The sequence below is a fragment of the Aulonocara stuartgranti genome (genome assembly GCF_965226115.1).
Source record: "Aulonocara stuartgranti genome assembly, chromosome: 7".
Taxonomy (NCBI): domain Eukaryota; kingdom Metazoa; phylum Chordata; class Actinopteri; order Cichliformes; family Cichlidae; genus Aulonocara; species Aulonocara stuartgranti.
Window position 1 is genome coordinate 59,575,684 of NC_138945.1, and position 72,089 is coordinate 59,647,772.

Genomic DNA, 72,089 nt, shown 5'->3' on the forward strand with positions numbered 1-72,089 from the left:
AACCATATGGGCGATATTCTTTTCTGAAGTGACATTATCTAAGCTGCCCAACAAACACACTAAGGGGGAAGTTGGAATGTTACATTTCAGACACTTCGATAAGTCTTCACATATCTCGCGCCAAAACTTCTGAACTGGTGGACAGAACCAAAGAGCATGGATATAATTGTCCGGTGAATTGGTTTGGCAGTGTGAGCAGTTGTTGGTAGACGTAAAGCCCATCTTGAACATCCGATGACCTGTATAGTGTACTCTATGTAATATTTTGTATTGAATTAATTGAAGACTGGGATTTCTAATTAGATGAAAGGTTTTTAAGCAAGTCTGAGACCAGAAGTTTAGGTCTAAGTTAACTGATAAATCCGCTTCCCATTTTGCAATAGGAAGTGATATTGATTCATCTGTTTTAGAAAGCATTCTGTATATTTTGGATAGTAATTTGGGGGGTTTAAGAGTAAGAAATTGAACCACACTTGGTGGTGTTTGTAGTTCAACTTGACCCGGTTTAAATTTCTTTTTTACTATGGATTTAATTTGTTGATATTCTAAAAATCTTTTCTTGTTGATCCCATATTGTGTAACTAGTCCGTCAAATGAAATAAATTCTGTTCCTTCTAGTATATGTTCTAAATATTTGATTCCTTTATCACTCCAATCTGAAAAGTTTATCATATTATTGTTTTGTAATATGTCAGGGTTGTTCCAGATAGGTGTACGTTTGCATGGGATTAATGAAGACGCTGTCAATTTTAGAAACTCCCACCATGCTGTCAGAGAAGAGCTGATGTTGATGCTTTTAAAGCATTCATGTCGTTGGATGTTTGAGCTGATAAATGGTAGGTCTGAGATGTCTAGATTATTGCAGAGTGCTTGTTCTACATCTAGCCAAGGTTCATCTAAGAGGGTGTGTTTTAGCCATCCTGAGATAAACTAAAGCCTGTTGGCTAAGAAGTAGTGCTGAAAGTTAGGCAGTTCTAGTCCTCCTTTATCCTTGGTCTTTTGTAGTGTTTTTAAGCTTATACGTGGGGGTTTATTTTTCCAAAGGAATTTGGACATACATGAATCTAGAGATCTGAACCAATCTTGTGGCGGTTTAGTTGGGATCATTGAGAATAAATAATTTATTTTTGGTAAGACCATCATTTTTATAGCGGCAACCCTTCCCATGAGTGATATGGGTAGACATTTCCATCTAGCCAGATCATCTTCTACCTTCTTTAAAAGTGGGATATGGTTTAATTTAGTTAGATCTGCAAGCTTGGGAGAAACATTAATACCTAAATATTTTATATTTCCCGATTGCAGTGGTGTAGAAGAGGAATTATGGAAGGAGCAATTAATCGGTAGGACTGTAGATTTTGACCAGTTAATTGAGTAATCTGATATTCTTGCAAAAGAGTTTATCAATTCAATCACCCCAGAGATATTGGTTTGTGAATTTTGGAGAAAGAGTAACACATCATCCGCATAAAGGCTGATTTTATGTTCCACGTTCTTGCATTTTATGCCCTTAATTACTGAATTCTGCTTTCTAAAAAACGTGCACGTATAATGAACAAGTAGACTTAGTAAGATTTTGCACTTTTGAAATACAAATAACTCCAGAAATTGTCATTTTTACTTTATAGAAAGTACAAACAGTTAACAATAATTTAAGATATAATTTTATCACTACTTAATTAAATTATTGTGTTAGTTTTTATTTGATCAGAAACTCTTGCAAAAGTGTTTGTTTGGGCAAGATAACAAGCATTAACCTAACATATTGTGTCATGCAAACTTATAGAAAAACACAGACTCCCTACAGAACGGCTTTGCTCTGGTTAGGTAGCCACTAAGCATTGTGCTGCAGGTTTTGCCTGATCGGCTGTAACTATGTTTTCTTCAGGTGTACACTAAACATTTCCTAACTTAATAAAAAATCTAATGGATTTTATTTGCTGCCAAAACTATAAGAATAACCCCGTTAATAAATCAGCAAACGACAGGATTGCATGCTGTCACTTGCAGATATTTCTCATAGTCTGTCTTTACAGTATAGCTAATTTGAAAAAGATTTTGTTATCGGTATTGTACAACTGTTGTGAGTTGTTGTGTCAAATGAGAACCCATATCTATTGCTGATGCAAATGTATCATCTTACCTGAATATGAAGCCCTGCAAGGCAAGGCCACCGTGATTTCAATATCAGATGGCTCAGTCTAGCAACAATGCCTCTATTATGCAAACAGATGTTCTTTACAAAAATCTGTCCAGTTACAGGCAGCATTATGAATGTAATGCTTATAAAATAAATTAAATAAAAGTTCCTCTTTCCCTCATTGTCCTGTGCTTCCTTTTTCCCCTTGTGCCAATTACAGGCCGAGTGGAATTTGTTCTGTGTCTGTGCATCTCTCTTCCTGTGACCCCTGGGCTCATTCTCATGCTAAACTACTTTTCATTTGCTAACGACGTGGCACGGCTTCAGTCGGCCCATCTGAATATGTATGGGGGCAGTAAGGAGAGAACAGGTTTTATGGAGATGTGGATCCATTGCTGTCGCGTTTTCTCGGTTGGTCTGCTCCATTACTGATAACCCTGCACTCATCGCATACAGTAGAAAGTGTTTTTTCAAGTTTATTGCAAGTTACGTGTGTATTAATGTGTCTATCTGCATAAGTAACTGTGTGTGTGCGTGTGCGTGTGTGTGTGTGCGGTAACCTCTCATTTAGTCACACCTCATTCGGTCATTACGTCCACTAATGTGGAATATGCATGGCTCTACTCATAATCACACTTCTCTGATATGCAAAACGAGCACTCCACTGCACCTGGCATCCAGACACACACTTCTCATCAGCAACAGTCTCCTCACCCTAATTTGCTTCCCGTTGAAATGTAATAGGAAACCACTCATAAAGGAAAATGGTTTGTTTTGTCTGCCTTGATAATAACGTGTTAAGGGTTTTTTGCTGAATGGGAATGTGTGTGTTTGTGTGGGACAAAGGTTGTGTTCAGCTGCAGAAAACAACAGGAAATTGTAAATAGGAAAAACGGCTATGAACTGAGATAATAGAGTCGCTACAGGTGTGTTGAATTTTGTGCATGCTAACATTGGGACAATAATTGTTCTTTTGTCTACACCAGTAATGAACAAATCAATGCTACACTCATGTAAGCCACACAGAGCAGCTTGGACAATTCATTGCTCCGGTAAATATATTATCTGTGCAAAATCATTTCCAATACATGTGATAATTAATCATACAGTGACGTTTCTATTATCAACCGTGTCCTCAAGTGTGCGTGTGTGTTCTCTTGTACCAGTGTGCATGTGTTTACATGTCTATGTCGGCAGCAGATAGAACAGAAGGTGTGAAAAGTGGATGTTAGCACAGGCTGCAGATAAGACCGTAAAGCCTGTCTATCCAGACTGCTCCTTTCTCCTTTCTCCTCTCCTTGACTAAATCTAAATAAGATCAGTTGGGTGTTTAAAGTCCTGGCAGCAGCCAGGTCCTCATTTCTTCTCCTAATGGATTACAAATGCCTGGCATGGGAGTTCTACCTTGTTATGTACCACCTTGTGGGGTGGAGCGAGGTGGACAGTTCAAAAAAAAGAAAAAAACTTTGAGTGAGCAATATCTAAATTTCTGTAAATACCTCAAAGAGAAATGCTATTTTAAAATTCAAATCCCTTCAAGGTTTGTTTAGGTTTAACATCAAGTATTTTACAAGCTTGTGCATAAGTTTAGCTCATCCTCATGAAGTGAGGGCAAGGAAGTTTTGAATTTTGGTCCACATATATGCTGTGTACTTGTTCACTGAACCTTTAATATGTTATGACTTCATGGTAGCTCTGCATTATGTGTGTCAGATTGCAAAGAAGGAACAGACCCTGCATACCTATCTAAAAAAAGGTTGGGAAGGGACACATCACCATGACAACACAGGGAGGAGTAGAATGTACGCCATTAAAAAATGCCAAGCTATGCCATGCATCTCGCTAGTCAAAACCATGCAGACGAAAAAAAACCCCCAAAAACATATTTGTGTGTACGGATAAATTAAAGCATGCTCACATGCACATGATTCCAAAGCCACACAAAACATAGTTCACTCAAGCACACACACACACACACACACACACACACACACACACACACACACACACACACACACACACACACACACACACACACACCCATTTCTTGTAATCCATTTATTCAGTCCTTGCCTAATTTGCCACAGCAATGACAAACTGAAGTAATTTCCTGCACATCTTTTTATTCCAGTTCAGTGAACTCTTAAACAATTCAGTTTGAACTTTGATTACTTGCTCCTCATTTGCATACTCTTAGTTTAAGACACTGTGGCCTCACATCAGTGGAAATGAGGTGACCTTAGAAGGCAAAAGTTGCACATTTATCCCCTTCACGCCTACGCTGCTTTGCTTGTGTTCGATAAAGGTGTGTTTCCTAACATGCCACAATAAACAGTTATGCTGTAATTATCGAATCAGTTTATCATTTTGAGACAAGTCTAGTTACACATTCAGGGAACTGTGTTAAAAAGAGCCGTCTACACAGATTTGGCAAGTGTTATCTTTTGAGAGCCAAACAATGTCAGCAAGCAGCATGTCTGAGTGGAATTTGACACAGAGATAATAGTGACATCTAGTGGTCGCTAAGGAGAATTCCGTGCTGATGACAAACAAAGCACTGCTTATTTGTCAGTGTAGCAATTTTTCTCCCAAAGGAAGAAGAGGACTTTCTCTCTGCTGTGTACCATTTCAGCTTTGATTCTTTGTGTGTTTTTAACTTGCAGGCGAAAGAACCTTTTTCTTGTTTTTCAGAATGTTTCTCTCCTGGGTCTTTTATCCCTGCATGCACAGCACACATATGCACCTACAAACACAGACTCACACACACACGCACACATAAATGCACACACCCAAGTGAGATTCTAGATCTAGGAAGGCTGTTTTTTTTCTGTGTGACACCAAATTTATTTAATCAATCCAGCACAGCCCCAGCTGTCCAACATGAAGTGTTTCCCAATTATCTTAATGTGATTTGCTCCCTGCTGTTGGCTGCTACACTACTGATTATGGTGTAATAAGATGCTGAGTCTACACGCGCAGACACACAGAAATATTTTTTTTGTCCTCTGTGTTCTTGTGTCATCAGATAGCCAGTGTGAGTTATGACAAGACAAGCTGCGACAAATAGGGGAAAAATAGACATAAACCCCAGGAGTGGAGGAGTGGTGGGATGGAGGAACAGGATGGATGTAGGGATAAAAAGCAGACAGACACAGAGTCTGTAGGCCCCAGCAGAGCATACACCAGTGGTTCTACTGTCATCAAATCAAAACAGAGCGCCCTGCAAAACGGCAGTGCAGACATCATCCTAACAATGTGGTGACAGGGCAGACGGGATTTTAAATACACATTAGGAGGCACGCCCCAACTCCTACAGGGAACAGACAGACAGTTGGAATATAACAAGACAGAAAGAGATGACAGAACAGTATATCAGTGTTTGGGGCCTCAGAGGTCTCGTGAATCCCAGCGGGCAACTCTGGCTGTCTCGGTCAGTCCCTTTGGTTTAATCCTGAGAGGTAGAATACAGAAGAAGCAACAGTTTTGGTGCCAAAGTGACTTAGTGAAGACAGTCAGATAATTAGATCGAATCTGGGAAATAGTGGTTCGGAGGTGTCGAGATGTGAACCTTCTGGCTAGGGGATCACACAACTGACAGTGTGAGCAGTGCAGTGGGTCTGCTGTCAGCAGAGTGGTTCTCTGACAAACGAGGGGAAGGAAGGTTAAAAGAGGCAAAAATTGTGGTTCTCTTGGGGCCTCTTTGAAGACCAAAGCCAGGGAGATGTTCTAAGCCATCTGAGCTGCAACCATGATTTTGACCTAGCTTTTATAACTTGGACAAGAGAGAGAAATAAAAGGAGAGAAGATGAAATTTGTCTTGGTTTTGTTTTTAGAACCTTGAGAATTCACAGAGGATAACATCTCCAAAGGAAACAGGAAACATTTGGAAAAGGAAATATGTTTTATTATGTTTCTATTAGATATTATACATTAATACTAAGTCACAAACAGATTGTCTGTAAACTCTGGCTTAGTATCTAATTTGTGTTTAGTTGTGTTGTCCACAGGGTGTTGAACATCATGAAATATGATGCCACCCTCTGAGTCTTTTGAAATCAATAAGACACTGTTTCACTCTGTTTATTTTGTCAATCTCTGCCCTCGGTACACATGCTTGCACTTCCTCTCTGATTTTGTCAAATCGCTCTTGAGAAAAAAAACAACTTTAGTCTTTTCTCCTTGACTTTAATTATTTGTCTAATTGATTTCATACCCATTTTCCACAACAAAGTTTCATATTTATGAGTAAAACTGTGGCCAAGCAACAGCTGTGTTGCAATTTTATGAACCACTTGAATGCTGGATGTTCTAAGCTGGAGCATTTTAAGGGTAATTACCTCTTTGTTCAAGTATCACTTATTGTATTGCCTAAATGAGTTTGTGCAGTAAGCTTCATTCCAGTGGTTCTAAACATTTCTGTATTTATTGCATTTTAAAGCTGACGACGATGATGAAGAAGAACAAAAAGATCATACTTTACGTCATATCTATGAGGAACGGCACCACGCTGAGTCATTGCTTTGTAGGTGTCAGAGGTCTTTACTTGGGACTAGTTGCCTGTATGGGGACTCTCTGGTCATGCTCTAATAGTATTTGAAAGTAAGAGTACTAACATTATATTATTATCCATGTTTTTCAATTTCACACTCAGCAGCTTCCATGTGGTCAGGCCTAATTGGGGCATCATCAGGGGAGTCTTTTCAATCTGCATACTGTGTGTGTGTGTGTGTGTGTGTGTGTGTGTGTGTGTGTGTGTGTGTGTGTGTGTGTGTGTGTGTGTGTGTGTGTGTGTGCTCGCTTTTATGACTAGGTCAAAAGCAGCATTGTTTTTTTCCTTTAATACTGCTTTATCTTTAGCATGTATGTTTAGCATGCTCTTAAAAAGAACATCGGGGAGTATCGCCATCCAAAGATGAAAACCTGAAGTCAACATCTGGATGTGAAAACAACAAAGCAGCAGGACTTCAACTCTGGCTTCTGCATTTTTGAGTCCGAGGCTATAAAGTGTAAATGGTAAACTCGTTCTTATTAAAACAACAAATACAGCACTTTAAAATTTGGTAAGTAATTTGACTGTCCTTTGGAATCAAATACAGAAAATATATGAACGTATATGTATTTGTAGAATCCTTTAATAAAATATCTATTTTACAGTGTTCAAAGTGTATCCTTGGAGTTTGACTGCATGCTCTGAGTTTGACCTGACAGGCTCAGTTCAGCTCACCGACATCAAAACACATCAACCTGAAGCTCTATCACTAACCACACATCAAAGGATTCAGTTCTTCCTGGGTCCATCTGTCCTTTCATTCCTTTCAGTCACTCCCCAGGCCCAGAGAAACAATGCCACCTCTTCGGGATAGGCAGTCAATAGACCATTTCCTTTTAAAGGTAAACATAAAATTCATTGGCCTAAGGACGAGACTGAGTCCATGAAAACAGGTTTACAACACTGACATTCATTGACACAGTCTACAAAACTTGTGCAGCTGAAGTCACCAGGGGTGCTGCATAGATATTTTGTCAACAGCCCAAAGACAGCTCTAACACAACAGAGCTCTATAATCCTTGACATGTCCTGCTGGGAAAGGAGATGGGGAATCATTTGTGGACTCCTCCCCAAAGACCTCTGAAAGTTAGTAATGTACCATACCGTGACGGTATTTTCTTTACATTGTACAACTTGGCTAATAAAAAGAGCTTCACGTCATGCAGCATATCATAACAAATGCTTTACTTTCATGACTTTAAGAAAGCAGTATAGATGTAATATACAGACACTCATAATATGGATAACCCATGTGGTTTTAGGTTTAAATTGTAGCCAGGGCATAGGGTAAACATTTGTTTTTGATAAACTCTAAATTTTATATAGGAGTAAAAATTCTGGGCCGCAACTGCCAAGCTACAGTTACACAAAATCTATAGTTTAGACTGGCTTACAATGGATGCCATTGTTTAAGTGCATGAGTCACGACCACACTTAAATATACTGATCACATTTTTTGTCAGCTTTTTAAGATTCAACCACAAAAATATTAGTGCCAGAGCTAAATACATGAAATTTTTTTATCTAGGCTTTGAAATTATGCCATGAGAGATTTCCTTTTCTTTCTTTCTTTTTTAACCAGCTGATCAATTTAGCTTGACTTTAGAAATAAGGAACATCTATCGTAGCTCTGTTCAAAAGTACTAACAGTTTCTCTCTGTAAATCTTACTAGTTAGCGTTGTTTCTTTAATTAGCTCAAAAAAGATTTATCCATCCATTTATCATGCAGTCCAAAAAGTTTAAACAAGGCAGCTTGTGTGTCATATTTTTAATTTAAAGCGATAGATACGGTTTTCATACTGCAGCAACACATCTTGCAGTCTGGTTTGTGCTTAATTTGGTTTTCAATGGACAATGACCAGAAAACACAGCCTGAGGCTATGTAAGGAGATTAAAGAAGTGCTGCATTAGATCCCCTGACCCCCACAATCACCTTACCTAAATCCAGCTGAGATGGTTTAGATGTAGGAAAAAGCAGGCAGCAAGTGCTCAGCATATGTGGAGATAAACTTCTCCAAAGCTGAAGTGCTGCTGGTAACAATCCCCGGAGCTGCTTGAGAGAATGCCAAGAGTGTGCAGAGCTGTAATCAAAGTAAAATGTGGCTGAAATTTAAGACATATATTTGTTTTGTTTACACTTTCTTTACTACTGTTTGACTACTATTTGTGTTATTTCATAATTTTGATGCCTTGAGAATTGTTCTGCAGTACAAGAGTGAAAAATAAATAAAAAACCCTTGAATAACTGGGTGTTTTCCATAATTCTGAATGATACTTCACTATGTGACTCAGTGCAGAAAAAGGATCTGTGTTTTTATTTTTTTTTTAACCTTATTTTGGACAAGTGAATTGATGCGTGCTTTCTCAGAACTGCACAAGACCTGACGGTAATGGAGACATTATCAAAACAATCTGCTCCAAAAGCACATAATGTATATATTTTCTGTATAGTAAAGAAGTAGGATGAAAGGAAGGTATGTCACATGCAGTGACACGGTACATTAACCATATCTACCCATTACAAAAGGCTACTCAAAGACAGCTTAAGGGGAAAGAACGAGAGGCAGACAGAGGGTTAGGGCGCTTCGTACACATAGTTAAAAACAGCAGGAGAATATGCATTTGCAGGCCTTCCTCTTTCATTTAGCCGATGTGTCAGTGGAACAGGTGTGGTGTATCAAGCTGCCTATGACTTAACATGAACACTATAATTACTCCCAGAGCCATTCTCTGTGAAAAACAAGCATATTTCCCTGTATTTTGGACCTGTATAGTGTGTGTGAAGGCAGGAAGCTAATCAACTGAAGTGCATTCCATATTATTATGATATATTACCACTGTATAGGCTAAATATGATCTTTCACACCAGTCAGTACAGGGAATTAATCTATTTCAACTCTAAATAATGACACATGCCACAGGGCCTAGGATGGGTTGTTTTCTTCTTTGCTGACAGCCTGTGTTCTTCTGTTTTGCCCTAAGGGATTGTGGGATTGAAGAAATCTGCTCTACTTTTACTGTGAATTCTAAAGGTGAATACTGTCTCTCATGAGACTACAATATGCTTGGGTAATGATTTTAAAGGATTAGATGACAGTATTTTTGCATCTTCATACAACAGCGACCTCATCCAAATTTTAGTCGTAAAATGCAATTAAAAAATGCAAGAAATTACCCCCCAAAAAATGCACGAATCATTGACATTTAAATTGGAAGCAGCCCTTTTGAAAGTAAATCAAAAGTAAGTGAATAAAAGAGTGTGCTGACAAGGGGAAGAAAATATGAAACATTTTTCCCCTAGATTCCCTGTTCTGTCAGAGGAAGAGAATGGTGTGAAGCTGGGAGAATATCAGCTTCCTATAGTGCATCTAGCTGTCAATCAAAACATTGCCACTAATTGGATGGTGCCATGCTGTAACCTTGGAAACAAAGGGTCATATCACATTCACAAATCACAGGAATGAAGGTCATGGAACAATAATAGTTTGAGCAAGAAGTATTTTTCCTGATACTTTATATCTGTCACTATGAGGTCTACTATCAAAATAGGTCCGAATTTCAGTAAGACCAAACCTAACCAGCAGTTACCTGGCAACACAAATGCTCTATGCTACTCATTTTGCTATTTTACAAGGATTTGACAAGATCTTGTAGACGCAATCCTAAAAATTAAGGGATTTAAACAGACCTAGATTCCAAAATAAGCTCAAGCAATGACTGCTTTAAGCATGCACAGACACACATGCAGGTGACCTCACACTAGACACCCAATGATTGATTACTACCCTTGGGCTATCCCTCTATCTGAACTTCCTGGTTTTTAAGTCTTGCTTCCTACAGGGGTCATTGTTTTTTGTGATGTGATTAGCTAACAAGAGTGAGGTCATGATTCATGCTCTGGTCTTCCAAGGGGTTAGACCACAGAGTAGAGACAGTTTCTGAGGTGGTCTGACTGAAGGGGTGAAGGGGGCAAAAGGTGGGGTAGGGTTGGGATAGGTGGAGGAAATTTACCCATGTTTGCAAGGGTTTATGTTTAGGCTATAGGGTGGATTTTTACACGTTTCCAGTTTTATATTCTATCTGTCTTCTGATCTTATTGGTAAATTAGGAGATATAAAACAACTCATTTAACTCTTAGCAGAAGGTTATTTGTTATTTAAACTAAATAGGTTTATCCTAATCGATAGACATATGCTTAAAGTTACCGTACTTTAAACATATGTGTATACCATACCATACCAGTCCCCTTGCTTTCTAATTTCTTAATATTTGAGAAACAATTAAAGTCACTTAGCTTCTGTCTCCAAATAAACATATAGAACCCAAAGTCTATTGTCCTTCGGTCTTACTCTTTTCTGTCTGCATATCTCACCCTTGAAACCCAGTGCCTTCATGTGACCCTTTTAGCTTTCTAATCGAGTTTCTTCTTTTAACAGCCATATGGTATTGGTTTCAGTTCCGCTGCTCCAATATAATGAGCTATACCCTGTGGAAAAAAATAAAACCCTTTAGATTTATTTAACAGTCTCCTTACGAATTCTAAGAAATGACCCTGTGATTTGAAAGGTTAAAAATTTATTGCAAGCTAGCACAAACTCAGCTAACGACCATTACTGCAGATGAAAAGCAGATAAGGCGTCTCATTTTCCAAACTTTATCACTGTGTTACCCTTTCTCTACTCTCCTCCTACTTCTCTCCTGTCTGTTTATTGCTGGTTTTACTCTTTATGGGCGTCAAAGTCAGGGAGTGTACTGTCACTGACTGTCAAAGTGTTAGAAAAATTCACAAAGAGGATCCAGTTAAAACAAAAGACATTACAGAATTTGCTAGTGGAATTCAGGTTGAATTCATCCGTTGAAGTGGTAAGGATTTAGCTGTTCAGGTTTATTCACACAAAGTATGTTTTTCCACACAGTACTCCATCTGTGTTCATGCAATGAACCGTTAGAGATTATTGTTGCATGACACAATTTGCTGTTACCAGTCTGTGACGGTGTGAAAGAGGGAGGTGTGCTGACATAGAGCAATAGGGGACTGGTACCAGTGAGTGAAATTCCATATTTGCAGCACTGGGCTGCCACTGTTATCTGTCCCATACGCAGTTATATGCACAGCAGCTCAACGGCTACAAGCTGCTTCCTGTTTCACCACCAACACCCTGCAGGTTAATGAGCACTGCCACCACTCCTAGCATATATCTCTGGCTTGTCCCATTGCCACTTCCAAATCACAGTGAGTCATTGTGCCGATCGCTCCTCATTTCCTCTCCAGTGACGGCGTGAGCTGTGTGGTAGCAGGCAGAGTGCAGGATCCAGCAGCCTTCAACGCTCATAGGCTTAATGAAGGTGAGGGTGTTTTTATGGCACATTCTGACCTGTTCAGTCAGGTGGCACATTAGGCACTCTCTGAGGGCCTTATTACAAATGTCTTTACACAAATGCTTACAGATGCACGCGCGTGCGCGCGCACACACACACACACACACACACACACACACACACACACACACACACACACACACACACACACACACACACACAGAAAACCAGTAATTACTCATACGTCTGGCAACCTTCCACCCAACACTTCATGTGCCTCTATGCTGTGCCCCCACTGAACTGCTTTATAAGTGGCTTGACTTTTATTGATACTCCTAACTGCTGAAAATTGTTTCCAATTAGACAAAATTGGTCAGTTAAAATAGTGGAAGTAACTTAGTTACTGAGTCACCCCAGCATAGATTGTGACTGTATTAGAAATGGACTCCTTGGTAATGATAAAGAGGCACCACCATTATCAGAACGTGGTGGTAATTGCTTAACTGCTCCTAATTGCTTTAAATTGTTTTTAGATACTGTAATAGAGTGATTTATGGATGCCAGCAGGCTAGCCAACACCAGTTATTGACACTCGGGTTCCCCAAAATGAATTAAAATCACACCTGAGATACACTTTTGGGAATTGGGAAGTTCACGCTTCACTGGCATACATATTCTCATCAATGAGTTCCTCTGAAAGTCGTGTAAATGCATTCCATTGTTATAATGAATAGGTGTGGAACACAAGCATTATAATGACTGTCTAAACAGAGAAGTCAGCCGTGCAGTAAAGAAGATTATAAATAACAGCAGAGTTGATGGTGTATCGGTAATATGATCATATGGTTAAAGTTGGTCCGAATTATGTTGGCTTGTCTCTTCAAAGTTCCAGTGAAGGGAAGGGAAGGAATTCTGGTTTCTGGCATTTCTTTAAGAGGAGTCAATAAAAGGCATTGCTGATAAAAAAAAAAAAGATTTTTTAAAAAGAAAAAAGGAGGGAGGAAAGTTGCGTGTAGTAGTTGTTAAAATCAGTGGAAGGTCTGAGGAATGAGGTGAATCCATCTCTGTTTCTGTTTCGTGCTTTTCCTCCTTTGTCTGCCCCTCTCTCATGCTCATCCTGAAGCCATCTCAAGACAAAAACAGTGATTTAAAATGACTCATTTGGGGAATGCAGAGAGCTAACAGGCTGAAAACTGAAAAGTCGCAATGCAACCTCACTTACCACACACCTTATAATAGTGTTTAGTATCATGTTTACTAAACAGGCTACACAAATACAGTAAACATAAAAAAAAATGTATTGAGTATGTAGACAGATGACTCTTCCATGGAACCTCCCTAAATTCAAGAAATATTATTTTATTGCATTCCAAATGTTTTCTCTAGGATTTTTACATCCATTTGTAGGGTATTTGTTCACTAAACCCAGGCCTACATCTGTTTACTCTGGCATGTCAAACATCGACTCTATCTTTATAGGGACCCAGTCTCAGTGTTTATGAATGTGGGCCTCAGGGGACAAGGCCCTCACTGAGTGAACTGTGATGTTTGATAAGCTGTGAGAACTCTGAAGTAAATCCAGGGCCACAGGCATTGCTGTTTCTCTATCTGCTGCTCCCTCCACCCTCTCCTTCCCCTTGGAGTTTCTGTATCTTTAATTGCCCGAAAGGAGAGATCGGAATCACATGTGGCAAGAATGGGGAAAATGAATATTAGAGAGAATGATCTAAGAAAACCGCTTTCTACAATAGCCTAACAGGAAGTAAACTTCACATGCTTCCTATCTCCACTTCCCCTTGTCTGCCTGTGCCTGATCCCATCATCTGACTCTTTTTGATAGCTTCTGTAAACTCAGTAAAACAACAGTATTTAATGAGATTACGTTTATTAAGTGAAAGCCTTGCATATTGTATGTTGCCTCTGGTTCTTATTTGATTGATTAACGTTGAGTTTACTGAATATAACAATAACACAAGGGTTTGTCAGTCTTTTAAGTTTGAAAGCTATCTGTTCATTATTATGTGTGTTAAGGTAAGCAGTACTGGGATCAGTAATTTAAACCACTCGTGTGTTTAAACCATTACTGTATGCTTGGGATTTATTTTACAAAATACAAACAGCTGATCGGGGGAGGAGAGGTCTGCCTGATAAAAAGACACAGAACACAGCTGTGCCATATCTCACAGCTGCATACGTCAAGGCTACACTCAAACTACACAGGGGACAACGTTGTTAAGTATGCTTTGTTCAAAGGCTTGCAGACCATCTGAGGCTGCACGTCAGCCTCCTGCCCTGAAGGTGTAATTTACACTATATCCTTCCAAGTCTCTCTCTCTGTCTTCTCCTCCTCCTTAGTGGAGTGTTGTTGTCTGATCAGATGAGTTCTCCAGATGTTTTTTTCACTAGAAAGGAATGCAAAGGCCTATCAAGATCTCAGACTTCAGCTCGACTATTTAGTCTGGATGCAATGCCAAATAAAAATGACGTCTTTAGAGTTTGGCTCAATTTCACTGAAACGACATGTTAAGGTGACAAAGAAGCATTGTTAGGGTTTTTAAAAACCCCCAAATGTAGCGACTGTTCTGTAGAATATTAAGTTCAAAGTTATTATGGAGAAATCAAGTTGGGACTTTTGTCAAAGTTGATTCTGCTGATGAATTTCCTTTGAATAACATTCATTTTTACAAGTCATTGCAAGATGACAGCCATTCATTTCCTAGGACAGTCACTCCTTTCCTAATCGGTACTTTGCACCTCTCTCCTCCACAGAAGAGATAAATGTTTGGGAGAAAGTGCTGTTGATATTGGCAGCTCTAGAATTTACACTGAACTACACCATTTTTGAAGTACCTGAGCAAGTTGTGGATTCCTTTTGGTTATTTCATGCAAAAATAACCTCAGTTTACTTCTTGTTCACAGTGTAATATCGTGTAATAAAGAAAGAAAGGAAGGAATAAAGCAAATACATTACAATGGTGTACTTTGTACACATTATACATTACCCAATTTAGAAATTAAAGTAACTCATAACACTATTTTATATATTAAAGTATTTATTTTACAACATATAATGTATTTGTATAGCCATAATGTGGAACAAATTGTGCTTCAGTTCTGTCCTTATTTTGAAATATGCTCTTCTGTACTTTTTCTTTAGTAAAATACCTCTCAGTGTCTCAAATGTTCTCCCCCGTGCTCTTCTCCCAGCCGCCATACAGCCCACCTGTTTCTACTTTCAGGTCACTTCACTCCTACTGCAGAGACTGTCGCGCTGTCAACCACAAAGTTGCATGTTCCTGTTAAAAATAAACAAATAATCCCACGCTTAGACACTTGCCAATCACTAACAAATTCAGAACACAAAATAAACAGAGTGCAGACGGGAAAAAACAAACTAATTTCCTCTGTGTACTCACTTTCTGCCTCTGAAGGTATGTTTTTGCTACAGTTTTCAGTCTAATGGGCCTACTTGTTTGTGCGTTTGGAAAACGGTTTTAAATGGACTGTGGGTTTATTGTTTGTTCTACACGCTGATATTTGAAGCTGTGACTGTTTGACTCTTAGCTAGTCAGAAAAATTCATTCTTGTGGTATTTTACTGGGGTGAGTGTGCATATGTGCGTGTGGTCTATGTATTATCTGTGTTGTGAGGACCTAAATCTGTTTACTAATCAAATCACATTATGGTGATTGGACTTCAAAAAGCGAGTCTCCATAACGATGATGTGTCGTAAGTCTTTGTAATGTCGTCTAAAGTCATGGATACATAACTCTGTGTGTGTTCTTGGATTACTCATGATATAGATCCGTTTACACAGTCACACAGTGGGAACAAAGACAAGTTACAAAAAGGAAAAGAAAAACAGTTCCTTTGAAATCTAATGCAGTGAAAACGTTTCCCTGAACTTTTTAAAAATACTATTGAGTTATTCAAAGGAGCTTGCAAAGAAAAGCGTCTGGACTTCTTTAAGTTGCTTGAAGACGTTTCACCTCTCATCCGAGAAGCTTCTTCAGTTCTAAGGTCAAACATCCAGACGCTTTTCTTTGCAAGCTCCTTTGACTACGATGACCTGGATGACTGAGAACCTTCACAGACTATTGAGTTATGATAAACATCTATTAGAGTGAATGGAATATATTTCAGAGAAAATAGTTTATAGGGCCTAAGTTCATGGTCGCGGTAAAAAGAAAGTGCACCGTCTTTTAATTCTTAAGTTTTACATATTAGGACACAGTAAAGAGAAAATAAATTCTGGACTCTACCAGGTCTTATAATGTAAATACAATTTCAAATGAACAACATGATACATGGTGTTACGTGCCAAGAGATGTGGCTTTGCTTTTGTGTTCTTTTTATCTAACAGGTGTCAAGCCTCCACCTATTGGCCAGTTCAAAGTTGATTGGCATGTATCTATTGGCTGGTCTGGGCACAGTTGGCCAATCACACTCCAAGGATCACTACAAATGAGCAGCTTCCTGACCAGCTGGGGGTGGCTGGCTTCTGCTATGACAAACATTTGTGAACAGGCGTCTTTGTATTATGTGTGGTGGGAGGCTGGACAGGTAAGCTGGGGTACCCTATACACTGGTTGCAGGTTTTAAACTGTTAGACACACTAGGTTATGCGGTTGATGCCACTTATGTATGTTTTCACTGACCTTTTGTCGAGCAGCTAGGTAGGCCTTTTGTTTTGCATTTTTCTTTTAGTTAGGCCCTGGGAGCTCTCGACCTCTTTTTGTTTTATTACTTTCTTTGATTTGGTTCAACCGCCCAGTCCTCCTCCCCCACCTTTTTTCTTTTGTTAAGTTTGACTATCAAGGCAAGCAACCAATAAATCCTACCTGATCCTTAACTGTTCTGTTGTCTTCCTCCTTCATTGATGGTGGTTGTCCAGTGTTGCTGTCTCCTTCCTACCTTTGCCTCCACCATGGTGGGGGGGGATGTAACGCATGTTTTTTTAAAAAATTTTTTTATATATATTATTATTTAGCAAAAACTCAGCAAACATGTAGAATCAGTGTGTTAAAACACCCTTACTGCATCCATAGGCATTAAAAGGGTAAGTAACAGCCTCTTGTGCCTCAAATGCACTTGATTACCTGATGATCAGGAAATTATGGCATCTAGGGTTGTGCGACATGATCAAAGTCTCATATCCCGATATAAGACTATTCTCATCCTGATAACAATATATATCACAAAATAGTGCATCTTCTGTAAATGTCAGGCAACTCAACTTGTATGAAGTGTTTTCAGCTGGGCGTCGGGTACCTGGAGTTGAGTGTTTTGAACGATGCATGAAACTATATATTTTTAGATATAAGTTGTAACGGCCCCCATTTTCTTTGTGAGTATTTATTACATGGCGTGCTGCGTGGAAAAGACTGTTCTAAAGTTTGAGTTTAAGGTTTATTTTGAGCATCTGACGGCTTTTTCTTTTGCTTCTCATCCGTAAACTCTCTCCACACACTTTCACGTGATTCTTGCATAGGTGCTCGAAGAGGTTTGTTGTGTTTGAGTCTGTGGTGGGGACTGGTTTGCGGCATAATTTGCATGTTTTCTGGTCTGTGTCAGACATTTCATAACCAAAGTATGTCCAGGCTACAGAGGTAGCCCCTCGTTTAGGAATTTCTTTTGACTGGTCCTTTTTTGAGCTACCTAGTTCTGCCTCATCTTTACTGGCCGTGATTGTATTCTGTTCAATGCATGGTCGCCATCCAAACGATGAAAAAATATTGCCATAAACAGTGTATTTTGCGACACCACAAAACAAACGATAGCGTATAATATGAAACGATAGATGTTTTATTTTCATGATCCAATATATTTTGTCATATGATGAAAAGTAGAAGTTTTGGCAGTGTGTTCATCAACACCAACAAACCATCTTAAAGAAGTACTTGTTGCTGGTCCTCAATCTGGGAAGAATTATAGGGCCATTTCCAAACATTTTGAAGTGAGAAAGATTATTCACATGGCTGTCCTAGTAAATTCCCCCAGAAGTCAGACCGTGCAATATTCAGAGAAACTGCAAAAAAAAACTCAAGTTGCATCAGGCGTCCGTTAGATTCAACAAGTATGACTTCTCTTTCCAAGCGAAAACCTCTTCTCTCTAAAAAGAACATTCCAGCACAGCTTAGGTTTGCAAAGATGGATCTGAACAAACCGCAAGACTTTTGGAACAATGTCTTCTGGACAGACAAGGCCAAATAGATGTTTAGAGAAAACCAAACACAGCACAAACACCTCATACCAGCTGTCAAGAAAATGGTGGAGGGGCGATGATTTTGGCTTATTTTGCAGCCACAAGACCTGGGCACCTTGCAGTTATCGAGTCGACCCTGAACTCATCAGTATACCATATCAAGTATTCTAGAGTCAAAAATTTGACCCAAACTGGGTCATACAACTCACAGTAATCCCAAGCATACCAGCAAATCTGCAAAAGAATGGCTGAAAAACAAAATCAAAGTGCTATCAAACATGTGAAAAATATTCCTCACCCGAGAAGTGCTTTTTGAATGCAGCATTAACCTTAACTCCTTCTCTAGCGCTCCAATTTTGATAATAAGTCGCACCTGCACCTCATTGTTCAGGCTCTCTTGGCTTTTTGGATTTATTCTGATTGCAGTGGTTGTTATGGATGTATTGAAATAGATTCTGTATGTTGAAAATAGATTTGGTGTGTTTAGAAAACCTCTTTCTTATCCTAGTGTTTGTTGACTGTTTGATGGCTGTATTTGGCTGCCCAGTGCCTGATGATGGTGATTAGAAACACAGCATTAAGATCGCAGACCAGACTTTGGATAACAACCATAATGTTTTTTCGCTTTGTATTTTAATTCGGTCTTTCTTTAATTTGTTTCTCATTTTTTTTTTCTTTTAGTTGGTGTAGATTCAAGATTCAAAGTGTTTATTGTCATGTGTACAGAAGAAATAGCATTTCTCTGTGCAATGAAATTCTTCCTTTGCTGTCCATACACAAATGCCAAGTTAGGTAGGGTTGAAGGAAAAAGATAAATAAGGATTAAAAATAAGACAAGATATTAAGATAAGGTAAAAATGAGGATTAAAAATAGTGAAAGATAAATAAGTACAAAAATAAGCAAATGAAGACAAGTGACTTGTCAATGTAGGGACATCTTGTTAGGAGGCTTGTTAGGTGAGGTTCTCTCCCCACACTTACACATGTGAATGGAAGAGGTTGGGACACAAGAAAATGCAGTGAGACACATCTGACAAGGACTTAGTGGCACCGTAGTTTGCCTCCCAGATAGTTGTATAGATTTATTTATTGGAGCTGATATTTTATTTAATCTATTTACTTTTTAAAATAAATAAATGTATTCTAGAATAATATCTAATATCTTTTTTTTGGTTTTAACTTGTTTGTTTATTTATTTATTTGCAGCTCCAGGCTTGTTTTTAACTTATTGTCAGATAAAGAATTGAAAGTAACGTGTTACACCTGTTCCCTGCCTGTGAGCTTTTACTACCAACTGATTATGTAACAAAGTCATTAGATTAATAATTCCTGAGGTGCAATTCCTCAAGTGGCATTGTCGGTTCTCTTTCTTTTTTTACTGCCCTGGCCACATACTGAATCCTGGAGTATACTTAGTTTTTCACACAATGTATCAGAATTTTAACTTAGCTTTTGTTTCATAATGACATGGTGTACTACATCATGTCATGAGATTTTGTTTTAATAACTTCAGAATCTGGTGTGGCCCATATTTCTCATTTTTGACTATGTTCTGATATGTGAAACCCCGAGTTAAGAGGGTGTGCTTTCTTTTTAACTACATTGCAGTGATGCAGCTACATAGAAACACCCATGATGAGTAACACACGTTTGTAATGTGATACAGCAGCCGCGATATCTCGATGGATTCCTAACATTGAAGTATCGTGAGCTATCGGAATGCTTGCCATAGTGTTTGTGTCCACCCATCCACAAATCATTGACACAGAAGTAGTAAGTAAGCCTCTTTGTATATGTAGAAGAGTAATAGACGTGAAAAGGAATGATGCAGATTACCATTCACAAACAACTTTATTTAAAGAAGCCTTAGCCTTATATGACCGTCTCTGGGGAAAAGATTGAGTCTGATGTGTTTCTGTATAGTTCAATTTTCTTAGGCTATTCAAATCCTTAAATGGCTTGTTGACATGTCTAGTTGAGATCTAATTAATGATCCTTATCCCTAATCATCAATAAGTAACAATTGTTGACAATTAACTCTGCTCCAGTTGTTTAAGAGCACCACAAGCCTGGTGGCAGTTCTTGTAATCAAGATTAGTTAATCAGTTCAGGTCTATTGGAAGTAAATCTTGGAGGCCTCCGTGTGTGTCCGAAGTAAAATAGGAGCTGCTTGTGTTGACAGGCCTGAATAACTGCCCTATTGCTGTAGATCTTCACGATTAGTGTTAGAAATTACTCACAGACTGCATTACATTCTGACAAACACTGTGTGTGTGACTGTGCACACGACCCTCTCGCCAACGAATACCACAAGTATGCAAGAAAAAGCCATTTCCTTCTCTAAAAACAAGTAAGGATTGTGAATCTAATAATGGAACTTTAATGTCACAGTTTTTAGCACATTCGCCTCATTTGACTTACCAGAGAACTTAGCCTTCAATCTTACACCAGCAGTTTCTTTTTGTGCTTTAGCAAAACCTTTAAGAAAGAATAAAAATATATAACCCACACTAAAATGTGACATATTGGCCATGTACATATCCCAAACACACACTTTTCCAATGAAAGTGTTTCCACTTTTAAAGACTGGTGATTTTGCATTCTTGTAGACACATTTATGCAAATTGTTCTTCAAATAACCACCTTTCTCCTCCATTGCCCACAATCTTCTGTTTACATTTTGGCATTAGATTCTTTTTCAGGATGATGTTCACTGTTCAATGAAGAGATCGGATGAGATGGCTGCAGCTTTCCACCTCATCCAGATTGAACATCTGATGCCCCATTAAGAAGCATCAATTAGAGGTAAAACCTTTATACACAACTTCTTATCCTGTAGACTTAAGTGGACATTCTACAAGCTAGAATATGCTAGCTCCAGCTTGTATAAAGTGCTCTACTCATAATATTAATTGGAACAATGTATAACGCTCTGGGGTGTTTGTTTCTTTTAAATAACTCAGCCAGTTTTTAGGAAACTTTCCCACAATTTGTTAAACTGTCCACTAAAATCATGTTCTGGTACTGAAATCACCGTCAGCATCCCTCAGATTTTAAATTGTTTGAACATTGTTTAAAATCCCACAAAGGGTCTCGAGTTACTTAACATATGTGCTTCTGTTGCTAATAGGTTAAGCTGCCAATCGTGCACCACAACGTCTCCAATTTGAATCTGAGCAGGTATTATTGTTGTCTCTCTCCTGCAATTTGAGCAATTTCTATACTATGTTTAAATAACAGGATATAATGGTCCAGTACGTGATAAATAAACAAACATTTGGGTGTTTTTGGAGACAAATATATGTGCTTTGAGTTTGTGAAATGTAGTAATGTAAAGCGCTTTGGGTGCCTTGAAAAGCGCTATATAAATCCAATCCATTATTATTATTATTATTATTATTATTAATGTATTCCAGTATGAGGCTAAACTCTTATGTCACTCAACCCAAATCCCAGGGAAAATCCCAAGGAAATCAATCAATTTGTGCAAGTATTTTACTCGATTCCTCACACACGCAGGCACACACAGTTGTTTCAGTCACTTCACACATGAACTTACATTAATTTCCCAATCATTTACCCCAACCATACCATATCGTCTAACCACATACTATCATCTCATCATATAACATATGTTCCAAACATTATCCTGACCTAAAAAACAAAAACAGGTTTACATTACAAGTATACACACACACACACACTTTTGACAAAGCTCTCTGGAGAATGGGCAGGGATCAAATGAACATTGGACAGTGTGCAACCTTATGTCGTCAGTACAAGTCATCACTAACTGCTTTCCACTTGTGTATGTGTATTTGCGTGAGTGTGCGCAAGAGAACGATATCCTGAGGAAGATCACACCCTGACACTAAACCTCCCAACAGTGCGGGCGGATACTCTTTTCACCTGTTGACCTTTAACCTAATCCTCTTGGGTAACTGGGACCCAGTCGAATTTGTTGAAGATACACACCCACCACTGGAAAAGTGATATGATCATCACAACCAAAAATCAATAACAAGCATTTTCATCTAAGTTTATGGGTGGGATATCCTGCAACTCTTTTTTCTTGCTCCAACATTACAGCTCTGTTCTTGAATAAATTCATTTTTTTGTGCATGTTTGGCTCTAACCCTTCCACAACTCACAAGAAGTGCAGATTTGGATTGACTCACGTCTGTGTGTACATGAATAGAGAGTGCCAAAGAAATCCATGTTTACTTCAAAATCAACTCCTCCATTCGTTGCACAGTCTTTTGTGACACACAGCCAAAATCTGCTGCCTGAACCAACATTCAGCTCTTGGTTCTTTCTGCTTGTTAGTAGATCAGGGAAACCCAGAGTACACACAAGTTTACAAAAATGAGCCGCATAGACTTTGACTGGACACAAATGGCTATATATATCAAAACACGGACAGTTTAACCATTTCCCCAGGGGATTACAACATATTTTCGTGATTAAATCGATGTGAGTTACTCCAATTTACTTGAAAACAATGTAAAATTAAATAATTAAACACAGGTAATCATCTATAAACTGGAATGTCATTGGTTTGATCCCCACCTCCTACTGTACAGCTTGTAGGTGGAAGTGCACTTAGCAAGATACTGAAATCAGGCTTGCCCCCAATGTATTCACTGGTGTGACAGATAAATTGATGCATGCTTAAAGAAAAAACGGGTGAGGGCATTATTGTAGAGTGAAGCACTGAGTGGTCAATAAGAGGAGAAAAGCACCACAGAAAAATGTGAGGCAGTCCTCAGTGGTTAGGTCAGTCCAATGAGCTGACTGCAATAATATTTTCAGCCATAGTTTTGCCACTAATAATTATAAAATACCACATGATCACTAACATGTTTTGCAGTAACACGAGCTGTGACTGGTGAGTCTATTCATGGTTATGAATGCTTTTCAGATCAGTTTTAAGCTGTTTTGATCATGCTATTAGCCGAAATACATAACCGTTAATAAGGCCCATCGTAACTCTAATATTCGGAGCACTTTCGGAGGGATGAAACTGAAGCTGTGGAGCGTCCAAAAGAACGGCGGTACAGATGCTGAGGGCCCCTCCCCTCCAGCAGCAGCAGCAGCAGCAGCACAACTGGGAGTTTGCCGTCTGTCTTTCGTACTGCCACAGACTACCCAGCCATCCAAAATACACACACGCAGTGCACGAAGAGTTCAAGAGCGCTTTTCAGTTTAACTAACGTTACAGGGAGTGGAAATATCTGCAGGAAGACCTCATTTTATCCATCCACTTTCCTTTTGGTCGGGTTGAAGTTGTGCCAAGTGTCATACTTTTGGTCGTTTTTTTGTGTGTGTGTTTGCAACGGACAACTTTCTGAGACACTGCTATTCATGTGGTGCACTTGCACGCGAGAAGAGACGAAGTCAGCGAGCGAGCAGGTGAGGAACACGCCATAATAATAACGAGGGTAATAATCTACACCAAGTTATAACCGTGTGTCAGGTGGACCACAGTAGAGTTTAAATTAATAAATTAATACTGCAGAGTTTTAAAGGGGGTTTAACGCTTTATGTGTATCTGTACATTTTATTAAGCTGGATTTACAAACTTAAACGTATTAATCAATATTTAAGTTTCTTTATTGTTTTCTTTTTCTTGATAGATCGTTTAAAGTACAGAGACTGTATATGGATATATGAGAAGTTGGTAAGAGGGAGAATTTTTGTCTTTGCACAGTGTTTGGGGAGGGGGTGGGAATTCTAAATGCCCCCAAACTGAATGTGACTATATGGACTTAAGCCAAGTACATGTCTACTGTCTGAATTAATCATACATACAGTAAAATGTTGACGTGGACACATTTACCTCATTGAGGTCATTTATTTGTGTTTGTGCATGTTAGTGGTTTACAGTCCAGCAGAAAAGAAAACAAGTAGTGATGTAGTTCTTTCTCACTGGTCCACTCTCCCCATATATTTTTTTAAAGGTTTACCTAACTTTGGACTGGGATCTGGTGGTTCTGAGAGAGGTAAACAAGGGAGGGAGGGAGGGGAGTTTGTACTTGTGTGGATGCATTGATTTCTCTGGCAGTGTTTCAGGGGTTTCGATCAGTATGACTGAGGTAAATAAATGACTTCTGCCTTGGGCGACAGAAAGACAAGACAGAAAATCTTGTCTGATTTTCTCCTTTAAACAGCGTCCAAACATTGCGTCATTGAGATGCTGTCAGGCATACCTAATACATACACACTGCAGTATACACACACATCCCCATGTTTACTTGGCCGGGAATGGGGAAGGCTCAAGACTGCTGTGGCTGTGATAGGAACCTTCCATGTGAAAAAATAAGTTACTATGTTGGACTGATTAAAGGGGTGTATTCCATTGTTTGCTATGCCAATCAATGCCCTTCCCATGCCGTGCTACAGTTGTGCCTCCTGTGTGCACTAATTCATTCCAGTTCTATGTGGCATGTCTGGACCAATCCAACATTTCTCTAAAACAACCACAGCATCAATATTGAGCTGTGTTTTAAATGGCCTACAGCAACACTTCTGAGCTCTGTCAGAAGTCAGTGCAGTCTCATGCTGAGGCTTTTTCCTGGACAGTGATGAAAACTAAAACCTTAAAGGGGTCTTTTGCAAAACTCAACAGGTTTCGGGTGGAAAGTGTTATTAAAACATACTTGTATGCTGCACACTAGTCTAGCCTAATATGGTTATGTTTGCAAAATCCCTCAGTGCTGACAGACAAAGCAACTGAGAAGACACATTTACTGCAGTGATGTTAGTATGTTTAGAGTGTCTACAACAGCTAGGTGCCAGTGACTTGCAGACAGACTGACTGGCTCGGTTTGGCTGTTTTTCTGTGGCCTCTCTGTGTCCCCACTCTGTAAATGAACTGTGCTTAGGCTCATATGGAGATAAACTGCATAACAGAGTCTTTCCAGCACTTACAAAGAACAATACAGTTGCTTCTCAAGTGTGTAGATGACAGTTTGGTCTTGAGAAGAGTTGTTGCGTAGCCTAGATGGGTGTACCCCTATATCCTCAGGCCATGAGGATACAAGTGGGTGCACTTACAAATGTCAGTCACTGTTTTCATGCCCTATATTGCTCCCATCTGCCTCCCTCAGGATGGTATTAGCTTACACGCACACATTTGTTCATACATGCAGGCACTCATACAGATTCTGAGTGGCTTTCCGGCGTCATGACCTGTTCTGTGTGAGTAGAGTTACTGGTTTTGTTGTCAATTATCGGCAAAACTACCTGCATGTTTATCTTCATCCAACCGTCTCAGTTACATGGTCTGTTCTCTCTTTTACATATTCCCTGGCTTTGTTTTCAGCTCATGTTTTTTAATTGCCATTTTCTCTGTTGACGAGTTAAACCATAGATCAAGTATCACTCCTTGCTGCTTCCTCCCAGCTTTCCATTAACCCTTGTGTGTGACAGGAGACCTGAGCTGGCTCTGTGACAACTGCATGTGGTTGTGAGGAGCTGTGAACCTTGTCTTCTATTGTTGAAGACCAACAGTAAACATAAAGTGAGTCTTTAATAACAGGTGCTGGGGCATATTATTTGGCTTTGGTGTATTTGGTTTCCATACCAGCAGCCTCCAGGAGTGTTCCCTTTCCAGTGTTTTGAGATACAGACAAAATGTAGACAGACAGGACCTCAGGGTTGGAATTTAATCCATCTTCTTTGGTATTCCCCACAGACGTACTCTTCACTTCCAGAACGGAAGGAATTCAACTGGAATGTCCTCTTGTCTAGGCATTTCCATTCACAGATTGCATGCATATTGGTTTAGAGCAAAGTGTAATTGTGGGTTTATATTGTTTAAATTAAGACCTGAGTCATTTACTCTGGGAAATCCTCACTTAAATCCATTGACCAGGGCAGTAGAATCAACTGTCTGGAGTCCATAGAGTCTAATTTTGTATAGTTATGAGAGAGATTTGGTAATCAAACATTTTAGAAGTTATATGATATAATTAAAGGTAACAGATTCAGGAAATCCAGGCTGTCCGACTAGTAAGGGATCAACCCTATTCTGTTGCATGGAGAAATATTTGGCATCTTTACCAAGCATGGTTTGCACTGTGTATTCCTTCATTATTTGGGACTAATTTACTGCAGTGTTTTCAACTTCAAAGCCCATCTCTGTCTCCATCGCCATGTTTTGGATGATTAAATGTTGCGTGTAAGGGGATATTTTGGCAATTTATTTTGCATTCAATTTCTGGAGCGATATCTAATTTCCCAGGAGATGCACATGCTGCGCTGTTAGATATTATGTTTCAGTCAGATAATGTGGGATCACGTTAGTGATTAAAATGCTAAATGAATCACAGTTTGTGGCCTTGATGTCTACTTAATAAAATGAGTAAACAAATTACACAAAAAACTTGCACATTTATACTATGAAAGTTCCCCAAAAGCTTTAATTTATAAGCATGTATTGTAGCTTGTGTGGGGGGGGGGGGGGGGGGGGGGGGGATTGATCTGTATCCAGAATAATACCTCAGGGATCACATGTTTCATATTTACATTTTTTGAACCAGCAGTTAATTCCTAGCATACTTTAAAGCCGCTGATTATGAGCCTTTATATCAGTCTTATTGACAGCTTATCTTATTGACCGCTTTGCTACTGTTATTTTAATGTGGTCATAAAGTCTAACATAAAAATAAAAGACATGACATGTTTAAAACACAAAAAGTAAGGTTGATTCCTGTCTTTATGGAACAGTGACGTGTTTCCTTAATTACTTCCATCTATACCTGGAGTTATAGTTTGTAAACCCACTTTAAAATGTAATGTTTCTTCCATATTCTTTGTAGTTTGTATTTTTAGCATTTTTCCTGTGAGACATTAGCTCACACACAGAGAGTTGCATGCTTGCTTAAATACAAGGCTAAAGAAAAGATGATTGACTCTTGCCAAGAAAAACAATTAATGTCTTGAGAACTAGAAACAATTACCTATGTTGTTCTGCTAGGTCAGTGCCTGTGGTCAGGGAATAAAGACAAATAGCTGTGCTAATGCACTCCGTCCTGTGGAGATGGAGGAGTTAGATAATAGTGTACTCTACAGGGCACCTGGGTGTTGCTAAATGCCTCATTAGGGGTGGTCTTGGTGCAAGCATGCCCATAGCCAGAGCACTTCTTCACCATCTGCTCTTTTCTCATGACTGCTGGCAACTTCTGTTGTGTATTCACTTGAGCTAGTTTCTCTTTACGATTCTTGTACAGCGTGTCGGCTACTAGATTCACTGATAATACTAACTGAGTAGATGTTTTATGGCATGCAAAGACTGTATTGTTTAAACCGAAACAGAAGAGTCAGTATATTTAAAGGTGCTTTGTGTTGGTGAGAGATCAGAAGCCAGGAGCCCTTGGCTGCTAGCTTTAAATCTGTCACCATCTCTATCAGGATTGTTTCTCCTGACACCCTGCACTGTGTGCCGGCCATGCTGCCAAAGACAACAAGGACTCTAGTCACCAGGAAATAGGGGTGTTAGCTTAACTTACATGGCACAAGAAGTTGGTTTCCCCCATTATTCACATCTCTTGTGCACTTTTTCCCTTATTTCTCTTTTCATTTCCGTTATTGACACATTCAAAGTACTGACTCACTGGTACTCTGGTATTCCTCTTCCAGTGTGTGTCATCTATTACTCAAGAATTTATTTATTTTTTTTTTCTTCCAAGACTTGTACTTTTCTTTTCCTGGGGGTCATTCTTCTAGCGGGGTGTTGCACATGTCTGTGCTGCAGATAGATGTGGGCACTCAAGCTGTGAAAAGAGATGCATTACTGAAGTGCTTATCACTTGAGTGAAATTGTGTCACTGCTCTCCTGAAAATACTGTAGGGAGGATAAGCTTCACCATCAGCACTATCAGTATCGCTCACAAAGTGCAAAGACTACAGGGATTTTAGCCTCCTAACTTTCTCACTCTCTTTGCTGATTGCCCATCCATCACGCAGAGCTCTATATCTGTATTTCTAACCCTGAAGGTGTGAACACGTCTCAATTTGTCATCCTAAATAAACACCAGTCTGTTTATCAGAGTCTAATCCTCTTCGTTTTAAAGCTATGGGGCACTTGGAAGGGTGCCGCTCACCCCTGTTTCTGCACAAAGAGCTACAGTTTTAAACATCAGATGACTGAAGAAAGAAATCAAATAAACTTAAGTGAGTTGTAGTCGAACACCTAATATCTGTTTCACATTTTACCTTGCAGTACAAATCAATGGGCAAAGACCCGGGTCAGTATATTTACTCAGGATATCACCTTTTTTTTTTTAAGGTGCTGCTTACACATTATCAAATGGCTATTCTCTATATGTGGTGGACTTCTAAGGAGCATACATGCTGTCAATATTAGAGATATAGGAGTGTGAATGTCATATCTAATCTAGCTTTAGCTTGACATTGTTAATGTTGTCACTTGACAGGTTGATGTGTGCTTTCTGAAACTGGGTGGAAGGAAAGTAATGATGGTGGCAAAAGGTCTTAAGGGGAGGCATTCTTTCAATGCATTCATTAATTTCTCCATCAATAGTCTGGTTAATTAGTATCCTAATGGCTGTGGGATTTGCAGGAATGCAGGTTAAAGACAGGGACGGTACTCAGTCTGTACTTAGAAGATGCAATGAATGCATCAACGGTGTAATAAAGGGCACAGATTTCATGAAGCTGCAATGTGTGTAAAAAAACATTTTGCATGATTCTGCACCCTGTTTGAGGTGAAGTTAATCTGAATATTATCTTGTATTGTATGAATTGTGCTGACAAGCAACTTTAATTTTAAGAAGGAAAATTAGTATCAGGGTTCACTGACAAAGCTTTATATACTAGTTCCACTGCTTCACTTTTTAGGTGTCCATGTACCACTGAAAAAAATATAAATTTATTAAAACACAGATTTTCAGAATATAACAAGTAAGTAGTTATTTTTTAGTTCTTGTCTTTTTTCCTTCTTACTTCTTCTTCTTTTTTTTTTTTTAACTTGTAACAGTCTGTGCTCCTGCTACTTATTCTAAACCACACATTTATTCAAAAGCACAGCTTTTCAATCCTAGTCAGACAGCTAACTTTTCAGAATGTGAACTAATGTCTGGGCATTTTTAATTGATTGTGACGTCCTAAACAGGGCATGGCCCATTTTTTACATGGTATAAAGGAGGAAGTGACAGGGTCATCAACCAATCCTTAAGCTACTGGCAAGTATCCTTAAGGCAAAGAATTAAGTTGAGTTATCCATGTGAAAAGGATATGGGAGGAGAGAGAAAAGCGGAGACGTGCCTGATGAAAAGTGGTAGAATGCAACTGTTTTGTTAGTCTGACCTTTGTTTGGGGCAAACAGATTTAAAGGCGAAACAAAAGGAGAGCCGGTGACAAGCAACAGCTGATGTAGGATGGGCAAAGGAAGGGGACATGCCTGTAGGGCTCCATGGCGAAACAGCCACAGAAGTTTGTGTATATTCCCCCTCTCTGGAGTTAGATGAGACTGCTTGCATCCTCATACACTTATGATTGCTCCTCCCTAGCTTGACTCTTTACACTGGTCTCCCTCCAAGGTTGCAGAAAAGCACAAAGTGAAAACACTACAAGATGACTCCACACAGTATGAAGAAAGAGGACTCTAGCAATCAGACCTGGAATGAGGTTGGGGCTATGTTCTGCTTGTCTGGCAGTAATTATGGAGGCAAAGGGAAGAAGTTTATGGCTCTATTCCATCCGGAGGTCACACTGTTTGGACTGATTTTGTTGGCCATCCTCCCTGTTGGAGCAAGCATCAAACAGAGTGTCCCCAGGGTCAAACTCAGCCATAGAGGTAAGAACTAAATATTGCTGATGTTTGTTTTAATTCAAACAATATTGCTGTTTGACATAGGATTTTATCTTTTCATTTTTTTTCTTTCTTGTCATACATCTTTCCATCTTTCAGTGTGCATCTTTTTTTTTCTTACTTGAATGTGACTTGTGCAACAGGCAGAGGAAATGGTAAGAGGATAATTTAGTGAAGTTTATGGAGATGATCTGTAGCACATAAACATGAAGCAAAGTGAAAGGTTTCTCACTTACTGATCCATCAGTCTGCTGTGTGGATATCATCTGACCGTATAAATGTGCTCTGTGTCCATGTATGTGGCTTTGCATAAACCAAGTGTGTTTGCTTTGTGCCACCAAAAGTTAGGAAGTTATATTTTTGCATTCCTCAAACCTGAGTGCAAACTTTACTTCAAAGTCGTCATCCCTAATGCTGTGTATCAGCTACAAGGAACCACACATATTAACTTAACTTTTGTTCCATAAAATTGAATCCCCACTGTGACCTGAAAGTGAACTCACTCTGACTTCAACCTCCAAAAGCTTTTGGTCTTTTGGTCAAGGCTTCTAAAACCAACTATGCCTGGAAATAGATACATATGCATGTCCTACTGTATGTGTCCAACAAAAACATATGCAAGTAGCTGCAGGAATAAAGATTACTGTGGACACTGTTTTTTCAGCAGTTAGCCTAGTATTTAGCTCTACGGTTTGTCTTATTTTATGTTTCTTCCAAGCCAGTAAAGTAAAGTACTTTATCATGTCATGTAGTCTGATTGCCTTTAATTTGGCTACATGCTACTTTAATCTTCACTAAAGTGAATGGCTATTTGACAGCAATATCCATATTTGGTTCTCTCAGTGAGAATCACTGAGGCAAAGACAAATCTGTCAAAAATAACAAAAGCTTAACCAAGTGCATGCATCCTGCTCCTCTTGTCATCATTTCATTAGTGGACACTGTTCAAAAGCAACACCACCCAGCAGTGAATTCGCTTCCAGCATTGCATCAGCTTTACGTAAGCCCAAATACAGATTCAATGACTAAAGGGTGAAATTATAAAAAGTAAAAATCCCTCATTGAGGGAGTACCTCTAAACAAACTGCTTTAAAATAAAAACCCAAGAACTTTAGTTTTCATCTAGTGAACATGTAGCATTAGCTTCTAATCAATATGTCTGTCTGACCTAAAATATAATAGTGTCTGCCATGCTCCTCTGAATATTCTGAAACCAGAGGCATCCTACATTGCATATTTATTCCTGAGACTGTAATTGTTTCACCATAATCAGGTTTTGGTGGAGCTACAAGTGAAAACAGAAATGACCAGATGGATCATTCAATAAATGAACGTGTTACCCTGGTAGCTACAAAGTCTTTGATTACAAATGGGAATTGAGCAGGATAATTGTCTGGATAAATCATAGCAAGCATATGGGTGTGATGTGACCTGCATCCTGCACACCCCTATCCTTCACCATATGAGGTATTTTTAGCAGTGACAATGTGTCTGATGCAGTTGACCTCCTGCCATGTGCTACATGTGAGAAAGGGCAGATTCAGGCATTGCTTACAGCTCTGAAGAGGTCTCTAAGTCTAAAGCTTGATCAAGTCTTACTCCAATAACTGCGTGCATGAAAGCAACATTGAGTTCCAATAACAAAGCTAATCAAGAGGTTTTCATGTTGTTTAGGGCTCTCCTCTTTGAAGAAATGTGTGGAGACTATGCTAAGCTTCAATAGGCTCATAGTGCTGTGTGTTTACAGAACAGATTACTGCACACCACACCAAGGGCTAGCAGGCCTAATCTCTTTGTGAGTTTTGTCTGTTTGGGGCATGATATGTGTGTAGGAGGGAGATACATCAGCACATGGGGGTTCAGTGTAAAGGGGAGGTATTAAGGGAGATTGTGTGGTGAGGAGGGGTCCCAAAAGTTCAAATATTGAAGGTTGGTAACCTCTCCAATCATTCTCACCAAGAGGGTAATCACAGTGTCAATCCTTTCAGAGTGACTCCCACAGGACTCCTCTGCACCGAGCCAGTGTTTACTCAAGGCATGTGGCAAGTGTGGTGCGCTGAAAAGAGCCTCGTGATAGAAGAGAGTTCCTCTAATGGAGATCAAAGACACGATCCTGAGCTAAAAATGTCGAACATATTCAGCTTTCAGAAACCTATGGACCTTACAAGCTGCGAGTCCAGGTCTAAAGCAAGCAAACTGTATATATAATTTCATATAAAAACAGTACGTGTTCTGCATAAAAATGTACAAGTGAATAGCAAAATCGTACTATTGTGTAATGGATGAACAACAGGTATTCCTGTCTAAAAGTCTACTTACTGAGATACTATGCTATCTAAATTGAAAAAAAAAAATCGTATTTATGAGCATGTGTAGCTAAACAGGATTATGCAACTTTAAGTCGAGACTTTTTTCATCTCAGTGACTGTCTTTGGGATTATACTGGTTTTAAACTGCTGAGAATAAATTGCGCCCCACAGTGTAGTCCTACCAAAATATGTTTTTTCACTTTAGTTTAATTTGACTCACAATACTGCATTTTACATGGCAGTGGGGATATTTGTTAATGTGTTTGTCTGTGTCTTTCTCATACTGGGACAGAACTGCTGAAGGTGGGCAGTGTATCTCTGTTTTTGAGCCCCTCCAATGGCCTTCATTCGCAGTCGCTGTTGTTGGATGAAGAGAGGGGTCGTCTTCTGTTGGGAGCCAGGGACCACATCTACTTGCTTGACCCTGACAATCTGGCTGAATCCCCTACAAAGGTATGCTATATATATGCATGTGTAAAATCAATATAGCATAAAGAATAATCCAGGTTCAGACGTAAAAAGACAAGACACTGTACTAAGTAAAGAGCAGTGCTTATTTTTGCATTTGTTCATGTCATTTGTTATAATGTAGACATTTTTTCAGGTACACGTCAATATATTTACAGGAGTGTAAAGTAGAGCCAGAATGATATATCAGGAGGGTCAATATATTTATAGATATTAGCTGTTTGCTGATATAGCTGTATTAGCATTTATAATGGACAATAAATGAAAATTATAAAAATAAAGAAGAAACCAGGTGCACAACCTTATGAGTGTTGATGTTTTTCCACCAGAAGGCACTCTCCAACTTCCTGTTTGAAATGCCACAAACAAACAACAAAACAAGCTGAGTTGGGTAGAGTATAAATGAGTAAAATATCGAGGACCACTTGTAAAACTAAAACAAGAATACCTCAGTATTGGTTTAAAAACCTTATATTACTTGAAGAAATTTAAGTTTAAAGCTTTCACACACGTTAACTGACCTGTTAGTTAATGTGAACAATGCATTATGGAACATTTAGCTGCTACCTGTTTGGCAATTAAGTAGGGCGATAAGAATCGTTTTTTCCATTAGAATTTTCCTGAAATGCACTCAGCTATGTATTGTTTTAGGGAAACACTGATCTTTCAGTCAATAGCAGTCTGAAGTTATCTGTCTAGTAAGGTCAGGGTCATCAACTTAGAGAGTCCTTGCCCCCACCCACACGCATGGAGCACACACACAATTACATACATCAGGTATGTACACGTTTGATGGAGTGTGCATGCTCAGACTTTACACAAACACACAAATGCATTTGGATGGATGCCATATGTTAACATTTGTAGATGTTAGTGTGTTTATGCAGCTGAGGTTGATCCACTGGTGGGAAGACGGTGTGTTTATTTGATCTTTATCTGGTTGTTTTAACTCTTAGTCTTGCTCTTAAAGTGTTGCATTTCTGTTGCCTTTAGGGGTCATTGATATAGATGCCAGAGAGATATGAACAGAAAGTCTGACCCTCTGAGCCCTGTGAGATCAGCCTTGACAGTGAATGTGATCTTCCCCTGCAAACTCAGTGTTTATCAATTACTGAACACGCATACCTGGACTGGGACTAAAAGCCCCTGAAAGTCAAGGCTTTATGATGCTCACAAGCATTCCAGGTGTTTTTACCTTTTATTATAAAGAAGTCCACATAATTTAAGTCTTTAAATAACTATATATGCTAAAGTAAATTACTCATTTTTACTAGGTGAAACAAGGTCAGCGATCACATGAAACTCTATCCAAAACTAATTAAAACACTAACACAGGCACACTGTTCTCGCTCAGCACATCGTATTGTAACGCTGCTTTTCTGTATGATAATTCAGCCATGAATAAGTTTGGGGATAGCACTCCATGGTAGGATTTAGTGGAGGTAACACACTAAGCACATAAGCCTGTTATAACACATGTATGAGTATGGTGGCATACATTAAAGGGAGGCTGGATGTTATACCTCAGCTAATCTCTTACCACAACACCTACAGGTGTTTAAATACTGTAAAAATGCCATTTGTTATTTAGATATGGATAGAGATGAAAGGGAAAACATTGTGTAGTTATTATTCGTTTCATTTTACGTTTAGCATATTTCGGTGTAAAAACAGAATGAAATAAAATACTATTTAAAGCAAAGGAAAAAAAGTTTGAGCGTTCAGGGGCCTGCTCTTGTTTTTACCTTTTTAACTTAAATGATTCATTAAAAAAGAATCAGGTTAAAGGATCTAAAAGAAATCCAGAAAATCTTGTATCCTACTCTATATTCTCAAAAGTAACAGCTATTCATGGAATGTTTGTCACAAATAAAAAAATTTAATCTTTAGAACTTAAATATTTTAGCATAGCATGCAAACTATAAAGAACTGCAACAGGTCTTCTGTAAATTGAAGCTGAATGCTCACATTCTGGTTATATTGTAAGAAGTGAAATATTTCTGATTTATCGGTTATTAGATTCACTGGCCTGCTCTGAAGGAAAACGTGGAAATGTGCAAACTGGCTGGCAAAAATGAAAATGTAAGTGTTTCTAAAGAAATCTATAGAGTTTAAGTTTCTGTGATTACTAAATGTATGTGTTCAATCAGTCCTTCCAGTGTACCTCATACATGTTCTTTTTCTGTCCCTGCTTGTTCCAGCTGGAATGTGCAAATTTTATCAGGGTCCTTCACAATTACAACCGAACACATGTCTATGCCTGTGGGACAGGGGCCTTCCACCCCACTTGTGCATTCATTGAAATCACTGGCCACAAAAAGGTAAAGTGGGCATGAGTGGATCTTAACAGGAAACATTTTGACTAGAGTCGATAAATAGGCTTACGTTTGTGAATCCTCTTAATTTTGTCTCTCAGGATGGCGTTTTGAAGCTGCTGTCTAATACAGAGGAGTCTGGCAGGTTGAAATGTCCTTTTGATCCCTTGCAGCCATTTACATCAGTCCTCACAGGTAAGATAACATAGGTGACATTGTACAAAGCAGTCCTCTACCTGCCTTATCTTTTATTGAGCGAGAATTTTATAGCTGCAGAGCGCCACGCTTCACTTCACTCAGTTATTTGCAATGAATTTGTATTCATGTCTTTGTTTGTCAGCCCTCTTCTCCCATTTTTGGGGGCCAAGAAAGTTACTTGGCAGACAAATGCAAAACAATTGTGTCTCTTGCATGTGCTTGTTTCAGTATGTTAATTGAAATCTTACTCACTCTGTGTATATTTTTAAAAAAAGCTGTAAGATTTGTTTTCTAAGTCTACTGTGCTTCTATTTAGATCAGTACCTGTATGCGGGCACATCTTCAGACTTCCTGGGCAAAGATACAACGTTCACACGCTCCCTAGGCCCTCCTCCTGACCAACACTACATACGCACAGACATCTCTGAAGACTACTGGATCAATGGTACACACATGCTTGCACACATCCACGTTAACAGGCTGACTGCACTCCAAACTTGTTATTGCTTTTTCGCATAACTTCTGGCCTCTCTACTGATACAAAGAGCCTCTCTGTGCCCTCAGGATGGTTATTGGCATTCCAGAGGGAAGGAAACAGCCCACTTATTCATTTAGCTGGAACTTTTATATGATTGCCATAGCTGAGCCAGGACCACGCCTATGGGGGAATTTACAGTGTGCCACAAAGTTCACAGTCCTAGTCACACCGCATGTTAGCCAGGGGTATGCACAGTCATCACTTAGGACTGAGGAGTGACCTTCTCTGCATGCATCATCTCCTGTTTGCAGTGTTTTATAGCCACTGATGGACTGTCATGTATCAACAGTTGTCACTAGAACCTAAATCCTTACACATGGTCTCCACATTTCACAACTACACAGTCAGAGATTTTTGGAGTAATGCGCGCTCTCTCTCTCCCTCTCCCTCTCTGTCGGTGTGTGTAAACAGTGAGTGTCGACACAGGGCGGCCGTCTCGTTTTCCCATTTCTTGGAGTGTTTCGGTGTTTCAGTGGAACATCTTTTCATGACTAGCAATGACCTTCTGTCCCATGTGTTAGCTATAATGCATTAAGCCGTTCCAGTTGGGGAATCACCCTCTAGTGGTTGGCTTGGCTTCTAGGTGTCGAGCTAATGTTGATGTAATGTCACTGTAACGTTTAAACTTTTGGGCCTGTTCCCTCCTGATGGCAACATGCTGTTGTTTCTCCTCACTGCTATTTTCCTACATCATATGTAGCACTTGTTGTTTTAATACAGTGTCCAGTGCCGTAAATGCAGTTGAAAATTGTGCTTACTAATAATTCTTAGTAGCTTGAACAGTTAAAATCAATCCAAAAATAACCTATTTGCCCTCCAGTAATTTTCAGAGGCAAACATGCTTTGTGCAGTTTAACTGTATTGTAAGTATTAATTATCCATTTGATAATTAGCAAGTGTACAGATTAAATTTTGCACATACACACAGGATCATCACATAAAACATAATATATTCTTATTCATAGGCCCGTGACAGTTTTATTTTTTAATTTTTTCACAATCAAAAACATTTTAGACATAGAATTATCTCTCAACTCTTTTGTTCCATTCAGATGTCTGGACTGTTTGAAGTTTTTTCTGCTGTATCTTCTTTTGCAATTGTTGCATTCACAGCTGTCCTGCTTTACTGTCACCTTTGCATCAGCATTGTGTCTAACCACAGCAGGTACTTCCCTTTGCATTATTCAGTTTTTAAATGTTTGCTAAAACATCCAGAAGTATCGTGTCAGTTTCATGTTGATAGATTGCTTTCACGTCCCAAAGAGGCCAAAAAAACCAGTAACAAAGATTTTAAGTACAGGACATATACACTTGTCATAGATGCTCACATATAAATCAGATGTTTAACCCAGGGTGTGTAAGAGTATCTTTATGCTGCACTGATGCATAATTGATACTGCCTGACATACTGAAAATCATGTAAATTTAAACAAAACTGCTTTTAAAGTCAATTAAATCTTCTTTTACAATTGCTGCATGTACCTAAGTGCAGTTTATGTTCAGCCCATTTCAGCTTTACACTTAGTAAAGAGAGAGTAATACATCAAATCTCTCTGCAGAAATAGAAGACGACTGTAAATAAACACACGCTAAGTGTAGTTTTAATGCTACCTTAAGACTGCAGTTCATGCCAAAACCATTATGACTCATTTTAATGCTATTTCCTCTGTCTTCTCCATTCTGTGTCTTCAGAGGCCAGGTTTATAGCTGCCCATCCCATTGCAGACACCTACAATCCAGATGATGATAAAGTATACTTTTTCTTCCGCGAGGTGTCCTGGGAAGGCAACGACAAAAGCATCCTCTCCCGAGTGGCTCGTGTGTGCAAGGTGAGATATTACAGGAGAGAGGTGTGGAAAGTAGGAGATATATGGTGGAGGGGTGAAGGGGCTGGTACAGTATAACTAATGAGCAACAGCAAAGCCAATGAAAGACAGTATGATGCTGTACATGGATGCTGAGGCCCAGGTAGTGATGTGGTAGGTGCAGAGAACTGGTGCTTGAAAAGACAGCCTAAAGTAGATAGGACCTTGTAAAATAAGAGATGGTGTCCTGATCGGGTGTGAATCTTTGGCTGGGAGGAACCGTTCCCAATTTTATCCCAATTCTTTTGTGGTCATCCAACTCTGTCTGGAGCAGTAAATCATGGTTAGAATTCTTATGTTTGCTGTGTTTTTACTACCTAGTCAGTCACTGAGGTCAATATAGGTAATTTCTTTTCTGAAAGACCTTTGATGATAATGTGTCACTGCCACTTAGGTTCTGTTTGACAGCACGTCAAAACAACTATAAGTTTAGCTGCACCGCTGACTGTGGGCATAAGCAGTGCAGTTGCATGATCTGAGGCTCTCTGTGCACCACGCCGTGTGTCGCAAGAGGCAGACTAAACACAACAAAAAGCAAGCCATTTATTATGGCTGATGAAAAGTCCATAAATACAAAGTGCATAAGAAAAATAACAAAATAGAGACTATAGAAGTGGAGACAGCTGGGGCAAACTAGACGGATATAGGCAATCAAGAGAGGGAGACAAGATCAAGTTCAAGGGGGCCAAATACTTTTACAAGCCACTGTAAATCACCTTTTCAAAGATGCTTAAACATAACTGTGAGGATGAAAAATGAAATCAAAACAGGAATCAAGCCCTCAACCTATACTTAAAAAAAACAAACAAGCTATAAGACCAAACAGAAAACAGCCAATAAATGACAAAATCCAGAAATCAAAAGATTCAACTCTATGTAACAGACCAGGCATTATAACACAGTGTCCAATTAGTTCTCAGAGTGGAACTAGGTGACATGGCAGTTTAATATTAGCATGCACGATCCAGGACTGCATTCTTAGAAAAAAGCTTTCAGCGTGGTTATGACTTGAGAATAAGCCGTAAAGCAGACTGGAAGGAGATTCGTCTGAATTACGGCCCTTTCTTCTCTGAGCCATGTGTCTCTCATGTACTTTGTACTTTGGTTCATATTCATTATCTGCATTGTGAATGACAGCTCCTTACATCAATCCTCTTTGAAGATTATCACCATTGTGAAAGATCCCCATTAAGTGCTTACATTTTGGGGGGTCTCTTAAGCACAAGTGTGTTTTTTGTGTGTTAAACCATAACAGCCCTTTCTACACCACTTGGCTAAGCTTAACAAGGGGGGTCTTTTAAGTTTTCAATGCGTGACAAGGAGATACACTTGAACCCTCTTACCATACCTCAGTCAAAGGTCTCAATTTAAAACAGCAATTCATATGCTAAAGTAAAACCTGCATTATTAATCAGCATTTGAATTCTCCCCTTCATCACGCTGCACTTCCCCTTCGTTCGTTTTCCTTTTATGTTTTTCACCCTTCTCAGTGTTTTCCTTTCACTTTTCAGTTACTCCTGACTGAAGGTCTTCTTTGTGCAAGTTAAACAAGCAAATGTATTCCAGAGGCATGTGGTTCACTTGTTTATTTTCATAATTAGTGAAGGAAACCTGAGTCAGTCTATGATGCTCTGTGTTGTCTTTCCAACCGCATTGGCTGGATTACAGTGTTTATGCTCAAATGTATATTATTAATTACAGTTCGTGTTCAGCCGCGTTGGACAGCTGCACTCTCCGACGATGGTTTGTTACAGAGTGTGTGGTTGTGTTTCAGAATGATGTGGGTGGGCTGAGGAGTCTGACCAATAAATGGACAACCTTCCTCAAAGCCAGACTTGTGTGTTCCATCCCTGGGCCAGATGGCGTGGACACACACTTTGATCAGCTCCGTAAGTGACTGTAAGATTAAAAACTGAAAATCTGGTCAATAAAGTCAGTTATATGTTCTAAAAATTGTCTTCGGAGAAAATTTCATACAAGGACGGAAATGCATCAACAGTACCACATGGCTAATGGTGCTACCAACTGCAGTTCTTCAATACTGCAATTTATTGTTGGATGCTCGCCTAAATCTTTTCTGTTTGGTTATTGATAACAAAAAAAAACCCTTTTTCATTCTTTTTTATTTTGTAGAGGATGTCTTTCTACTCCCAACCAGAGATGACAAAAACCCCATAGTGTATGCAGTCTTCACAACCTCTAGGTATGATTTTTATCAACACAACCTCAGGTCCTTTCCTGTTTCTCCAAGCATTAACCTGACCTGTTCTTTTTACTTTTCCTCCAGTTCCATTTTCCGTGGCTCAGCAGTGTGTGTTTATAGCATGGCAGACATAAGGGCTGTGTTTAATGGACCTTATGCCCACAAGGAGGGGCCTGACCACCGCTGGGTAGAATATGAGGGGAGGATACCATATCCCCGTCCTGGAACGGTATGTTGTATGCCAAAGAGAAGAGCATAAAGGAAAAAAAAGAAAAGAAATCATCTGTACCTTCTGCACTTATCACTGTTAGCTATTCTGTTTCCATATATTGGATAAGGTGTTTAATTTTCCTCCTAATCGAAAAATTATAAACATGGCTTTAATGTAAAGGTTTGCTGGAGGGCATACTTACATCTGCACATGCAGCCTGGTAATGCATGACCTTCACTTACACTTTGATGAGGTTACTTGAGAAGTTAATCAGATTCATGTTTCATTTTGTTTAAAAAAAAAAGATTAATTAAGCGAAGTAATGTGATGGACAATTTGGTGCTGACATCAAGTGTGAAACAGATGTTTCACATATGCTTTGTCTCCTGCTGTTCTTATTTTAGCCTCTAGAAGGAGACACATACCAATAAATTGTTTGAGTGAATCTGCTCCATAGTTGAACTGGTGGAAGGAAATATAGAAAACACGGTCACTAATCAGCTGTGATTTTTTTTGTAATTTTAGTGCCCAAGCAAAACATATGATCCAAAGATCAAGACCACTAAAGACTTCCCGGATGAAGTTGTCAGATTTATTCGATTCCACCCTCTGATGTATCACTCTGTCTACCCTCTCACTGGTCGTCCTGTGTTCACACGTGTCAAAGTTGACTACACCTTGACTCACATTGTGGTGGACAGAGTTTTGGCAGATGATGGCCAGTATGAGGTTATGTTCGTGGGAACAGGTGAGTCACACCTCTCCTCCTAGTTTTTGTGAAAGTCAACATTTGACCAGCAGAGGGCAGTATATTACTTGTTGTTTTCGTTGGCATTGGACAGATTTTGTGTAGGGTGAAATGAACATATGCAGTCTATGTTTTATATGCTTCAAGCAACTCTCTGAAGATATTCTGGTGGTAATTTCACCCCTCTTTCTTTCTGTCTCACTCTCCTAGATGTTGGCTCCATTCTTAAGGTAGTGAGCATCACTCAAGAAAACTGGTCAACAGAGGAAGTGGTTCTTGAAGAGCTTCAAGTGTTCCAGGTTTAGTTCAAAACACAGTTATTCAAATAAATACACACATATGTTACACACTGATTTGCTGAGTTTTGTTTCCTCATAGTGTAGCTGTCAGTGACTTATAAGACAGTGAAATATTTATATGTAATGAATACATAACTGACCTCCAATAATTTATATCCATTAGCTTTTAAGTTGATGGAGTTTGTTTTCTTTTTGCAGAATCCCTCGCCTATCCTTAGTTTGGAGATCTCGTCTAAACAGGTTTGTTCTGCACACTTTGTGCAATTGTTCGTGCAAATTTGCTCTTCGCTTCGATTAAGCCACATGCATTAAGTTATATGCACATGGCTTGTGTGGCACAAATCATATAGTTTTTATCTTGTTATTCATGTTTTGGTTTTCTTCTCTGTCTGTAGTCTTCCCCATTTTCTTGTAGCTCTCTCACCCTTACGCCTCATTATATAAGGGTCAGGAATGTCAGTAGACACTTCAACCCCAATCACAGCTTCCATTAATCACCAACAGTGTTTGACCTGTGTCTGTGTGCTTGCCCGCTAGAGTTTTGAGGCGAGTCAGACTAGATCCAGTTGCAACTGCGAAATTCAGCCTATTCATTTTGCAAGCCAAATGTCAGCCTTCACAGAAACCTAAGAATATCTTGGAGTATTCTTTAAGTTATAACCTGATTTTCAAAAAGTAGTAATCATTTAAGAAACTTAACCATGTGCTTTTAATAAAATAAAAAATATATCAGACTCATATCTATATGCAGCCATTCTTTCAGCAGTATACGCTATCTTAAATTGGTCCTACACCACAAAGGAAACCATATGAAGACTATGCACTAAAGCATACTAGATCAATAGCAACCTTGCAACCGAACTTTTTAGAGCAGCAAAGATTTCTTTAAGTTTCTTGAAGACGTTTCACTTCTTATCCAAGAAGCTTCTTCTTAAATTCCAAGCTTAGAGCTGACGAAGCTGGTGAAACAACTTCAAGAAACTACCAGATCTGTTTTATATGAACTTGTTTCAGTGCCAACTCTGTAATTACATCCCATACTACACTGAAGCAAAAATGCCTTCAAATCACAAGTATCACCTCACATAGTTCACTCAAGGCCTTCCGTCTGTAGTCTACTGTTCTGTGTAGGTGTTTATGTTTTGTTGTCCTAGCAGCCTTGTTTCTGTTAATTAATGCCATCTTCGTTCTGTATTGTAATGTGATTTTTATCTGCAACAGATCAAGAATTTAGTGGAAGCCGGTTTTTACTCACTCAGAGCAGTTTAAATGTAGTGTATTTAATGTTGCGTAGAATCTTTTTCTTTATAAAAATAGTACATAGTGTACAAAGAAAATGTTATGCTAAGAAGGGGAAATCTTTAAATCTCTGTGTGATTCATTTAAAGCAAACATGTTCTGATAGATGAAGAATGTTAATGCGGAAAGAGGAAAACTTTTTAATAAATATAATTTTAATATAGAACAAATATTTTTTCCATAAAAAATAGTTTTAGCTTTAGCAGACTTAACTAATTAACTATTTACGCAACATAGTGATATGTCCTCTGTTGATGATGTACAATTGTTAAAGTTGAAGGTGCTTTGTATGTTTGTATGTCTTGAAGCAATGTTGTGTTTTACCATAGCAACAGCTCTACGTGGGTTCAAGTGAGGGTCTAGCCCAGGTTTCACTCAGCAGATGCCACCTATATGGCCAGGCTTGTGCTGAATGCTGCCTGGCACGAGATCCCTACTGTGCCTGGGATGGACACACATGCGCACGATATATCCCTGCCTCTAAGAGGTATGCACATGACACTTGTAGTACTTTTGTATTTTTGAAATGTCCTCATGCATTAATTCAAAGCAGTAAGCCTGAAACAAGTATCTGAACAAACCCCAAAATAAAAGGAAATCATTAGAGTGCAAATGTGGACCGGTGAACACTGACTCGTTGGTTCCATAGTTTGCCAGGGGGTGTGTCTGTTTGTGTGTGTTTCCAAGGCTAGTTCTTAATGCTGGAACTCTCAGACGTTCATAGCTCTCCCTAAATTTTTTTTCTGTTTTCATTCTCTTCACCTCACAATATTTTCCAAGCCATTAGGTAATTATTTTTCTCAGGCAATGATTAAAGATGTTTCAGCGTGTTTTCGGCTGACACTGTCATTCCACACTTGCAGAGTGTGGTCCTTAAGGTGAAAATCAAATCCTGTTCTGTGTTTTTGTTTGTGAGCTTGCTTGCATGAATCCAAGCTCTGAACAAACTGTGCCCTACAGTTTGGGTTCATAGTGCCATATTATTGCCCAGTAGGGATTTTGTTATGGTTTGTACAATAGTGGAGGCCTCCAGGGCTCTTTGAAAGCAGACCTTCAGAGTGTCAGGGAATGTAGGCTACAGATGTCCCACCACACAGGACTAGCAGGAAGTGGAGGAAGAAATCAATACAAACTGAAGGAGCCCAAGTGAGCAACACAAGTCAGAGGTCAAAGAAACTTGTTTCTTTCTTCTTTAAAAAAAAAACCCAAAACTGGTACACTCTAAATGTTTTTGCAGGAAAACAGATAAAAATGCCAACAAGATGATGCCCTCAACTCTGTGTGTATGTATATATATATATATATATATATATATATATATATATATATATATATATATATATATATATATATATATATATATATATATATATATATATATATATAAAAATAAAAACACCCAGCACGCCCCTGCGGGCGGTTTATCCTTCAAGCTCGGGTCCTCTACCAGAGGCCTGGGAGCTTGAGGGTCCTGCGCAGTATCTTAGCTGTTCCCAGGACTGCGCTCTTCTGGACAGAGATCTCCGATGTTATTCCCGGGATCTGCTGGAGCCACTCGCCTAGCTTGGGAGTCACCGCACCTAGTGCTCCGATTACCACGGGGACCACCGTTACCTTCACCCTCCACATCCTCTCGAGCTCTTCTCTGAGCCCTTGGTATTTCTCCAGCTTCTCGTGTTCCTTCTTCCTGATATTGCTGTCATTCGGAACCGCTACATCGATCACTACGGCCGTCTTCTTCTGTTTGTCTACCACCACTATGTCCGGTTGGTTAGCCACCACCATTTTGTCCGTCTGTATCTGGAAGTCCCACAGGATCTTAGATCGGTCATTCTCCACCATCTCCCATTTTGACCTTGGGACTTCCAGGTTGTACTCGGCACAGATGTTCCTGTACACTATGCCGGCCACTTGGTTATGGCGTTCCATGTATGCCTTGCCTGCTAGCATCTTGCACCCTGCTGTTATGTGCTGGATTGTCTCTGGGGCATCTTTACACAGCCTGCACCTGGGGTCTTGCCTGGTGTGATAGACCCCAGCCTCTATGGATCTTGTACTCAGAGCTTGTTCTTGTGCTGCCATGATTAGTGCCTCTGTGCTGTCTTTCAGTCCAGCTTTGTCCAGCCACTGGTAGGATTTCTGGATATCAGCCACCTCCTCTATCTGCCGGTGGTACATACCGTGCAGGGGCCTGTCCTTCCATGATGGTTCCTCGTCTCCCTCCTCTTTCTTGGGTTTCTGCTGCCTGAGGTATTCACTGAGCACTCGGTCAGTTGGGGCCATCTTCCCAATGTATTCTTGGATGTTCGTTGTCTCATCCTGGACTGTGGTGCTGACACTCACCAGTCCCCGGCCCCCTTCCTTCCGCTTAGCGTACAGCCTCAGGGTGCTGGACTTGGGGTGAAACCCTCCATGCATGGTAAGGAGCTTTCTTGTCTTTATGTCAGTGGCTTCTATCTCCTCCTTTGGCCAGCCTATTACCCCAGCAGGGTACCTGATCACGGGTAGGGCATGGGTGTTGATGGCCCGGATCTTGTTCTTACCATTCAGCTGACTCCTTAGGACTTGCCTGACCCTCTGCAGGTACTTGGTGGTTGCAGCTTTTCTAGCCTCTTCATGGTTCCCATTCGCCTGCTGGATCCCCAGGTACTTGTAACTGTCCTCTACATCTGCAATGTTGCCTTCTGGTAGTTCAATCCCCTCAGTTCTGACTACCTTCCCTCTCTTTGTTACCATCCTACTACACTTCTCCAGTCCGAACGACATTCCAATGTCATTGCTGTATAGCCTGGTAGTGTGGATCAGTGAATCGATGTCTCGTTCACTCTTGGCATACAGCTTGATGTCATCCATGTACAGGAGGTGGCTGACAACTGCTCCGTTCCGTAGTTGGTATCCGTAGCCAGTCTTGTTAATGATCTCACTGAGGGGGTTCAGGCCTATGCAGAACAGCAGTGGGGACAGAGCATCTCCTTGGTAGATCCCGCACTTGATGGTGACTTGTGCTATGGGCTTGGAGTTGGCCTCTAGTGTTGTACGCCACATCCCCATTGAGTTCCTGATGAAGGCTCTTAGGGTCCCATTGATCTTGTACAATTCTAGGCATTCCAGTATCCAGCTGTGGGGCATTGAGTCATAGGCCTTCTTGTAATCAATCCAGGCAGTGCACAGGTTGGTCAGTCTGGTCTTCAGAATCAGAATCAGAATCAGAATGGGTTTATTGCCAGATGTTGAGGCTTACAACATTAGGAAATTGCTGCGGTGCTTCAGTGCAGACAATAAGAATTAAAGTGCTATGTAGAAAGAAAGATATGTGCATGAGATATACATGAGATATATACATGAGAATAAGAATTATGAGTGCTACGTAGAAAGATAGAAAGCAGTCTCGGCTGACTGTTCTGTCTACCAGTAGCTGGTGTTTTGCGCCTCTGGTATTCTTGCCAATTCCTTTCTGTGTCCCACTCATGTATTGACCCATGTGCCTGTTCAGCTTAGCCGATATGATGCCTGACAGGAGCTTCCATGTAGTACTGAGGCAGGTTATTGGTCGGTAGTTGGAGGGGACCGGTCCCTTCTTGGGGTCCTTGGGGATCAGGACCGTCCGACCTTCAGTTAGCCATTCCGGGTGTCTTTCGTTAACTAGCAGCTGGTTCATTTGTGCTGCCAGACGCTCGTGGAGTGCAGTCAGCTTCTTTAGCCAGTAGGCGTGAACCATGTCGGGCCCTGGTGCTGTCCAACTCTTCATACTGGAGACCCTTTCTTGGATATCTGCCACTGTGATGGTTACTGGACCCTGTTCAGGGAGGTCGCTATGGTCTGCCCTCAGATCCACTAGCCACTGAGCATTGCCGTTATGGGTTGCGTCCTTCTCCCATATGCTCTTCCAGTATTGCTCCGTCTCCAGCCTTGGTGGTGCTGTTCTCTTATTGTTCCCTTGCCACTGAGAGTACACCTTTGCTGGTTCTGTGGAGAACAGCTGGTTTATTGTCCTGCCTTCTATCTCACTGGTGTACCTCCTCAAGCGGCTGGCCAAGGCTGTGAGTCTTTGCTTGGCAGTTTCCAAGGCCTCAGGTATGGACAGCTTGCTGTATTTCTTATGCACCTTCTTTGTCGCACCTTTCTGCAGCTCCGTTAGTTGGCTAACCTCCCTCCGTGCTACTTTGATCTTGCCCTCTAGCCTCCTTCTCCATGGAGGGTACTGCCCCTTGTGGCTGTTCAACTTGTAGCCAAGCATCTCACTGATCACTGCTGCCGTATTGTAGATCAGTTTGTTAGTGTCGGTAATCGTGGTTGTAGGTATTGTCCGTAGTGCTGCATTAACAACATCTCATTCCAACAACGCTCTGTTTTCGTCTCTTGCCCACCGATGCCTTCTTGTTCCAGTAGCCCACTTTTCATCAGGGTGCCCTGGTTCCTCAACACCTGACGCGGACCTTGTTGATCCGGGCGACGTCCGAGCCGGCATGCTTTCATATTTATCTGTCTCGCTCATGTCTGCGGTAGGCTTGCTTAGCATAGGGGGTCTAGCCTTAGGACCCTTACTGGATACAGACGCCCCAGGCGGTAATCGAACTTGCGATCCTCTGTTCCAAAGGCTGGATAGCGTAGTGATATATATATATATATATATATATATATATATATATATATATATATATATATATAATTTTTTTTTTTTTTTTTGATATCCTATTGTAGTGATAGACAAGATTATCTTATGGAATAAAATGGAGTGGTTCTTCTTCTTTAGCTATACAACTATAAAGCTAATGCCTCCCTACATTTTAAGTGCTTTTGAAAAAATAGTAATTCTCAGACAATTTCTTCACAGGTTTATCACAAGTAATGGCAAATTTGGCATTCACGTGAAGTGTGTCAGAAACATTCATTTTAATAACTATTTGTTTGACTGATTTACAAAATGCAGTATTGAGAAACACAAATAAAGGTATTAAAAACCCTTTTTCTGATTTTTGTTTTGTTTTGTTTTTCAGTTTTCGCATGTTGCAGTGTTAACATCAATCTGGATTTACTTACTTTAATGACTGAAAAGAATTTCACATAATTTTCATATAACAGTGTTATTACCAACTTTGATTTTGGCTTTTTTGGCTAATTATGGCTGTTTGTTTTATAATGTCTAATTCCTGTCGAACCTTTAACTGTGATAATATGGTGATGCTAAAATTGTAATTCATAGAATAGAATTCAGATAAATGTCTAATAAGGACTTCATGAGTGGATAATCTACTAATATAATGTACACAATGTATATTAAATTAGCTAGATGCTAATTTTGTGAAACTCCCCTCGTGGAGAATACTGGACTGTGAGCGTAAAGCATATAAGTTCTTTATACTTTAAATTCTGCATCTCAATACTGAAGACTAAAGTGGTCATACGCTTCCTTGTTTTTTGCTTTGTTTCTGTGTTTACTTGCAAGGCGAGCTAGAAGACAGGACATCAAGAATGGAGACCCTGCCATGCAGTGCTGGGACACAGAAGACAGTATGTACACTTTATGTCTTAAGGGGTTCGGCCACTGTTTGTTTTTGTAAAGCATTTCTTAAAAAATCAGGAAAGCATCTGATCACTTCAAATTCTGTCTGCTTGATAATGAACCTAAACCCGCAGACAGATTCAGGAAGAACTATAAACAGTGTCAAGAAAGACAAAAAAATCCTGCAACAGATGGTATGGCTCCCACGGAGCTCCGATGTCAAGATTACAGAGTCAGATTGGGATCACATGAAGAGACAGAATCAACGGAGAACGGAAGTTTTTCAAAGAAATATGACAATATGTCCAAGATACTTTCATGTTGGCTGACACAGCTGAAATTTGTGTGCTTGTGTATCCATTGTTGGGGTTTTCATGTCATGCAACAAACATGTTTTTAATGACAGTGATGTCCTTTGCCTGGTACTGCATAATTGTCACAAAAAATAATCTAATTATGAGACATACATCAGATACTGTATCTTTGTTAGAACCTGAGAAAACATAGACACTACTTTTGGTTTTTACAGGTCTTGGTACTGGGAGTGTGGAGGAGAAAATTCTCTTTGGGGTGCAGAGCAACTCCACATTTTTCGAGTGTATCCCCAAATCTCAGCAGGCCCGGATTCGATGGTACATGCAAAGACTGGAATCTGAACGCAGAGAGGAGGTTAGAATATTACTGCATTTTTCATAGATTCAGCTCTCCTTCTGTAGTCTGAAAGTCTTTTGCTTTTCTTGGGTTCATGTTGAAGGGGTTGCATTTATTTTCTTCCTACATCAAAAAGTGGGGAAAGGTTAGAGTGCCTAGGAACAGTGTTTGCTACAGCGGCACTAATTTCTCACAGAAATGCTTCAAAACATCAAAACACACCACAGCGGACTTCATGTGCACTGCTTTTGGAGTGTTGAACTTCTCAGCAATTATTTGTACTAAAAATCTCTGCATACGCATATTTTTAATAATGTCTAAGGCCTTGACAGCAAAGTTTCCAGCCATTGCAAAAACAATAGGGTGGGAACAGAAAGGCATAAAAGCAGAAAGAGGTAATATATTTGTATTTGAGGTGTGGAAAGGAACTAAATAATGATGACAGTTGTCTCCTGATTGAGACAACAGAGATGTGCTTACTCAGCACCTCAGTGCCTTCCCCTCCCCCTATCCAAACATACAATCTATCCTGCACCCACTGCAAGTGGCCCTTTTAGTGCTTAACCTCTCTACTTCCCACTACACTAATTTCCTCCTACCACTGTGCTCTGTCCTCTCTCTCAGGGGTGAATGTAAGCACAGTGACAGGTGCATAGGCCACTAAAGACCCATGTGCTTCTTTATGGGCTCACACTGCACAAAGCTCTGCTTTTTGTCTGTGGGTGGATGAATGCATGTGTCTGTGTTTCTTTATGTACCCCTACAGTGAAAAACTATAACAGAGAACTCCCCAGGGACAGCCACGGGTTTTGGTGCAATAAACACAATGTGGTGTTTTCTGTGTTTGTGTGTGTAGGGATGAATAATATGTGACCTGTTGCACTGTTGACAAAGTGATGGCGGCTTGGATGGAGTCAAATAAAGAAAAGTGATTTAAAATTTCAGGTGTTTTGAATTTTAAGTAAGCACATAGCTCCTTAGGATTCATACCATAAAAGTACTTTGCAGGCAAAAGAGTTAAAATACAAATATAATGGAGATAATTTTGAGTATAGGTTGAAAACAGTGCTAAAAGAAAAACATGATAATAAGATAATCATGACAAGGATTAGACAAATACAGGGAAGCTATATAAGCTAAAAATAATAATAATTACAAAAAAACACGGCCAAAGCTGGAGCATGATTATGAGATTATTATGTGACTATACATAGTTACTATATATTATACTATAGTATTTCCAAATACATTTGCAAACTGAACAGTGGAAGAGCAAAGTAGTTTATGAGCAATATTGCCTTAAAACACTTTTTTTCTCGTTTGTGAACTCAGACAACATAAAGTAATTATATAATAATTTCTGGTACTTAAATTATTGGCGTTTTTACTTCTTTGTCATGTCGGTTTATACGTACAATTATAGTAAACACAAGATTGTGCTGCTTCAAAGCAGCAAACATTGATCATAAAAAGGATGGAGATCAAGTGAAAAACAAGCTGGAGGTCAGAGGAGCGCACACTTTTCAGATGTTGGAATTCATAGTCAGTTGTGTGGGCGATATCTTGAATATGTTCAGATAGCATTCTTGCAACTAATACCATTTGATTTCTTTAACTGTCTTAATTTTTCTCTTTGTTTTAATTACCTAGTGGCAATGGTGTGTTTGCCGATATGTGTGTTATGTATAAAGTTTGGATCTATGTTTTTAGGCCTTTTTTGGATGCGGAATTGAAACTACATCCCTATTACATTAGTTGGGTGTAATAGTTGTATCTTGGCCTTCTAGCTGTGTAAGGTGGTTTATGTGTTCTCACAGCTGCAAAGCATGTGATCATTTAAGTGTCTTGCACATTTCAATCTCTTCTTTTCTGCCCTGTTTTCTTCTGTCATCCTTTTATCTTCCCTGGCCGTTAACTTCCTCCTCAGCCCGACCCTAATCTTTGCTCACGTCCTGCCCCAATACTCCTTGCCTACTTAGCTTCCTCAAAACTTTCATGCTGTGTCCACAATTTCCCACAGTTTTCCCTCCTGTGTTTCTGGGTTTTGATAAAGGCAACCTCAGCCAGCTGTTCATAGCACCTGCAGCCCAGTCTAAAACTTACTCAACTCATAATCTCCTTATCCAGTGCCTCCTCTTATCTCCTAGTAAAACTCAGCTATTAAAGATGTGAGCTAGAAGAAATTTTGCCATCTTTCTCACATCATGTTTGTGCACACGTGTTTACCTCCTGGAGCCTGCAATGCTAGCCCATTGGGTAATCTCTAATAAGAAAAGTATGGAAAAGGTTAAATGTGTTGCTCAATGCTCATTAGCACAAAGCACCTATTTCTCAGCTTAGGTGGGAATTTCTTAATTTGATACTTAAAGCATCAAATTAACTTAGAAGTAGACTGCAAATATTCTCGCCTGTGTTTCATTTAACAGTTTAAACGTCATCATTAAATAACATTTCATTGCTTTACTCCACATTCATGCAAAGTTGTTAAAACAGAAGAGCATAAGTGTGTTTATGAACGCTATACACCACTATACACTATACACTGGATTGCTTTCCCTTGTAGGAGTTGCTGATGTGATTGCATGCCCAGACACACACAGACATATCCACACACAGGCATACAAATAAAGACAGACCATCTGGCTAAGTTTAAAAGCCTGGCATTGCTATTTAGTCACAGATGCCTTGGTTTTGGATGGAAGAGTGCAGGCGACTTAAAAAGCAATCAGATAGGCACATGAATGCTAATTGGATGATTTTAAAAGGCAGAGGACAGAGAGCCACGTAAGTGTGATTTTTATGTTTTTAATACGTATACCATATGTTTTGTCAAGTCAGTCAGGTGTGTCAGGAAATGAGAATGTGGTATGAGACTGGCTAGTAGGTCTAATGTGTGCAAAAGACAACATCCAGAAAGACTCTGAAACCTGTGGGTGTGCCTCTGCCTTGACTACACATCATTAGTGTCAGATCTGGAAACCACCACAGAGCTATCCAAACACACACACACACACACACACACACACACACACACACACACACACACACACACACACACACACACACACACACACACACACCTACACACCTGTGTATGTAAGAAAAAAATGGTAAAACAAGACCACAGCAAGCACATGGGCAAAAGACATGGTAATATTCTGCATTTCTTATCAGTTACACCTCTGGGGGTCAAAGTGCAGCTGTGGGAGGTATCCCTTTGAAGCAGCCACACTTTCACACATGCTGGACTCACTCCCTCATGCTCTTTCTGTGTCCTCTTAACACAGCTTTGTTTTTTTAGGCTCTGACAGCAGTCACATCATCCGATGAACCGTGGTGGATGCTAGACGGAAATAGGGCCAAAAACATTAGCATGCCACTTACCTTAACAACAAGCACATACATTCCCAGCAGCGCTCAACGTTTACTCTCATTATGCATCTAAAGATCTCTCATCACATAATGACCTGTGCCCACCCACGCCGTGAACTATACTCGCCACACCTAATTCCATATGCTTCCCGTTTTAGGGGTCATTACCTTGTTCAACACAACTTGGTTACAAATCTTCAGAAATGTATGTGTTTGAGGAGGGTGTAGGGCTGTGCGATATGACCAAAATCTCATATCCCGATATTAAGACATCTATCGTCCGATAACGACATAAATCACAAAAATGTAACATTTTCTGTAAATTCTGTGAATCTCGGGCAGCTCGACTTGCGTGAAGTGTTTCCAGCTGGGCGTCGTACCTGGAGTCGAGTGTTTTAACTGATGCATGAAATAATAAATTTTTAGACATAAGTTATAACGGCCGCTGTTTTCTTTGATGGCCACTACAGTGACCATCAAAATAATGAAAAAATATTGCCGTAAACAGTTTATTTTGCGACACCACGAAAAACGATAGCGTAAAATGTGAAACGATAGACGTTTTTATATCGTCATCCGATATATATCGTTATATCGAACAGCCCTAGGAGGGTGATGTGTTAGCTGGGGTTTGTGGTGGTGGGTTGGCATTATGTAGCTCTTATATGTTTCTTGTTGTCTCTCAGGTCAGATTTGATGATCGAGTAATTCACACGGAAAGAGGTCTCCTAATTCGCTCCCTTCATGCTTCTGATGCCGGTGTGTATATCTGTGTAGCTCAAGAGCACACACACTTCACCCATACTCTCCTCCGTGTCACTCTACAAGTTGTTACAAATGGACAGCTAGACAGAAAAGCCAAGCCGAGTGACGACTCTGCCGGGGGGCTACACCATGGAACAGAGGCACGTCAGCGATATAAAGACTACCTGAGAGCGATGAGCTCTCCCTTCAGCTCTCTAGAAGAGTACTGCGATGCACTGTGGCTGGATAAGAGGCCGTTGAGGGTTCGAGGGCGAGGCTTAGGAAATGGCAAATGGAAACACATCCAGGAAATGAAGAAAAGCCGGAACAGGAGACACCACAGAGAGAATGTGGAAAAGAAAGAACATCAGAAGCAAGGGAGGGTAGTGAGGACAGCAGAACAATAGGCGACAGGATATAGAAACATTAAGGATGTTTATATTAACTGGTTTAAGGATCAAGCTAATGTGACTCAGAACTGTGAAACTGCAGTGTCAGATGAGCAAGTAAACTTTAACTCTTAAAGTGACATGAAAGACGATCAGTGAAATATGCAGTGCAAAAATGCAATATACTTAGCAAGCAACTTGAAGTAGTAGAGGTATGTTACAGGAAAACGCACAGTTAACTTTGTAAATAAATTATCCATTGATATCACTCAAGCCTCCGTAGTTTGACAGACTGCTGTTGCTCGTTTTACTCCAAAGTTTCATAGGGCTAATATTCCATTTGGTCACTTAATGACATTAAAAGTTAGGATTTGTAATATTGGAATTAAGATGACGCCATTACTTTCATTATGTATGACTGTAAATATTGATATGACATGTACAGGAGACATAGCATGCTAAGTTTAGTCTTATTACTGACCTATAACAGTAATCATTTATGATGTTATTCTAAAAAAAAATGACATATTTTTGTACAATCCATTTACTCTTGTGTACTGTAGGTGCAATAGAGGTTTTTTTTTTTATTATAACTGTTTGTGAACGTTATTTAAATAAATGTGTCTTGGAGCCTCTGTTCCTTAAATTTATTGCTTACTTATATTCTGTGCACAGATAAAATCAGTATGCAAAAACTTTACTGCTGCAGTTACTGGCAGTCTCAAGTATATGACAGGCATACTCGGAATTAGTTAGGGTTAGCTCAGCTGAGCCTCTCCTGATATAGCAACACGGGTCCCTGTACACTGTATGCAGATGTCAGAATGATTCAGGACCAGCTGGTTTGTTTTTTAGTGTGTGTCCCTGTGTGTGTGAGCGTGTAAAGGTAAATGTGTAAAAGACAAGAAGAAGAAGAGAAAGTGGCAACTTCAGTAGAAACCATTTGAAATATAAAAGGCTGTGATCAAACCCAGTTACAGATTTCCCAAAATAAAATAAAAAAAGTTGAGATGGCATCAGTGTCAGAGGCATGAGCATGAAAACCAAGCATTATGCAACCCAATGTGCCTGGCCTGAATTTTATGTACAGACTTACAAAGAAATGGAAGTAATATGATACACGGTGCTTGTATTTCAGGCTGAAAATAAAATGACAAGGCTCTTCTGTGAAAGGCATCATCACAGTCATGGGAGTCCTGTTTTAATTGATTTAGTGGTAACATCTTAAATTTCATTTTGAGTGAGCTGCTGAAATACTGGAAGAAGAGTCACATAGAAAATTAGTCTCAAACTCAAATATATATATAAAAAATATGACTTTTAGAAATATTATTATCATTACCTCATAGACCATAACTGGTCTATCATAAATAGCTATAACTGCCTTTATGATGGACACTGTGTTTTTCTTACAGAGACACATTTTATTGTGCTTACTTTCTCCCTATCTAACTGTATAAATAGGTCTACCATTTTGTGCTTTTCCACAGTGATTTTCAGAGCTTCTTGTAACAAAGACAATAAATATTTCAAATGCTTCCTCTCTGTCTATTGTTTATTTATCAGTCAGCTGTAAAGAATAAACTGCATCTCCCCCGAACGGAAACAGCAAGAGGACTTTATAAAAACTAGAAAATCTTTTCTTCTAAATATTATTACATTAAAATATTATTTTTCACATTTTTTTTACATTAAATTATTTATCAACTTATTTCACATAAACAAATGTACATGCATATTTTAAGACAATGTATTTTCTTAAATCAAAATTAGTTCAGCTTACCAAACATTTATTTATACTTCACATCGTCCTGTACTGTGGCATTTTCATTTCCCCTCTTTAGACCATCACAGCCAACTGCCACAGTACCACCACACTCTCAAAAAAAAAAAAACAATTTGAAAGACCACTAAGGGTGATAACTGTCAAAAATATCAGCTCACTGCTCAGTGTTGCTATTGCTAATGGTTTCATTTCAACAGCATCAACTTATTATCTTATTATTTATTACAACTTAGTGTTCCTTATTTATATATAAGGCTGAATGATAATGTGCTATCCTGCACAGAAGATCTGTTGTCAGATGCCATAAGAGATCGTAATTGTAGACATAAGCATACTATGTATGCTCAGAGTTAACTTGACCCTCACATGTGGCTGGAAAACAACCCATGAGTGAAGTGATTTGCTGTTCTAGACAGGCAGACAGAAACAGTGGGGGTTAAATGAGGAAACAGAACCATGGAAAGGAACCAGAATTTCTAGAAGGAAGTGGTTAATTTGATGTGATTGGTGTAATGAGCAAGCAAGTGTGCTTAGGAGCCCCTGGAGCGAAGCCTTACAGTGTATTCACACACAGACAAAGGCACACGTACACAGTATACTTCTTTTTCTCCATCAGTGTCATGGCTGTGTGCAGGAAGGCAGAGGGGAAGGACCCAAAATGCAGGACTCACGGAGGCAAAAGTAAACTCAGAATAAACTGCTTTATTGCAGGCTGCTGATCAAACAGAAGACTAACTAAACTGGAAAATATAAACTAACAGGCAGGTAAATACAGTTAACAGAACACACAGCTGAAACTGAGGGTGAATAGACATTGACGACACGACAGAGAACAAAGGAAACACAGGGCTTATATACACACGGCAGTAATCAAGGGATGAGAGACAGGTGGGGAACACACCTGGGAGAAATCACAGCTGACGAGACAGGGGAAATGTAACCTGAACACACTCACATAAGACAGGGACCTTCAGAATAAAACAGGAAACTAACAGACACAGAGGACCAGACAAGACACCATGGACAGACAGAGGGACATACAGGCAGAGAAGACTAAGCACAGGCAAAACCTAAACTAAACCCAGAAATAATAATCATCATCATCATAGGATAGCTAAAGAATCAGAACATAATTATAATGAGCACAATCTGGAAACACACCAAAATACAAGAAACCGAAAAAGCAGGGTCAAAATGACCCAGAACCGTGACAATCAGTTACATTTGTAAAAATTGGTTTCTCTATGATCAGTGATCCACATGGGCAACTACAGCAAGAATTGGTTCTATAGATGGGATCTACAGGTTAGATATGATCTACAAAGCTATGTAGGTGTTTTAGTGCTTGTTTTAGTGTCTTTACCTTACAACATAAAGCACCTACAGGTGGCAGTTGTAATTTGGCACTATATGAACTAATATTGACTTGTGCAACAAGAATTAATCATTACCAGTGTTAAAGGATAAAACTGTCAGCAGCAGTGTTTTTCCCTTTTTTATAGCCTGGGTCAACTGAACAACACATTCCAGTGTTTCAATTGATTTAAAGTGAAAATACACATCAAAAACAGTTATCAATAGTGTAAGTGAAACTGCCTGGCATTAGTTGAGACCAAGAAAAAACAAAAAAACAAAAACCACATAGCAATACCTGTTGACCTGAATCTATCAGCTTCCATTAGCCTGACAACACAGAGAAAGTATTAACGTCACTTTATGCACATGTGCCCAGGTGCAAAACTCCTTTGCAAAGGTGTTTTCTAATGAACCCTGTTCCACAACCTCCACAGTGCCATGCCTGAATCAAGATATCAAAAACTTTGACAGGAAGACTAGAGGGAGAACAGAGCGGAATTGAGATGTCAGACCAAGGAGGTGTTTCTGGTTCTATATTACAGGGCATTTACAGCTGTGCAGATGTGTGTTTGTCAGGCGTTGACAGTGAACTTCTATGATAGCTGTCGGGTTGGGCGGTATTGATGGTGGCCTGCGGGTATTGGAAGGGGAGAGGTATGTGAGTAAGAGGTAGAAACAGTTGTTTCCTCTGAGTAATGACTACCTGTACTCCCTCAGCCTCATTTACAGACATAAGTGATCTCTCTTCTCTCCGGGATCTGTGGCAGGACATGCAATATTCTAAACACCCCCTATGATAGATGTTTTCATCTGCTGTACAAAGAGCTCCTTTGAACCTCCTTGCAGAAGAGATGTCTGCCTCTGCCCTGTTGGTCTCCCTTGCTGTGGACAGTTTTTGTAAACAGGGCTCAGTCAGGATGTATGTTTACCTGCACTGGGTGTAGTGTGTTTACTGCTGTTAAATATCATATACCAAACATACTGTCCTTTAGAGAGATTTTAATCAGGTCACAGTTTTTCTCAGAGTCTAAAAGTCCCTGGGTACTGGCAAGTTCTTATTTGGTTGTTCGTACAAGTTTCTTGAGTAAAATCACATAAGAATTGTATTAAAATAAATTATACAGTACATGGCTCACATACTGATTACCAATGGTGAATACTTTTTATTTGATCTGTCTCTTATAGCTTAATCTAGTTTATCTGGCAATTGGTTTTCACTACCAGAACATGAAAAAGACACAAATCTTAAAACTATTCCGAATTTTCCACAATTCCTTTAACTTGAATTTCATATATATCACAAAGAAAGCTTAATGTGCAGATCCTTAGTTTACAGTGAAAGGAGCTGGAGCCCTAAAATAATAACTGAAATGGCACAATGGGTGAACAAATGCCAATGTTACCTCATAATATTTTCTATTTAACACTGTGGGAAAATGTTGTTAGATAAATGTTTTTGGCAAGCCCCAAACTCTGTGTTGCAATCCTTGCCCTGCTAAAGATTTTTGTTTCCTAAGCTTAACCACAGATGAGGCGATGATCACAAATTCAAGTCTTCAGTGAGAGAGAGGTTTTTGTCATGTCCACCACATCATGCTGTCTCTGACGCAAGTAAAATGAAAACAAAACAAATGAGCCTGAAACTGTCTCTGAAAAGAATTCATCCTCCGTATTTGTGCCGCTGAATATAATTAAAAACTCTTTAGTTGTATTTTTAAGCAATAGCACTTGTGCCATTAAAGTAAAAACAATATTTATTCAAAATTTTCTGCTTTGTTTTTCCATGTCTGGTTTATGTAAGGTCTACTGGTTACCAGAGTTTTACAAATTAACTTTACTCACCAGCATGTTTTGGCTTTTTGCCCCCTCTCATCTTTCTTCTCCTTTTTTGGTTCATCTGTTTGGTGTAGGTTCATCTGTTAAATGTGAGACTGTCATGTGTACCTTGGTTTGTAGAGGAAGAGAGGAGTCCCAATGAGAGTAAAGAGAAACTGAAATATTACATGAAGGGGAAGAGACACTGGACTAATGTGCATGACTGGAAGCAATCGTCTCCAGTGTCTGCTCTGTACTGTGGAACCCCGAATCAGCAAGAGAGTTGATGAGCTTTAGTAAACATGGAAAACCTCCAGAACATCTGATGGAGGGTTTTCAACAGTTTTCCATGCTGGGGTGTCACGAAAGCACTCAGATTTCAAGCTTGATTTTTGAGATCAATATACAAATGGTCCCTCTTGCTTTCTTTATATTTTCCTTTCAAACAGCCTTCAGGCTCAACTTCCAGACTGGTTGTCAGTGTAATGAACTCAGCTATGTCAAAACATAGACAGTGTGTGTTTAAAGTGTCAGATTCTTGTCAGTTACTCTGGGTAGGCATTGGCACAGTTTAATACTTTGTTGACTTTAATCTATTGCTGACAAGTCTCGCACTGATGTATAAAGGTATTAGTATTCAGTATGACTGGGTGGTTATTTCATTCATCAAGGTTAAAAAAAAACAATTGTTTGTGGTTGAAGTTGGAATTTAGATGACTGGGAATGTGAAGAAAAATAATTCTTGAAACTTTTGTTTGTTCTTCATTGTGCTAGAACAAATTTGCTCTAAGATGCTTTGTTGTAGTATTTTGTATGACTAACTTAGATAAGCTTTCTTGTCAATTCTTTAAGTAGTCTTCAGGAATAGCTCTCTGGGCTTCTTCAAGGACTTTTAATTGTCCTGGCTTTTCTTGTATTAGCTGTCAAGATAATTCCACACTGAGGTTCAGCCTCTGGGGAGGCCAGTCAATGATTGATAGTCTTCCACTGTGTGTTTCTTTCCAGATATGCTTTTACTACATTGGGGATGTGTTTGGGATTTCTGTCATGCTGAACAATGAATTCTTGCAGATGGTGTTGCAAAATGGTTTAAAATCCGTTTGTGTTTTTCTGCAATCATAAAGTCATCGATATAGAAAAGCTCTCCAACACCACTGGCTGACATGCATGTCGAAAAACAATGACCGAGCTTCCACCGTGTTTTGCAGATGCCTACAGACACCGGCGGACCTGCCAAAAATTTCAAACTTGGAATTTTCTGTGCATAAGACCACTGACTTTCAGTCCAGTTCTTGTGTCATTTTTGCATACCATAGCTTTTCTCCCTAATTCCCTTCCTTAAGAATGGCTTCTTGACAGCCATCCTTCCACTGAGGCCATTTTATATGGGGCCTGACAAAGAGTAGATGAATCAACTGATGAGCCAGATGCATCTCTCGGGTCCTGTGTAAGTTCTTTGCTGGATTCTTTCCCATTTCTTAAGGATATGACTTTCAGATATGATTCATCTTAGGTTGCAAGTTTTGTTTAGGCCTGTCTTTTCTCCTTTCGTCCTCTGATTCTCCAATTTCTTCAGAAGGACACACTGAACAGCATACTGAGATATGGCATGTTTTTGGCCAATAGCTCTTTGGGAATCACATTGTTGGTGCAAAAATACATATTTTATGCCCGTCAGAGTCTCTTATCTTTGGTATTTTTCATAGGTTCTAGAAATGAGAACAAATGTGTTTTTGTGATGCACTCCTAGTAAAAGTGCCAATAGGTACAACTTTACCAAGTTGTTTAGTTGTTGTGTAGACAGCAATAAATGTAACACTGAACATTTTATAGTTTTAGAATAATAACAAAAAAAAATCTGTAATAATTTCCCTTGTTGACTATATTTGCATAGCTGATATTCCCAGTTGTTATAAAGATTTAGTCCATGGGTTCTGTAATTTTGATTGAATGGCTACTGTGAATACATTTTTAGACCATTACTATGTCTGAATCTACTTTACTCACGTTTCATATTTGAAATTCTAGATTCTGTGTAGGTAAAGAGCCGGAGAAAACATTTGTTATACAGTTCATTATATGTGATTAATGGCATGGCAATCTAAACCGAATGTCTATATCAGCATGAGGCTTATTGTATTAGGAATTGCACAGTGTCAGTATACAGTGGGGCAAAAAGGTATTTAGTCAGCCACCGATTGTGCAAGTTCCCCCACTTAAAATGATGACAGAGGTCAGTAATTTTCACCAGAGGTACACTTCAACTGTGAGAGACAGAATGTGAAAAAAAAATCCATGAATTCACATGGTAGGATTTGTAAAGAATTTATTCATAAATTAGGGTGGAAAATAAGTATTTGGTCACCTCAAACAAGGAAAATCTCTGGCTCTCACAGACCTGTAACGTCTTCTGTAAGAAGCTTTTCTGTCCCCCACTCGTTACCTGTATGAATGGCACCTGTTTGAACTCATCATCTGTATAAAAGACACCTGTCCACAGCCTCAAACAGTCAGACTCCAAACTCCGCCATGGCCAAGACCAAAGAGCTTTCGAAGGACACCAGGAAAAGTATTGTAGACCTGCACCAGACTGGGAAGAGTGAATCTACAATAGGCAAGCAGCTTGGTGTGAAAAAATCAACTGTGGGAGCAATCATCAGAAAATGGAAGACATACAAGACCACCGATAATCTCCCTCGATCTGGGGCTCCACGCAAGATCTCATCCCGTGGGGTCAAAATGATCATGAGAACGGTGAGCAAAGATCCCAGAACCACATGGGGGGGCCTGGTGAATGACCTGCAGAGAGCTGGGACCAAAGTAACAAAGGTCACCATCAGTAACACACTACAACGGCAGGGAATCAAATCCCGCAGTGCCAGACGTGTTCCGCTGCTGAAGCCAGTGCATGTCCAGGCCCGTCTGAAGTTTGCCAGAGAGCACATGGATGATACAGCAGAGGATTGGGAGAATGTCATGTGGTCAGATGAAACCAAAGTAGAACTTTTTGGTATAAACTCAACTCGTCGTGTTTGGAGGAAGAAGAATACTGAGTTGCATCCCAAGAACACCATACCTACTGTGAAGCATGGGGGTGGAAACATCATGCTATGGGGCTGTTTTTCTGCCAAGGGGACAGGACGACTGATCCGTGTTAAGGACAGAATGAATGGGGCCATGTATCGTGAGATTTTGAGCCAAAACCTCCTTCCATCAGTGAGAACTTTGAAGATGAAACGAGGCTGGGTCTTCCAACATGACAATGATCCAAAACACACCGCCCGGGCAACAAAGGAGTGGCTCCGTAAGAAGCATTTGAAAGTCCTGGAGTGGCCTAGCCAGTCTCCAGACCTCAACCCCATAGAAAATCTGTGGCGGGAGTTGAAAGTCCGTGTTGCTCGGCGACAGCCCCAAAACATCACTGCTCTCGAGAAGATCTGCATGGAGGAATGGGCCAAAATACCAGCTACTGTGTGTGCAAACCTGGTAAAGACCTATAGTAAACGTTTGACCTCTGTTATTGCCAACAAAGGTTATGTTACAAAGTATTGAGTTGTATTTTTGTTATTGACCAAATACTTATTTTCCACCCTGATTTACGAATAAATTCTTTACAAATCCTACCATGTGGATTCATGGATTTTTTTTTTCACATTCTGTCTCTCACAGTTGAAGTGTACCTCTGGTGCAAATTACTGACCTCTGTCATCATTTTAGGTGGGGGAACTTGCACAATCGGTGGCTGACTAAATACTTTTTTGCCCCACTGTAGCTGTTTGTGTACGTAACACCAGAACAGAAAATCTTCCTAACTAGTTGCGCTTATATATTACTATGGGAGTTTGCACCCTCATGTGTGTGCACACTTGCTTGTGTGTGTGTCTCATATTGCTGCTGGCATCCACAGATCCCAGGGGCCACAGTGTACATATCCATGAAATCGATATGACTCAGTGCAGTTTGATGCCACACCTCATTGACCTTTAGCCTTTTAATCTGGTTTTCCAATTGGTCACATATCTTTACTTTATCCTTGTTTTGCTGTCAAGCCACATGACCTGCCCTGAATTCATTTGGAAAATATTTTCCTGATGTAATAGATATTGACTGTAAGAAAAGGATGCGCAGATGTCTACTCTCATTTCTTTTCAGCCAGTTTATATTTCATTTAATCTACAGAAGTATGTTTGATATGTCTCTATTACATTACTGTTAGACAGGGTTAGGAGTCATGGACAAAATGCCAGCCAGCATAGAGCGGTTAAGCGGTTAAGCCATGAGTGTCAGTTTGTCCCCCACACACATACAGACACAGAAGTAAAGGTAATTTTGATGTTTTTGTCTGACAGTTGTAAAAATCTTGAAAAATAACGCTGGGACCCCCTAAAAAGAAGGGAAGAAAAGAGTACATAAGAAAACCATGAGAGCTTTTAAACATTTTGATTTTAGAGACTGGGTAGGATACCTGATAAGTGGTCACAGCTATCAGGTGTTAATGTGAGGAAAGGGAGAGGAGACAGCAGAGCAAGGGAGAGGTGAAAGAGAAAAGTGGATACTTTGAGGGAATTACTGTAGCATACCTCTTCTGCCTGGTGGCATGTAATGGCATCTCCTCCTTTATCAGTCAAAGCACATGACATTATGCCACCAAGGATTTGACAGCTGACACCAAACACCTTGCAATGCTCCTCTTTGACTCTGACTTCGATCTACTCTATGGTAAGACATTTGTTGGACTTGTTAAGCAGAATAACTAGTGACAACTGGTTAAAAAAAATCACGTTGAAGCTTGTCTTGCTTACTCAGTGACAGAGCTAAGTGTGTGCAAAACTGCTTCTTAATTGTTTTGTTATTTGTTATTTGTTTTTTTAAAAATTAAGTTTTATTTTTGCATTTTCTCTGTGATTGATTTTGAGTCATACACAGTTGATATGTGCTTAAGCTGGTTCAGCTTTTATGTGAAAAATCACCAAACCTGATCACAGACCTGTGCACACCTTAAACATGGTTTGAATTGTTTGAGTATATCAGTGCTTTACAGCTATTTGGACTTAATTTCATATATTACATGTGCTTAATTGTTATTTTTATTGTTTATTCTTTTTTGTTACACTTACACTGATTTATTTAAAATTTATTGTCATTAATTTAAGAAAAAATAAACATCCATTGATATCGTTATAGTTCTAAATGCATTATACTCACTGATCTTGATGTTTGCTGTACTATATGTTATGTTTAATTATTACAATTTCCCCCTGCACTGACCTACAAATTACATTGAGCTAAAGAAAAAAAATTGCAGAGCCCAAATTTTAGTGGAAGAGTAGGAAGAGTAAGGACCTTTGCAGTGGAAAAGTATCATTGCCCTTTTTAACACATTAGCAAACAAGGTATGCGTGTATGTGCATGCATGGAATGATCTAAGTATTTTCCAGAGGTGTCAATGGTGTTGAGCTGCCAGTGATGGGAGATCAAAAGCTTAAATAAAATGTTTGTCACCATAACAGCTGTAGGGCTGTGGATTTCCACTTGGTACTGCTAAGCACAATCAAGAGTACTCACGCCTTGATTTTCATGTCTCTATTGAATGAATTTGGAGAGTCTGTTTACTTAAACTCAAAACATTTATGCAAGAACTTCTGCATGCTTACCTTGGTTTCCACTGGCACACTGGCCTTTTCGCAGTATCAGTTGTTCTTTTGCAATAGCACGCACAATGTTCCTTTCTGTCTCACAGTGGATAAGTTCCAAGCAGAACTGTTTTATTGAGACCAAGGGGAATTTGATTTAAGCTGCCAGGTGCCGAGCCAAATTCACAACAAGATTACATAAGACCAAAGCTGGGGAAAGTTCACTTCCAGAAAAAGCAATAAAATGAGAGACCACATGCTTAATAATAACAAAAATCACACAATCTCAGTAGGTATATTGCAGTAACGTTACTGCACGCAGAGTGCAATATTAAATCGACATATATTTGATGTGACACTTTTTTCTTTACAATTGCCAACAACGCTTGGTGCTGGTACGGCACTGTAGTAGAGTGTAAGAAGTGAATATTGGCATTCTCAGTATTAATCAGCTTTACTTGTACAGATAAATTGTGGGCCATGCTGATACTGAGGGAAATTCCTTTTCTCGGTGAACTGCCATTCATTCAGATGGCTCAGAAAATAACAGCAATCAAAGGAGAAATGGTCCAGTTTGCAGGCCTTTTGTGTAGATATGTAAATGAAAAATGACATCCATTGCTCTTCAACCCATGCATTACTTCATCATTCAAAACACTGCTGTCATGGCCTGGTGATCACAGCAGGTTGCCACACAGCTTCCTGGTTTTTTAAACAGATTTGTAAGACGGATGATTCAGTGCTTTCATAAAGGAGAAGCTGCCAGTGTGTCTTTGACTGTGATAAGCCTCAGTCTCCCTGCATTTGTCTTAATGAGCTCATTCTACATTCATTGCAAACTAATTACTTTCCTTAATCATCACCAGGCACATGGTAGTCTATTATGGTTATTATTTATATTAGACTGTAAAATGAATTGTGTTTTTTATATATATATTTATGTGCTTTCTTTCATTTCGGCTTCCTTCCTGCCGTCTTCCTTCCTGTGGTTTTGGTAACCCTACCCATATGGCTCAGTCTTTGATGTCTTTCTGAAATCCATGTGCATGTCGGTTGTCATGTTGCTTCATGGCAGGCACATTCCTGCATTCCAACATGAGGGCCAACCAACACAAAACACACAAATGCCTGATGGATTAATATTTCTGCATGTGCTAAACAAATTTGCAAATATCTATATATATTGAAAAGCATAAAGTTGCCTATTTATTTAGTTAAAGGATTTACATCCAAAATCGTCCGTAGGATCAGCAAATGCCCACCTTAACCCTTATCTGAACACCAAATGCTTACAATCACATCCAGTGTCTGCATAATAAGGAGGTACCAAGGCACCAGTTTTGGCAAGCATGAAGGGCACTGCTATCATCAGAACAGACAATGTTCGGTAGCCTTCTGCAAATGATAGATGACTGCACTCACTGCCTTTTTATGGTTCTTTTGGGCCATGCTTAAAGTTGAAATATGTGAAGGAATAAGCAGAGAATGTATTTCACGCAAGAAATGGAGGTCACATTCAACCTGCTATGAATTTTATGGTGGTTCAGATTCCTGCTCCCTACAGTATATAAGTATGTATGCATGTGTGCGTGGCTGAGTGTTATTAAGAGAAAGAGAAGAAATAAAAGTCTCAATAAATTTGATAAATGGCAAAGCATTCTCGGCGAAAAGTGTCGTTTTATACGATTCATTCAGTCTTTCCAGTTTTTAACTGCTGCTCACTGGTTACTGGCTTTGCTGTCACTTGTGCCTGACACCTATCTAGGCAACGATAGAAAGTTTCAAAGACTATGGACTCAAAGTTCATTCACCTGGGCTGCTTGCCTCATTTACATCACCAATGTTGAGATTGCAAATAAAATATTTTCCTATAATACATTTTTTCTGCATCCAACCCAACAACTATACATGCTTTGTCACCTTTAGTTACAAATAATAGAGTAAATTCCCACATGGCCATGATTTTAATAGCCCACGTAATAACCCGTGGTATGTAATGTCAGAGGGATACATTTGTTTAGCTTGATAATATTTTACATGGACAAATTTGCAGAATAAACTTTATAGTGCTTTCGTTTTTGCAAAATGTGTGCTAATGGTCAATTTCTCTTGTGCGTAAATGTGTGAGTGTGTGTACATGAATGGGTGCAAGGGAGAGATAAAGGGAGGGAGATTAATTACAATGAGGTATTACTCCGCTGTGAGTGTTGTAAGGGCAGCACTATTATGCAGATGAGAGGGTTAAATGTAGTTGGCTACCACACAGCGTGTCATTAAATCTGTAATAGCAGCGGGACCATAATGTTAGACTGCTATGGTAATGCATTCTGTCTTTCCCTGTGTCATACACTAAATAACCCCGAGTCCCAATTAAACACCTGGCAAAGCATTTCGGTTGCTTTATTTATTTATTTATGTTATTTAGCTCTTATTCTGCTTATTGTTTTTAGCTCATTCTTTATTTTTTCTCCTTTTCTCTCAAATCCTTTTCTTCTATCTGTCTCAGTGGTCATTCTCTGGTCTGTAAAATGAAAACAGAGGCAGGCACTAATTACCTCTGGCTCATCCTTTTGTATGCCTAGGCAGCTAGTGTAGATGGTATAAATATAACCTTCCATACCTGTTTGAAATGATGAGCTCAGAGTGGACCACAGTGAAGTCCATTACCCCAATTACCCAATTATCTCAAATGACAGGTGATTATCAGACATCACTACCAATACTGCTGTAGCACCATCGCCTGGAGTAGCTGTTTTGCCAGGATGAATATAGCTATTCATGTCTCCATTTTCTTAATGTCAACACAGACACACAAAACTGTACACATATGCATTTATTCCTTGGCGTGCTGCCGTGTACCTATTTTGACAGGTCACTCAGTGCAGCGTTTCCTTTTTTGAACCATTCAGAGATCCTGGAGGAGGTTCTCATATTCAGTGGTAAAGGAAACAGAGCTGTTAGTGCAGGGTCACAACCTCTCACCTGACATCTGAGAAGACTGTGAGTGCATATGTGTCAGTGTGACATGTGAGTAGTACAGATCACACTGTATGGCACCCAGAGATATGTTGTTTTTGTCGTTCCTCTGTGTGTGTCTGTGTGCCCATCCATCTATCCTCAAACCCAGACACTTGTAAAAAATGAAAAACAAAAACAAATGAAGAACGAGCAAAAAGATCCTTGTTGGTCTGTTATAGAAGCACATGTTGGAATTACAGCAGTGATCAAGTAGTAATGCAGCTTTCATCTGTCTTTTAAAAAATGCTAATAATACTGGATCATTACAATTCTAAAATGAAGAACTTATTCCTTAACGTCTGGCCACTATATTCCTTCATGTATCTCCACCTACCTGCTACTCGCCATGCCATCAAACCTAACGGTATTGGGCATCTTAAACACCACTTCCTGTTACTCAAGCAATAAAATGCTAAAAATTTAAATTTAATTTCCAAAAAACAAAAGTTAAGCATGTCTGACATGTAAGGTGCCCAAAAACCTTCAAAATGTGTGTGTTTGCATGTGTTTGTGCGCATATGCATCCATTCTTGTCTCTGAGAGGTTGGAAGGGTCACTGGTTAGGTCATGTGTATATACTATCTGTGCCAGGTAAAAGAGCTGTCCTGCAATGGACTAAGGCTCCCGTGTCTACTTGTCATCTCCCATGCGGCACAGTGTCACTTGCCCCCTTGACTCTTTCCTCTCCTTCCAACTCACCCTTATCTCCCCCTTTACAAGAGGTAATGCAGCCAGGGCTATTCTTAGCTTCAGTTTCAAGCCTGTCTCTGGGGAGCAGTTAAGCGGGGCTCTGTTACATTACACACAGACATTCATGCACTGACTCACAAAGGTGTCTTAAGACACTTCTTTAATAATAATAATAATATCTTTACCAATTTGAAGAAAGACATAAAGTACAAACTTATGTTCCTATTGAAAACTTAAATTAACTAAGTGTTATGCTGATCATGTTAACTAAGCAGGCTGTCTGTACTTGAAATATAACTGGTGACGGCCTCACATCTGATGCAATGAAGAGAAAGCAGTATTCATCTTATTATATTTTTCATCTTGCAGAAAGCTGATACCTCAGTGGGATTTTTATGGTATTGTCAATAGCATCTGCATAAATCAACAGTAGCTCTATTTTACATTAAGTAGTAAGAACAGGACATAACTTCAATTTATTGTAAAGCAATATATTTTGTACCATGTGTTTCCCATTTCAATTAGGAATGCAATCATATATTTACTAGCTACAAGCTAGATCATATTTCTCTGCTGTTTTACACTAAGAGCTTAAATATATAATTGCTTGTATTTCTATTCTTTTAACATTGTAAAAAAAAAAAAACAGCTTATAGCTCATTTTAAAGGTAGCTTTTAGGGTAACCTAAAGGCGCAAGGTCAAAGAAATGGAATCTGGATTCTTTCATAAAGAAAAAAAAGGCCTGTACTTGTGCTCGTATACATTTGCTGTTCCTGCAAACTCTCCATTTAAAAAGTGGAGGTAGCAGCTCTGCATGTGCTGCAGGAAACCCAAACGTGATGCTATTACCTCTTATTTTCCACTAATGTTAATCGAGCCTCTCACTGACAGCTTCATAACTAGATGTTTCATATATATATTCTTTAAGCTATTTTATGTGACTGTCTGAAAATGCCTCATGTTTTTCCTTTAAGGTTTAACCTGTGTGTGTCTACAGTATGTGTATGTACACATTTTGAGATCAGCGACAGCTGAGCCTCCCCCAAAATATATTGCCTATTAAGGTTAAAGGTTAATTGGGCATGTACCACTTCATAATGATGGTATTGTCTTACAGACCACATGCAAAATTGGGAGCCAGCTTCAGCCTTATGGAGTGTGTCTGTGTGCGTGACAGTGGAAGAGCTAGGAGGACAAAGATTTTATTTAATTTCATCATTGTTGTCCTAACAAAGACTGTGGCCAAGCAATCCTCTTTTCCTCAAAGTCACTTACACTCATGGAAACTATAATGGAAATACTACAAGGAAGTTAACTGGGGCGCTCTATTTTACACACCTGCAAACATTTGTGACCACAGCTCAGTAGGTATTCAATATGCAGGGCCAGAAGTCATTTGAAGTATGGCTACATTATGTGCTGGTCTACCACATTGGGCTCATGGATGTGTAAAGGAATCTGCAGTCGTTTGCACTGCAGCAGAGCTGTAAGACAGCATTTCTGGTGGTTAATGGCCTCCCATGAGCCTGCATGCTCCTGTTTTACTGTGCAGCCTGTGGGAGGGAGGAGGGGAAGAAGTGATGGTGCTTGAGGGGAAAAAGAAGTACAGAAGCCCAGGGACATAGGAAATGAAGTAAGGACAAGGGGAAAGTTGGCAGGATGAGGGTAGGTAGGAATAAAGAATTTTTATGATGTTGTGTGAAATGGGGAATAAAGAATTTCTCCCACTCTGTGTGTGGTGTCTGTGCGTTTTTCACTAGTGTCTGCATGTGGCCTCCAGTGTTCAAAGGTGAGCCATCAAGTTCAGGTTCACATTCACACACATTAATCACCAGCAGGAACCCAGATTGAAGTGCTGCCCTAGCTTCTCTTATATTATCTTCCATTCTGGCAAGCTGGAAAGAAACATTCATCCATTTTCATCACCTTTTCCAGTGAGGCTGTAGCCCATCCCAGCTGTCACAGTGACAGCTGCACAGGTTAGCTTTCTATTGCAGGCTTGGGAAACAAACAAAAATTTGCTTTACCTTTGCAAAAACATGGACCATTTAATGGGTCCATTACAACAAACACAACATGCTCCAATGTTTAAAAAGTGTTGCTATTTATAAACTAGGATGTGGTTGTGATTATTTCACTACTTCTTAACAAAGTACTGGAACAAGCTGTCTCTAAACTCTTTAGTGAAGTGAATAAAAATCATTTGCTTTTAAAATTACTTGTGGGAAACCTGTTTATTTGAGATCAAGTATGAATTTATGAATGGTTTTGTAAAGCCAGCACAGCTTTCAGTCTCTGTATAACTTTGACTCTAATAAAAGGTAAGAGGAAGTTGTGGTTGTACTATAGTACCTCTTTAGTTTATAGAGCTGGAGTCAGTTATAGGGTGAAGAGATGAGCAGCCACACCAAAGTACCCTCACTGTAGTTATATATAGTTTTTGTTCACCCCACCCTGCTTCGTTGGTCCTACACAAACGCAACAGCTTATATGACCTGTTTTCACACCCATGTCTTTGGCTCTGCTTTTCTTTTTCCTCTTTCTAGTTTCACATCTCTGATGTCCATTGTTTCTGGTTAGTGGTTTGGCAAAGCAGTGCATTATGTAGTTTAAGAAAGGAAAAAAACACATCATTTAACTCACTGCCATTATTGCTGATATTCAAATTTATATAATTATTTATATCCTATTTAGCTGATAGTTTTTTTTCCCTGATTAACTGTTAAATTGATCATTTTCATTCAATGAAATTGAGCAATTAAGGTTAGAAAGGTTTTCAGTGATTTGACTTTTAAATATTAGTAGCTGAAATGAGTCTAAATTCACGGAAAGAGTGAGAGAAAGCACGAAACAGAGAGAGTGAGAGATGAAAGAGCACTGACAGCAACAGGATGCATGGACAGTGTCACAGGGGCCAGTATTGTGTGCATTTGGTTGAGGCCTCCCGCAGTGCTGTGAATGTTTTCTCCATGCTGCCCTGGAGTGTGTGAGGGGTCAGAGCCAAATGGACACTGTGGCCATTGTCCTGAAATGGCTAACTACTCATTTGCTCTTAGGCTAGACAGATGACCAGCTGTCCTGCATGACTTATAATCAGTCTGTGTGTTTGTGTGCAAGCATTTTTTTATAAACATGTTGCAACATTTTATCAGTTACAGTCCTGGTGTTAATACCAAAGAAATCTGTTTACTTTTATTATTGAAGATGTGATGCTTTTACAATAAAATTTGTAAAACTTGTGTAGTAAAACTAAAGAGAAATTAATTCCAGCATGCTTTGATTGTAGTGGGAAGACCTATGGTTCTCATTTTGTTAAAAGGTCCTGTCAGGTAGTAAATGCTTAAGCTGCAATAAAACATTACATAAACATGTCTTTAATATTAAGTGGATAAAAAGGCAGTAAGTGCTAATATGTAAATTTATGTGCCCTCTCACTCCCACTTAAGCTCCAACTGCCCCCAAGCCCCGCAAAATGTTTATAATATTTCACTCTTAATTTTCAATTTTATTAATAACCCTCACTTTTTTATCCTCTCACTTTTACTGTGTGGTTCACAAGGTTGTTTTGGGGGTTTCTTTGGTCCTACCATGGCTACCATGTGGCACTCCTGCTTTGAGTATAAATCACCCCCTTGTCAGACACAAACGGTAACCACCTGTGACAAAATGCCCTGAGGGAGTGGCGAAACTAGAGTGGACGAATAGATGACATGGCTTCTTTTCTGCTCTTCCACTGTTCTTTTTTTGTTGGACAAAACATTCATTACTTAAAGGAAAAAATTATTTTATACCACTGTGAAAATATTTTGTTTCGTGAGGATCCAAATACAGTATACGCAGTAGTGAGGACAAAAAGTAACAGTAGTGAAAGTTACTCACACATAAATAAAAAAGAACCCATCTATTATCTTCCAGTTATCCTTATCAGGGTCACAACAGGGATGGAGCCTATCCCAGCTATCAATGGACAGGTCACCAGTCTATCACGGGGCTAACACACAGAGACAGACAAGCATTCACACGCACACCTGTGGGCAATTTAGAATCATCAGTTCACCTAAACTCATTAATTGTATGACTTTGGGAGGAAGCCTGAGTACCCAGAGAGAACCCACACAAACACAGGGGAGAACATGGAAAAGCCACACAGTAAGATAAGATAAGATAAGATAAAACTTTATTAATCCCTCGGTGGGTTCCTCTGGGAAATTCGGTTTCCAAAAGCACAGCACCGACAGAAGTTACAGTTACAGAATATTATATATACACACGCACACGCACACACACACACACACACACACACACACACACACACACACACACACACACACACACATACATACATATATATATATATATATATATATATATATATATATATATATATATATATATATATATATATATATATATATAAATACAGAGACATATATAAATACAGAGACATATATAAATACAGAGACATATATAAATAAAATATACGAAGGGGATAAATAGAATAAATAGGAATAAGTAAGGTCCCAGCCAGATGGTGGAGCTGAACTCTTTTGTGCTGTGAAGCAACAGTGCTAACTACTGCACTAACATGGTACCAAACTAAAGCACAGGGATTTATGTGTATGAATAGA

At 39.4% G+C, this 72,089-nt stretch overlaps 1 protein-coding gene and 1 long non-coding RNA gene across 7 annotated transcripts; one reads left to right on the top strand and one right to left on the bottom strand.

Annotated features, from left to right (window-relative positions):
• Positions 1-8,650: 8,650 nt before the first annotated feature.
• LOC309710103 lies at positions 8,651-18,553 on the bottom strand. The gene is made up of 3 exons (XR_014277653.1): positions 18,513-18,553; positions 15,175-15,305; positions 8,651-8,771 (listed from the first exon to the last, which is right to left on the bottom strand). It is a non-coding gene; the product is annotated as an uncharacterized lncRNA (long non-coding RNA).
• Positions 18,554-20,925: 2,372 nt separating this feature from the next.
• Positions 20,926-54,700, top strand: sema3d (sema domain, immunoglobulin domain (Ig), short basic domain, secreted, (semaphorin) 3D). 6 transcript variants are annotated; one of them, XM_082539321.1, is made up of 19 exons: positions 23,071-23,626; positions 23,851-23,894; positions 29,779-30,035; positions 32,652-32,812; positions 34,847-34,909; positions 35,029-35,148; positions 35,244-35,337; positions 35,657-35,785; positions 37,571-37,707; positions 39,518-39,632; positions 39,877-39,946; positions 40,031-40,175; positions 40,683-40,905; positions 41,116-41,204; positions 41,403-41,444; positions 42,833-42,990; positions 47,950-48,014; positions 48,536-48,675; positions 52,716-54,700. In XM_082539321.1, the coding sequence occupies exons 3-19, from the start codon at positions 29,813-29,815 to the stop codon at positions 53,178-53,180; spliced, it is 2,439 nt and encodes an 812-aa protein (XP_082395447.1). In that variant the 5' UTR covers positions 23,071-23,626; positions 23,851-23,894; positions 29,779-29,812; the 3' UTR covers positions 53,181-54,700. The 6 variants fall into 6 exon arrangements, with proteins under 6 accessions (XP_082395449.1, XP_082395447.1, XP_082395451.1 ...); XM_082539323.1 differs by lacking the exons at positions 23,071-23,626; positions 23,851-23,894 and adding an exon at positions 20,926-21,019; XM_082539320.1 differs by lacking the exon at positions 23,851-23,894 and having other exon boundaries at positions 23,073-23,626.
• The last annotated feature ends 17,389 nt before the right edge of the window (positions 54,701-72,089 follow it).

Excerpts from the sequence above, each read along its gene's own strand:
- sema3d (XM_082539323.1), top strand. The coding sequence starts at position 29,813 with ATGACTCCACACAGTATGAAGAAAGAGGACTCTAGCAATCAGACCTGG. Across the intron at positions 35,338-35,656 it reads ATTTACATCAGTCCTCACAG|ATCAGTACCTGTATGCGGGC; the intron begins GTAAGATAACAT and ends GCTTCTATTTAG. Across the intron at positions 48,676-52,715 it reads AATCTGAACGCAGAGAGGAG|GTCAGATTTGATGATCGAGT; the intron begins GTTAGAATATTA and ends GTTGTCTCTCAG.